At 36.0% G+C, this 72,089-nt stretch overlaps 7 protein-coding genes across 7 annotated transcripts; 5 read left to right on the top strand and 2 right to left on the bottom strand.

Moving 5' to 3' along the window:
• The first annotated feature begins 5,219 nt into the window (after positions 1 to 5,219).
• LOC123528437 (uncharacterized) lies at positions 5,220 to 20,024 on the top strand. The gene is made up of 2 exons (XM_045308138.2): positions 5,220 to 5,465; positions 18,413 to 20,024. The coding sequence occupies exons 1-2, from the start codon at positions 5,229 to 5,231 to the stop codon at positions 18,704 to 18,706; spliced, it is 531 nt and encodes a 176-aa protein (XP_045164073.2). The 5' UTR covers positions 5,220 to 5,228; the 3' UTR covers positions 18,707 to 20,024.
• Positions 20,025 to 49,777: 29,753 nt separating this feature from the next.
• LOC123529091 (uncharacterized) lies at positions 49,778 to 51,365 on the bottom strand. Its single transcript, XM_045309295.2, has one exon. The coding sequence runs from the start codon at positions 51,182 to 51,184 to the stop codon at positions 49,778 to 49,780; it is 1,407 nt and encodes a 468-aa protein (XP_045165230.2). The 5' UTR covers positions 51,185 to 51,365.
• Positions 51,366 to 57,831: 6,466 nt separating this feature from the next.
• Positions 57,832 to 59,001, top strand: LOC123529093 (uncharacterized). The gene has a single exon (XM_045309297.2). The coding sequence runs from the start codon at positions 57,832 to 57,834 to the stop codon at positions 58,999 to 59,001; it is 1,170 nt and encodes a 389-aa protein (XP_045165232.2).
• A 348-nt stretch (positions 59,002 to 59,349) lies between these two features.
• On the top strand, positions 59,350 to 59,976 carry LOC123529096 (uncharacterized). Its single transcript, XM_045309303.1, has one exon. It carries the CDS (start codon positions 59,350 to 59,352, stop codon positions 59,974 to 59,976), a length of 627 nt encoding a protein of 208 aa, XP_045165238.1.
• Positions 59,977 to 60,168: 192 nt separating this feature from the next.
• LOC123529097 (uncharacterized) lies at positions 60,169 to 61,992 on the top strand. Its single transcript, XM_053521011.1, has 2 exons — positions 60,169 to 60,238; positions 60,641 to 61,992. Exons 1-2 carry the CDS (start codon positions 60,169 to 60,171, stop codon positions 61,990 to 61,992), a joined length of 1,422 nt encoding a protein of 473 aa, XP_053376986.1.
• Positions 61,993 to 62,853: 861 nt separating this feature from the next.
• Positions 62,854 to 63,228, top strand: LOC123529098 (uncharacterized). The gene has a single exon (XM_045309305.2). The coding sequence runs from the start codon at positions 62,854 to 62,856 to the stop codon at positions 63,226 to 63,228; it is 375 nt and encodes a 124-aa protein (XP_045165240.2).
• Positions 63,229 to 63,716: 488 nt separating this feature from the next.
• LOC128548073 (uncharacterized) lies at positions 63,717 to 66,816 on the bottom strand. Its single transcript, XM_053522466.1, has 4 exons — positions 66,498 to 66,816; positions 65,955 to 66,202; positions 65,400 to 65,577; positions 63,717 to 65,008 (listed from the first exon to the last, which is right to left on the bottom strand). The coding sequence occupies exons 1-4, from the start codon at positions 66,781 to 66,783 to the stop codon at positions 64,770 to 64,772; spliced, it is 951 nt and encodes a 316-aa protein (XP_053378441.1). The 5' UTR covers positions 66,784 to 66,816; the 3' UTR covers positions 63,717 to 64,769.
• Between the last annotated feature and the right edge of the window lie 5,273 nt (positions 66,817 to 72,089).

The following is a 72,089-nucleotide window of genomic DNA, read 5'->3' as shown; positions in this document are numbered from 1 at the left end:
ATTCTTTAAATAACCAGAAACATTGTGACGAAGTGGTGCCTTTAATCTTTTATCTTGTAATGACTGTCACTGATTTCAAACTAAAAGACAAGAGGAATGTGTGAACTGCTTTCTCAGATGTTAAGTGACTCCGCAATTAATGAATTGGCTCTAGAGGAGAACACTTTACATATCAGCATCATCCATGGCATTCAAAGACAATGTAATTTTTCTAGTTATAAAAGTTTATAACTTTTAATCCAATATGTTTATGCATTATTTCGCCAGCAAGAAAAAGTAGACATTTTCAGTCTTTCTTCTTATAACATTTGACATTTTGTTTACCGAGATACGTGAAGGGACTATGGTACAATCCGCGGTCCATCTTATTTTAGCATTTAACCAGTTTATTCAGTCTACGCAGTTAGAATGCCAACACTATGTGTTTGAAATGTCAATAGATGTTTTGAATATTCAACTTTTGTAAGTAAAATTGTGTTGACAATGAACTGTCGAAAAGCATATTTGTAAAGGAAGAAAAACATGGGCGATATCAACAGGAAATGTAATGTTTTACAAGCTACGCCATTAAAATTGTCTCAATATTCCTTGCTGTCCTTAGGCCTTCGTTTTTTTTTTATCTCAAATTACATATTTCTTAAAAAATGACCTTATGTCACTTACACGAACAACAGGAAACAATCAGCATGACTGGACCAGGGTAGAAAATAGCATTATGATATTCGCTTGCCGAATTAATGATAGGCGTTGCCTCTTGAGTCTGAAACATTCCATTCCTTCATATGACAACTTGAACTATTTATAACAAGTACATCATCAGGAAAAGAATTCTCGTGATTTTGTTTAACATCTTGGCTTAACAGTATATACAAGATCACAAGGACAATATGGTGGACAGTTTTCATACGAATGTGGTAACTATAGATTGCCATATTAAGCCTATATTTTTTCACAGCATTTGCATGAAGTTCCATAACAGATTAAACGTCACATTGTTATAAAATAGTACCTGATAGTTTTGCTAACAATCTAGCCATTAATTGAAGCTTGTCGAGTTTCAAGTTAAGGCTTCCGACTCAAGAATTTCGAGTCAATAATTTCTAGTTTACTGTCTCAAAACTCGCAATTCTTCTCTCAAACTTTAGAAAACTTTGATGGCAGAGGAAAACTGATGCTACATATGAAATACGTGTGGAGTGAAAAACTTCCTTCCCCGAAGAACTTTTGCAAAACAACCACGCCAAGTTAATTCTTTATGACTGTCTTCTGATAATAAAGTTTGAGGAAAATTATGATCCAGTGGGCGGCAAATGTTATACTAGCCCATCAGCAATATAAGTTTTAATTCGGGTTGTTTGTGATCAAAACGTTGCAGCTGATTTTAGGTTACTAGCAACCAAACATACTTATCACTAGAGTTTCTAAAACCATTGTCTGTGCGACTGGAGATCACTATCCTATAATTACTTTGACAGAATTCTGAAAAATGCCGAATTAAAAATCATGTCAATAACTTTTGAGTGATTCTGAATACTATATATCATTGATGCTGTTGATTTAATATTTTCTGTTCTTTTCAAATTACGCCTATGATTCTAGTGTATTAAATGTTATATAAACAGAGGAAATAATTTTCAACAGCTCAGGAATTACAGACGATACAAACAGAAACTGAATGTCATGTAATACCACGGCCTAGAGACAGTCTGCAATTTGTTTTGTTACAGACTGAAAAGGTGATGACAAACCAAACCCTTTTAAAATTGTTATTTAACATGCTCCCCCCGAGTGATGATTTTGTTTTATAAAAATGAATGTTGCTGTGGTAATAAGTACAATGCTGGAGCCATTGAGTGTAGCGGAAATAGGCCTACTTAGGAGCGCAGTAAAAACCTTGAAAGAACGAGTGCATATTTCCTGATGCAAGTCTAATAATCTTTTTATTACGTACGCATCTACACTTGAAAATATCATATAGATGATGCAGTTGGTTGAAACTTCATCGTTAAAGAAGGCAACGAGATGCATGAAACTGTCATCACAAATGATGTCAAATACCGGTATGAAATTAAACGTCGATATGGAAAAATATTGACGTTTCAGGTTGCATTGGATTTAAGGTATTGGACCGTAATAGGGTACCTCCTTTTTGAAGAGTATTCAATTCCTACCATAAACCTACTTGACTGCAATTTTTAGGGGGCGTAGGTTCAAGCCCCATTGGGACCTTTTTCTCTCCATATTTTCCTTTTTTCTAGTAAATTTTTACTTTTTTCAAGACTTATTATGGATGTATTGTAAAAAAAGTGGAAATTTTTCATTTTATAAGCGATTTTTTGCTGTTCAAAGTGAATTAACCTATAAATCAGAAGAGATAGAGTTACATATCTTTAAAAAAACTGAGTTACATGCGGTAAAAGTTCTCTATTTTCCTTCATTCTTTAGATTACATGTTGTGGAAGAAATGCAGGTAGGTTTTACTTCTGTCCCAAGGTTATTTTTGAATGAAATGTGCAAAATTCAAAACAGACACACAGGAGTCGACCCAAATTTTTCAATGTTTAGTTAGAATTCTGTCTCATTAAATCTGTTTACTTGAGGCACCCTAGAAAAAATGATATTAACAGTTTTAATTTGTGTTTCATAATAGTTTAACAATAGTTTGATATTTCTTTTATCAAAATTAATACTGTAATGAATTCTCTGCAAACGTTTTAGATAGTGGCCATCACATTGAAATTTGTCTCTACCTGAGCTTGAGGAAATACCATAAATTATACAAAATTTGCAAACAAGAAGGCCATGAAGGCCCTGTATCGCTCACCTAACCTATTAGCCTAAAGAACATCAAGATTAACATTCAGACCAAGTTTCATTAAGATATGGTCATAAATGTGGTCTCTAAAGTGTTAACAAGCTTTTCCTTTGATCTGAACTGGTGACCTAGTTTTTGACCCCACCTGACCCAGTTTCAAACCTGACCTTAAGATCATCAATATAAACATTCTGAGTAAGTTTCATGAAGATACAGTCATAAATGTGTGCCTCTATAGAGTGTTAACAAGCTTTACCTTTGATTTAATCTAGTTACCTAGTGTCTGACTCTACCTAACCCAGATTTGAAGCTGACCTATAAATCATCAAGATTAACATTCTGACAAAGTTTCATTCAGATATGGTCATAAATGTGGCATCTACAGTGTTAACTAGCTTTTCCTTTGATTTGACCTGGTGACCTGGTTTTTAACGCTACATAACCCAGATTCAAACTGGACCTTGAAACTATCAAGATTAACATTCTGACAAAGATTCATGAAGATAGTCGTAAATGTGGCCTCTACAGTTTTAACAAGCTTTTCCTTTGATTTGACCTGGTGACCTAGTTTTGACCCCAGATAATCAAATATCAAACTCGTCCAAGATTTTATTGAGAGTAACATTCTGACTAAGTTTCATTAAGATTGAGTCAAAATTGTGACCTCTAGAGTGTTAACAAGCTTTTCCTTTGATTTGTCCTGGTGACCTAGTTTTTGACCCCAGATGACCAAATATCAAACTCGTCCAAGATTTTATTGAGAGTAACATTCTGACCAAGTTTCATTAAGACTGTGCCAAAATTGTGACCTCAAGAGTGTTAGCAGTCAAATTGTTGACGACGGACGACTGACGACGGACGAGTGACTGACGGACGACGACGGACGACGGACATAGGGTGATCACAAAAGCTCACCTTTGAGTACTAAAAACGGCACGGTAAAAATTGTTTAAAATTGCAACACAGTGCGAAAACACAGTGCGAAACATGGTCAACTTTAAGAAAATGCCATTTTTAAACGTTACTATAAGGGGTACAATACCTTAAATGATTTGTTTGTTTGTTTTGGGTTTAACGCCAGTTTTAACAGTATTTCAGTCATGTAACGGCGGGCAGTTAACCTAACCAGTATTCCCGGATTCTGTACCAGTACAAACCTGTTCTCCGCAAGTAACTGCCAACTTCCCCACATGAATCAGAGGTGGAGGACTAATGATTTCAGACACAATGTCGTTTATCAAATAGTCATGGAGAACATACGCCCCGCCCGAGGATCGAACTCGCGACTCCGAGATCCGTAGACCAACGCTCTTACCTACTGAGCTAAGCGGGCGGGCTCTACCTTAAATGAGTATGTAATAGTGACATTGTCGAGTAGCTTTCATTTTATCAAGAAAGATGTCTTACTGACAGAAATGTCCTTTATTTGTGCCAAAACCAATCCTAACTTTGCTTTTTGCATTGATATAATAATAATAATAATAATAATAATTAATTCAACAATCAGTTTTTACCGTACCCCTCCCCTTAAGGTCACTCTACCCCCTATTGCAAATACCAGTGCTTAAAGCATCACATTGTAGGCCCACATGGGCTGCATATAGAGGTCCAAAGCCCCTTATTAATGGTGCCATCATATACTATTTTCAAAAGAACTACTATACATTATCCTACGCATCGAGTCTGTACCAACAATGCGTTCGTTATTAACTAAATATCTGCTACTAGTGTAATGCCTAAAGAAAAATATACCAAACCACTAGCCAGGCACGTATGAAGCATTTTCAGATTGGGGTTGTGGTGGGGGGAGAGGGGACACATTTTGAAAATCAACCGACTTATAAAAGATCAATGAAACTATTTTTGTAGTTTAAGATGAGTTAAGCACTATTGTGCTAAGCTGCATACTTACAACAGTGCATATTTAGCCCATCTAAAACCATTACAAAATTACAGGTCACAGCTAAAATTGACTCGCTGTGATAACCATAATCAGTCAAATTATTTGAGAGAAGGTGCTCCTACGGCCCAGCTAGTTATTGTATGTACTGGGCGCAAATAGAAATTGACAAATGAACAACAATTATCTCTGAGTATTACAAAATAGTTCCACTCAAAATGCAGAAAATGATGAGTCTGGAAATTCATAAAGTTACCATCTATTTTTTTCTATTTTTTTTGTAATTTCAAAAAATGACACATCACAGTCTTTCGTAAAATGCTACAATTGCAGGTTTATCTGTCACCTCATAATAAACATAATAAACAAGTTGTCAACGTACACTGTAATGATTACTCAACGTTTTCAAATGTCACCAGATCCAGACTGATCAAGAAAGTATAAAAGCCTAGATCGTGGCACTACATGGCATTGTCTCCTAAGTTTTATGCTAGAAAACAAAATTAGGATATAATGGTAAAGAAAAAAAAGTTAGTGTTAGTTAAGTGGACAGACAATAATAGTGAAACTTATGACGGTGTGCAACAGAGAATCAATAAGAAATACATCATTAACGATAATCCTACTTTTCTACAGAAAATAAGTGTCAGGTGGAACCGGAAGATATGGAATGCAATATACATGGAGCAGACAGTATGTCAACCACCACAGAAGCACAGGGCGGGGAGAAAAACGGGGAGAAAAACAGAAGTAAGTCTAAATCTTTTACATGTTTTAGAATGATCAACTGGTTGATACTAATAGCAATATCTTCGCAATACATGTGATTAACCGAAAAACTTTGCAAAAATACAAAGTGGTTAAATAATTAATCAAAATGTGGTGAAATATCATTTACCATTCTTATTAGGCGTAAAAAAAACGTTTGTTTCCGGTTTCCAGACATACCCTGAATTTTTGGCCTTTTTTATGGCTTGGGAGAACTCTTTTTCAACTTTTTGACAAAAAATTGCAAAACTGCACTTTTTGTGCTTTAAACATGGCCGGTGATATTAGAAATCAACTTATTGATGCTCTAAAGCCATACCCCCTTATTTGTATTCATATTATGACACAAAAATAATTTCCGACAAGTCTCCCTTAATAAAACAAAATTCCCTGAAAAAAAAATTCCGACCTACCTTCCCTGAATTTTTCGGCGACGCCGTCTAAATTAGTTTTCGTTTCCTATGCCACGTGACTTCAGTTTGCAAATCAAACTACTTGATAACGCATTATAGATAATTTATCAAAATGGAAGATTAATGCAACACTCTGCCTGATTGGACGAGCGTGTCAATTTCTTTCACTCTGTTGATTGTGCTACGCTGAGTGAAATGTAGACAAAGCGTGTATCCTAAACGACGCTGTTCACAGTTTTAAAGCTAACTTTGGCTCAGTATATTTAGCAAGAATATTGATATATCTCAAAATGATAAGTAAGATTAATAAATATGATAAAAACCTGTTCAAATACCAACATATATCAAATTAAAGAAAGAACTGAATACGGTCTGCGTATCACATGAATAAGGGTGTGATAAGAGTCTTTTATGTAGAGAAGTGCTTTTTAAAAGATTTTCCTTGTTATAATTGACGTCTGTATATGAAAAGGTTTCTTGCTTTTGTGATTTATTCAGAATGCGTATTAAAATAAGTACCTGTTTGATTTGATATATTTGTTATAAATTATTTAAATGATTTATTATATATGAATATTTTCTTTAGTATGGTATGCAAATATTGAACTCAGTTGAAATCTGTTTTATTATATATATGCTATATAATGACTGAATCTCATTACACTGAAAATGAAGGTACGCTGCATACAGTTTATCTAATAGTATGTGATATGACTACGGTCAAACTTTGCTTATGAAACAGAAATATTGAAATAATTACAATTGTATGTTTTGCTTGACCTTCACTTTTTTATAGGTGTGACGTCATTGTCCAAAGATTCATGAATAGCGAATATGCTATTTGTTAAGGCGGGATCACTTGGCCTATTTTAGAAATAAATAAAAGTAATAAATAAAAAAAATCCTTTAATTGATTTTTTCTCATGTATTCTAATCAAACTTGATTTGTAGCATCTTTATTAGGCCCGCAGCCAACTTTGTTCAGCTGGGACATTTGATCCCTTTTAGGGACTGCTAGAGCTAAAACTAGAAATGCCTTTATACAGCGTCTCATGAACAGCTTGGTGGATCTTTGTCATACTTGGTCTGGAGCATCATTATAAGGTCCTCTTCCAAATTTATTTATCTAGAAACTTGGGCCCTATTAGGGACCACTATAGCTAAAAGTAGATATGCCTTTCTTCGCATTAACCACTAAAATGTAACGGATTTTTATCAAACTCGATGTGTAACAATATCGTAAGGTCTCCTGCTATTTTGTTACAAATGGGGATAGGGACCAATTTAACTAAAAATATAAACACGTTTAATGACCTCTTCTCATGAACCGCTTCATGAATCTTCATCAAACTACTGCTGTAATTATTCGTCTAAGGATAAACGAAACAAAATTGCAACCCTACGAAACCTTTGCGAAAAATTAAAAGAGAACCATTTAAATTGTTAAAGTGCGGTGTTTAGTTTTGCAATTTGAAAAATGTTAGATGAAAGATGAATGTTAGATGAAAAATTCATAAACTTCCTTATTACAATTCGCCGACCATCATTTTTAAAGATATTTCTTGTTTTAGCATGTTAACGGAAACAAACAATTTTTAGGCCTTAGGTATGGTGTAACAAATTATAAGATTTACAATAAGCACAAAAATAAATCGTCCTTATATAACGGCATCCACATGGCTGCCATCCACATAAACGAATGATATGTATGAATTCAATTTGAAGATGCTTTTTACAAAAAGGTAAACGTTACAAGATTTTTTAATATCTATTCTCTTTGAACTGACCACTGTACTGGGATCAAATTATTAAAGTGTCTATCGAAGAACACGCAAGAAAAACAAATTCAGTGATTTATATTCCCCGCCAAGTGAAGCAAAAAGCTGGAAAGTGTATTGGTCTGTCTGTTTCAGGGAAAAATACTTTTAAAAGCTGACCTCCTCAATGGATCTTCTCCGAGGTGATGCTGTTTTATTTACAGTCATAAAGAATTTTATAGTTGTAAGTTAATATCAGTACGCCTACTTTTAGGAAATAAGAATTCTTAAGTGTTTACTCTTAAAAAATGCATGAGTTAATTCTAAAGGTGTAATTTTCAGGGCAATCAGATTAATTAATAATACATTGTTTTGTTCAAAGTTAGCAACAAATATACTTTAAGTTAAAGATCTTATAAAATATTTGATGCAACGTCGATTCTTCAAAATAGCAAATTTTGCTGATAATTAAAATTTGTAACAACGCAAAAACATTGTTCTTTATTTAAAAAATCTTTCAAATTATTTAAACTACTATTTTGAATACAAATCAACTAAAACACTAACCGGTTTCCTTTTTTTGCGATAAACAGAAAAGGAATATTTAATGTTTTCCCCTGGACTGGGAATCAGATGGGATTCTTTCAGAATTAAGATAGGTATATTAGCGAACAAAAAGAAAAACTGCTGGTACTTTCTTGAAAAGTTACCTGAAATTTTTTAATCGCACATGCATTTCTCATTTAAGCCCTCAACAGACGGTAGGGTTTTGCTGTACAACACCAATAAATTTAAGATGTACAGCCAAATATTACCATGTGTACGATGCTATTCCTTGATTTCGTAAATCTTAAGTCTTGACTTTACAGTTTAGGACATGTTCTATTTCGTAAGTTTTGCCTTACGTACCACCCACGTTGACAAGCAACAAATTGGTAAATAGTTAATAAGAGGCAAGTGAATGAAATTTCAGAAATAACTGCCCAAAAAATAGACAAAAATCTGAATATAAAATGGCTTCCAGTGCATAATGGAAAAAGGATGACACTGAAAAGTTAAAATGATTTGAGCCGCGCCATGAGAAAACCAACATAGTGCGTTTCCGACCAGCATCCGCTCAGTCTGGTCCATGCTGTTCGCTAACGGTTTCTCTAATTGCAGTAGGCTTTGAAATATCATTGATCCTGACCAGACTGCGCGGATGCACAGGCTGGTCTGGATCCATGCTGGTTGCAAAGCCACTAAGTTGGTTTTCTCATGGTGTGGCTTATTTGTGTCATGTGTAATCAAATTCATGGGACATAAAGATGAATATCACTTTTTATTATTGATGGTTACATTCTTTTCAGTACCTGATGCACTATGTTTACTAAGTAAATCTCTGTCAGATTTATATGGGAGTAGAATATTGTCTGAATATGAAAGATGTACAATTTTAAAATTGTACATCTTTGAGAAAATTAGTGTTGTACAACTAGAACCTACCGTCTGTTGAGGCCTTTACGGAATAATAGGGTTCTGTGTACGAGTCAGGATGGGTCTTGAGCTATTGAGGCTGCTGTCGCTCTAGCTGCAAACATTGTGAACATTCTGCCAATACCATCCCATGCCATGCAGGGGACCTAAACCTAAAACATTTTCATTATGATTGAAACCACGATAAAATATATCTTTTTTTTTAATGTCTGACTAATTTTGTATCGAATACACTCAAAGACAGAGGACATCAACTGAACGTTCTTGTTTTTATCAATATAATACATTTTGTATACCTGGAACGTTTCGAATTTGTAAAACGCGGGATGCAACGAATAAATTTCATAATCTACAACCTGTAGAAAAAATTGTTTTTAATTTTGTATCTATTTACATTTATGTCTTTTACATTAATTTAATTATCCTGAAGTTTCCCTCTAATTATATTTTCACGTTGTAGCGAAACGGCTACTGATAGGGTTAGAACGTTGTTAAGGGTATATAGAATAAAATAAATATGTAAGTAAAGCAATACAATCCCGTAAGGACCTCATTTTTTTTAAATCCAGTTTTTAAATCTTTTGTTTGTGGAGAAGATTAAGTTGATTGTATTTGCCAATCAAATTCGAGTTCTGACAAGCCCTTACAGAGAAAAAATACTTCAGAAATTTAAGAAAAGCGCTACAAACCACTAAGGAGCCTCACTCGGAAAAAAAAGCAGGAAGTGTAGGAGGTGGGTAATAGAAAGAATGATCATTTATTTATTTCAGCTTGTTACTATTAAATTTAACTGGGTTTAATGAGATATACCTTTTTCATACTGAATATAGAGAAAATAACAATTTTAGAGCAATCCAGCTCTGGAAATACTAATCTTGAGGACAGTTGTCTGAACGCCGCGGCATTATGCTATTGTACACTTATTTCAAGTTCCATGAAATTTTATCTATATTGTCTCGAGTTATGACTCCGGACGGACGGGCGGACAGACAATGCCATTCTACTGTATCACCCCGGCTTTGGCAGGGATATAATCTAGATCATTGTACTAGAATACTGAGAAATACTGTTCATTCTAAGCTCTTTACAATTAATCATGCTGAATATTTCTTTATGAAAATTCTTCAGCGGACACAGCCGTTTCTTTCCGTTTAAGTTTGTCCTAATTCTTTCAAACAAGTATTAGGGAAGGTATATCAGAATGTATAGCATTAATTTGTTTGGTTAGGAAAAAGATTTTACTCCAGATGATATACCGATAAGTATGTCAATATGAAGTTTTTCTTGCATACCAGACGGGGATTTCCGATAATTTTAACGGTGCTGGAAGGATCCATCTTACACGATGACTCTCGTGCTTCAAATGACGTATTACGAACTGCATATATGTAGAAGATTTATGCAGTTATTTAAAGTTTATTTCGAAAAACGGAATAAGAATCCAATACGTTGACAGTTCCTCTCTGTTCCTTATAGTATATTTCTCGATTCAAAACACGTTATTTTTATCCAAAATTCATAAAGTTACGCTGGAACTGATAAAAACAAAGCTGGAACTAAACATTGTAATTTGTCTTTGAAACGTTATGACGTCCTTCCTGTTTCCTGACGTTGATTTCCCGCGCTTTGTTTAAGTACGCTGCTATAAGAAATACATGTACTTCTAAAAACAAAGCCGTTCGACTGATTTTATTTTTATTATTATATCTTGATATTGGTATGCAAGAAAAAGATTCTGTCACTAGTTATAGGTGCAGATGGGAATATCCGGCTCTCGGTAGGAACCTGGTTACCGCCTAAACAGTTACCCTCGAGGCCGGAAATTCCCATCTGCACCTATAACCAGTGAAAGAATCTTACACCGAGTCTCAACGTAAGCGTTGACCGATGGCATAATTACGTGCGGGTAGGGCGAATTTTGCGGTAGTTTTGACCAGTCAAGGTAATGTTTTCCTTCGCAGTTTATTCATTATTAAAGCTTTGTTATTGTGAATTGGCCGAGGATGACTAAAGGCCCATCTAGACTCTGCTCCTTGCTGTATAAACCTGAGGTGTACATTTTTTTAAGGAGCAAGTCATGGTTTATGCAACTTATTACCCCTTATTTAATTCCCTGCAACATTCCTTCTGCACAATGTAAATGCTTGAAGAAGACCTTTTCTTGTGTTTGTTTGGTAATAATTAGTGTTACTGTTAAGAAAATAAGAAGGGATAATTTGATAGGAAGACAAAATGGGCGAGGTCATGGATAGCCAGGAGGGATAAATTTGGTGCATATAATGCACTGTTACATGAACTTGATGCTGAAGATCCGATTCATCTAAAAACTTTATACGCATGGACAGACCTTCATTTCTTGAACTGTTGGAATTAGTCGCACCCCTTATCAGAAGTGTTCTTTGTCTGCAGTCTTTCTTGGAATAATTAGGATTTCTTATATTCCATAATTCTTTTTCCCAATGATAATATTCAGTTATTTTCTTCTGTGTCTGCGATGCTCCAACTAGCCGACATTTTTGTATATAATCACAAATAAATTCATAAATTGTACACTTTCATACTCTCAGTATTTCTGGAATGTCATATAACAACTCTTTAATTCGCTTTAATTCGATGTAAATGGTAAAATAAACAAAAACGGCAGAGCCAAGGTTTACAGAAATAGAACATGCTCTATCCTAAAAACTTGCTGTATACTCCCAGACATAGTAGACCCCATCTACACGGTAAACTTTGATGTATAGATCAAAGTTTATACAGCAAGGAGGTTTATACAGCAAGGAGTACCGTCTAGATGGGCCTTTACAATGAACACGCTTTTATGGGGATGTATCGAAATTTTCATATCATTGTAGTTTTTTTTCTTACAATAAAAAACTATTCACTGAAAAACACATATTTGACTACCTCCCCTTAATTTTCTCGACGTAAATGGACAAATTAGTGTTAAAATGTCTTGTATTTTCGTCATACATGTAAGATATAATCACTTTAACAGATCGGTCACCGTTGTATGCAGTTTCAATACAAAGTGCCTTACGTCACTTGGCGTTTTCTCGCACCGAACTATATCAAGTTTGGCACTATGTTCTAAGTGACAAATATTTCTTTTCCAATAATTGTTCCATTTAGTTGTGTTTTTCAGTATGATATCATTATTAGTATCTGGTATTAAGGATTATTATTTTTGTTGACAAACAGTTGATTTTTATTCTTTCTTTTTTTCCACTTGTTACTTTTTCACAGTAATCATGTTGCTGTAAACCAAGTATTGTTTACTGTAAAAAAGTGCTAAGTGACAGAATGCATTTAAAGTTCTTCAGATGAAATTGTCTAATGTTTTTTTTTCTTTGAAACAATTGTCTCATTCACTAAAGCAATTTTGATCGAAATGAGGACAGGGAAAAGTATACATTAGTGAAATATAAGTATTTAAACTTGAAAAGAATTTCTATATTTATTGTACAACTGCGCTAGTTCTGACTAACTTGTTGTAACTCTTGCCTCTTGGATCAGGGGTACAATTGAAACATACCCTGATCCAAGCAGTACTCAGTTGCAACAGCCTGCCAAATACAATGACCTTATTATCATTCCATCAACATGTCATGTGTTTCATGTGCTGCTACCAAACGAAACAAAAAGTACATTGTAATATGAATACCAAAAACAAATGTGTAACTTAGCACACTAACTAGTATGAGGATCCTAACAAATCCTCTGTTATGACTGTTTGTACAGTTGTACAGTTCTTGTTTAATTTGTATCACAGTTGTACTGTAGCATTTTCATAGCACAAGAATAGAAGAATAAGTTCCTCTTGGCCTGAAATTTAGATTCATCACACATCTTTTTGTCATTTCACAGTTTACTAAAACCTTGTCAGGTATCTTTTGAAATATCTTAACCACATTTTCTGTATATCTCCAATAACAGTGGATGAATGCAAATATCTGAGCTTCTGGTGATTACTGCTCTGGATTAGAAAAACATAGGTTTTCAGGAAAAGCTGTGTACTTTTCAAGTATTCATAAATTTACTCATATTTCACATTACAAACAGTACAGTATAATACAACTTTTATATCAGTAGTGTTCAATGACATTTAACAGTCATTAGAGTAACTGCTATAATGCTGAAACTGAAATGACTGACCATGGCTTTCAGCCAATTATTAGGAACACATGTAACATGTATCTTATTTTATTGTTGTGGCGTATAATTTTAGTGTATTTAGAACATGTAATGAAAGCTTTGGAACCAAAGTTTAATGATACTGAAAAGTTTCAGTGTCGCCATAAAGGGACTGTTGGTTAATGCCAGCATGTCACAGAGAATATGATTGACAGTTCCACACTGAAAATAAAACTACACCTTTGGAAACTGTTTCGTATGGCTGTAACCAAATAAAACTAAAAATCATTAATATATCTTGAAGAAGCATCCAAACCTAATATCAAAGTGGAATCTATGGGATACATTGACAGTCTGATTTGTAGTGTATGCTATTAGTACGCATGACCTGCACTGCACAGAAATAGAAATGTGGAGTAGTGCATGATGATTTAAGCTTTCTTTATTTTAACAGTTTTTACAGATAAAAAACATTTAGCTATTGAAAGAGAACTGTTTTACTGAATCACAGCGTTATACTGAAAAATACCAGCTGTCAAACATTTGTAAATATTTCTAGAAAAAATTAATTCTAGTGGTACAGTAATTAAGAAATAATTTAAACCAAAACACTATTTATGCATGATGGGTGGTTATACATCAGGCGTAATAAATTCATGAAGGAGCAGCCACTGTGAAATTATTTTGAACAAGTTGTAATCGCCAGATTGTATATATAATTTTGCTATAGAAAATTTCCCTTCTAAAATGTCTTTATCGTAAAATTTAGATCAATAAAAATTATGATGAAACGGTTTCCTCGTGTAATCATGGTGCCGATGGTAGGTCGTCACGCTACTTTGTTTATACACACTAGGACTGGAAATAGTTATACGTCTTGCAGAATCTTAATTTTGGCAAAAATGATGGCAAATTATTTTGTAAAGCGAATAACCAGATTAGTATGTGTGTAAAATAATCTAGACAGTTGTGCAATGTTACGTCTCGTTTCAAACATGATATAAGTAAAATATTGGATCAAATTTGAAAACACTATTTCTAGATGCATACATGGCGCTAAATATTATGTTGACGTGACGTTAACATAATAATGTGTGATGATTAATGCATTGCTAGTCATATTCGAATGAAATTTTGACTTTTAGGAAAATGTCAAGTCTGAAATACAGTTTTTTATAATTGTCTTTAAACTGATACACTAACTTAGCCAAAGAATATAACTTATAAAGATACATTGTGATTGGCTAGCCATTTTTGTTCAGCGTAATTGTGAGTCTGAGAAATTACTGAGTTTGAAAACCTTAAAAGAAATAAAATGGAAAACAATTATGTGTTGTTTCCGTAATTAGTGTTATATATATTTTCATGTATTATTGAAAAGGTAATCAGCAGATAAAGCAGTTTTATTCGTTATGCTATGCTCTGTACAGTGAACACTACTTTTGATTACTGTGAGAAAAATTAAAGGGCCCATTTTTTGTTTCCAGCCATCAAACACCACGTGTTATTTTACTAGATACTGTACATGAAAAATATTCCTTCTAAAGAAAAATAAGCTCGAAAACAAAAACCTTGGATGACCTATACATACTCTTTTCAATCTCACAAATTGTTCTTATAGTAAACAAAAATGACTGCGAAAAAGTTTTAATTGACAAGGTTTTAGTAAGGCTAATTTTATTCAGTGATTGCAAACACTACAAAAAACTGGGTACAAAAGGATGAATTTTATGTCCCTTCCATAATAAAATATAAAATCACTTACAATTTTGTCGCACTCATCATTTTTTTGCAAATTTGTATCTATCTGGAGTGCGAAAAAGTTCTAAGTGACATTTTGAAAAGAAATATAGTTGTTTTCAATCAGATTTAAAAATATTACAACAGCTGCCAAAACTATAAAGCAATTAGTATGTTTTTTCCTTCTCCTGTAAAATTTCATGAAATGCACTTCCCACTTTGTCGTATTCACCCCTCAATGTATAAATCTAAAGCATTCCTTTACTGAAATAATACCACGAAATAACATACACTTTTAATTATTATTACACTGTATCCAGCAAAAGAAACAAAAACCAAATTTGAATTAATAATGTAAATCAAGTATTGTCATTTTGCACTTTGTTGAAAAGACAACGTTAGTGGTGGTCATGCTTGAAAATATACAGCAGCGAAATCTAGACAAAAATATTACACCGTCGGAATTATCACCAATTTTAATCTGTGAAAATATTAAACAGTCAGTCCGTTGAAACTGTTACGACATCTACAGGAAGTTATCAGTGACTGATTCAAACGTAGCGATTTCGGTGGTTCACTAAAAAATATGTTCAAAATGTATCACAAAATGGTATTTTTCGTGTTATACCATATTGCATATATAAAGTTTTCAAAACGTGGTTTGCCGAGACATTCACCATACTACATCCTTGTTATGGAACTGCTTGAAATCTAAGAACGAAATCAGGGTTTTTGTGAGAGGAATGTTCAGTCTGTGCGGCGTCATGATAAACATGTTTTTTTTTAAAGTTAACATGTCTTGACTGAAAATGATTCTTTCAAAATCTTATTTTGTTGAAACAGTGTCATGTACATTATCTACAATATAACAAAATGTTAAGAACGCTCGTAAAATAAGAGCTAGTTTATATGTATTTTGGCAAGTAGGGATTTCTTTGAACAATTTGTTGCACATTTCAGAATACGTGTACTCGTATAATTGTATTCGATCAAGTTTTTTTCTTTAACAAATCAAGATTTTGATTAATTCCATTTCCCTATAATAAAATAATCAGAGGCATAAATGAATATATATCTATAAATTGCTTCCGAACTTTCAGTTTCAATTGATGTCTATGAATTAATATTTACTATACTACATAGCGGTTTTGTAGAAAAAGAATGTTCTTTTTGGCAAATGTGTTCTTCTGTACTTGCAAAAAATGCCAGATATTTTCTTGTGCGCTTTTTTGCAAATAAACCTTTGCAATATCATTTCCTTTTCAATATACTTTGGAGAATACATTTACCTCACATGCAAATTTGAGCATTTTACATTAGATTTATAAAAATGTTAATATAATATAGTCCTTAAGTATTCTTGTTGTATGAAACTAATAGTACTTGTTTAATTTCTTGATAACAATAGCTTGGTAAAAACAAGTGTCTCTTTGGAAATCAGACCCAAGTGGGGTGGTGGAACATTAGAAATGCTCTGAAACAGAATGTTAAGTTTGATGGAATTCTGTTTTGTGTTAGGCTTCCTGTAAATTTAGCGTAAAGAGACAGAAATCCTTTTTAAGGTTTTTTTTTTCAATAACATATTATATAATTATGTGATATTTTTCCTTTAAAAAAAAACAAAAAAACACACACACACACACACACAAACACAGTAACTCACTTACTAAAAGTTTCTCTTCGAAAAATTATTTAACATATTATTATGATTTTATGGCTGCAGACGTTTGATTCTTTCACAAACACTTTGTTTTTGTTGATGTGTATTTCTTTACAGATTGGTTGAGCATTTATCAAACATACGTTTGAAAAAAGATTAAACATGATATACAGTCACTTCTGGAGCTAGATGAATTTAAGTTGTATATTATTTCTAAAAAAATCTCTAGCCTCATTGCTCTAAATGAGTTTACCAAACGTGCAGGCTTTCATAGCCAATAACATTGATACAAAATACCGGACTTGCTTATTCTCGTTTCTGACGCTAATAGTAAAAATACATGTATTTTCCTTTTATGATAATAGACATTATTCTTTTAAGTATATCATTATATTGCAGTAACATGTATTTTCCTTTTATGTTAATAGGCATTATTCTTTTAAGTATATCACTATATTGCAGTGATATTTGTGCGTCTTTGCTGATGAAAAATATTTCAGTAAACATTGAAATTTTTTCGATAATGAAAGGCGCACTATAAGCACTTTGACAGCATTTTAAGAGCATATTATATAAATATTGCATTCCTGAGAGGGTGATATGAAAAATGTTTACCGCGAGATATATGAATATTGACCGATGCGCCAGCCGAGGTCTATATTCATATTTCAAGGGGTGAATATTTTTCATATCACCCTCTCAGGAATGCAATATTTATTTTATTATACCGAAAGCTTATAATGGTCAAAGCATTTACTGGAAAATCAACATGATAATTTATTTAACATTAAAAGGTAATTACTAGCCAAATAATGAAGACAGAATTAGAGTATTTACTTGTTAGCACTCATAATTTGTGGCGACTTTGCTGTGTAATAAGACTTTTTTGATAGATTTAGTAGAGACATTTACATATCGCTGACCCCTATATTCATTCTAGTATTTCAACATTGCGTCAATCAGTAGCATTCGAAAAAAACGGCGATAACTTTCTTTTTTCTAAATGAAACATATAAGTGTGAGCACTCATTTTCTTAGTTAGATCATTTCCAAACTTATTGTGGTAGTTTCGATTCAATATTTGATGAAAACTTGTTTTCCAAATATTTTGCACGTAGCATAAAAAAAGAAAATTCGGCCGTGTTCGCACATGCATGAGCACCAGAAAATGGTAATTTAATCCTAACGTATAATTATATAAGCGCCTTGTCTGAAATCAGTCAGTCTCTCAACGGGTGATATGAAAAAATAATATCACATGCGCAGAAAAACAAAATAACGCTGTTGCGCATGTGATATGAAATTATGGGTTATATCACCTGCGCAGAAATTGAAAATAACAATTTTGCGCATGTGATATAAAATCACTGGGGAATATGATGTATTATTCAAGTTAAACTGATGGGAAATTTGCATTGGACATTTATGTGAGGTATAATAAAAGTAAATATGATAAGTACTGAAAATGAAATGATCGTCTGGTTAAAAGATATTCTTGTAATTAGTAAAAGATTTCAGTTGATGTGATATATACGAACAGAAGATACCCAATTACAGCAATGAGGTTAAGTCAAATTTTCTGTGTCCCTAAAATGAGGATAAAGACGTTCGTTTCACTCTACAGCATGCTTTATATCACTTTATATCAGATTCTTCCAAGAAACGCACACTGTTGCTAAAACTTACATTCAAAAAGTTACTTTCAAAAAGTAGATGTATATTCTCTCATTTATGCTTTAATTATTTCAGATTCTGAAGATAGTCACACCAAGTACGCTATACGTTTTGCTTCATAGACTACCAGTAGGTGTTGCATCGCAAAATTCCGAAAGAAAAAGAACTGGTACACATCCAAATGATATATTCAAGACGAGAAAAAGAAAAAGAATGTCAACTACTGAAGATATTCCGACCGAAAAGTCTATCGACGCATTACAAAGGGAACAAGCTGAACATATGAAATCGCATACACCTAAATCATCGCCTTTGAATCCTGTAAATGCAGCATGTCCTGATACACAGAGCTGCACCTACAAAAAATAGGATCTTCTTCTTCTTCATGTACGTTTTCTAGCATAAAACTTATGGACAATCCCAGCCGTAGCCCTAGTCATCAAACACCAAAGTCTGCTGCTTTTGCATCTTTAGCATGCGAACCACACTCGAGCTTTGACGATATAGACCACTGGTATTACAAACAAAACCCGCCGTTCTCGGTTATGCAAAGTGCACTTTCATCTCAGTCAACGTTCTATAGTATGTTGACCGAGCACGACCAGTCTATCCTGACATCACCAAGTAATGATTTAAGAAGATCTCCGAGACATATCAAATCGCCGTGTTTACCTTCAGTCACAACCTCTCGAAAAAGACCACATTATGACCAGATCTATAACGACCACATCCAACATAAGGAAGATACTTCCGCCAAACTTTCAACTGATGCATTACAGAAGAAAAATGCTTTACATATGGAATCACCTTTACCAAAAGTTACATCGATCTCGGATCCGGTGTATGCAGCAAGTGCAGATACTCCGAGCTATAGCTCCAAAAAGGTAGGACCTTCAAGTACGTTTTCTAGCATAAAACTTACGGATAATCCCAGCTGTAGCCCAAGTCATCAAACATCAAAGCCTGTTGTTTCTGCACCTTAAGCATGCGAACCACACTCGAGCTTTGACGATATAGACCTCTGGTATTACAAACAAAACCCGCCGTTCTCAGTTATGCAAAGTGCACCTTCATCTCAGTCAACGTTCTATAGTATGTTGACCGAGCACGACCAGTCTATCCTGACATCACCAAGTAATGATTTAAGAAGATCTCCGAGACATATCAAATCGCCGTGTTTACCTTCTTATCAATCAACACAACAGACACATCTTGATGACACTACAGTCACACCCCCTCGAAAAAGACAAAAATATCACCAAACCTACGACATCCACATTCCACGTAAGGAAGATACTTCCGCCAAACTTTCAACTGATATAATACAGAAGGAAAATGCTGTACATATGAAATCGCCTAAGCCAAAAATTTTCTCGAATTCGGTGTATGTAGCAGGTCCCGATACACAGACATGTAGCTCCAAAAAAGTAGGATCTTCTTCAAGTACGTACTCTAGCAAAAAACTTACGGATAATCCCAGCCGTAGCCCAAGTCATCAAACACGAAAGCCTGCTGCTTCTGCATCTTTAGCATGCGAACCACACTCGAGCTTTGACGAGACAGACCTCTGGTATTACAAACAAAACCCGCCGTTCTCAGTTATGCAAAGTGTACCTTCATCTCAGTCAACGTTCTATAGTATGTTGACCGAGCACGACCAGTCTATCCTAACATCACCAAGTAATGATTTAAGAAGATCTCCGAGACATATCAAATCGCCGTGTTTACCTTCTTATCAATCAACACAACAGACACAGCTTTATGAAACTACAGTCACACCCCCTCGAAAAAGACAAAAAAGTCACCAAACTTACGACAACCACATTCAACGTAAGGAAGATACTTCCGCCAAACTTTCAACTGATATAATACAGAAGGAAAATGCTGAACATATGAAATCGCCTAAGCCAAATGTTATCTCGAATCCGGTGTATGCAGTAGGTTCCGATGCACAGACATGTAGCTCCAAAAAAGTAGGACCTTCTTCAAGTACATACTCTAGCAAAAAACTTACGGACAATCCTAGCTGTAACCCAAGTCATCAAACACCAAAATCTGCTGCTTCTGCATCTTTAGCATGCGAACCACACTCGAGCTTTGACGATATAGACCTCTGGTATTACAAACAAAATCCGCCATTCTCAGTTATGCAAAATACACCTTCATCTCAGTCAACGTTCTATAGTATGTTGACCGAGCACGACCAGTCTATCCCAACATTACCAAGTAGGGATTTAAGGAGATCTCCGAGACATATCAAATCGTCGTGTTACCGTCTTATCAATCAACAGAACAGACACATCTTGATGACACTACAGTCACAACCTCTCGAAAAAGACAACATTATGACCAGATCTACAATAACCGCATCCAACATAAGGAAGATACTTCCGCCAAATTTTCAACTGATGCATTTCAGAAGAAAAATGCTTTACATATGGAATCACCTATACCGAAAGTTACATCGATCTCGAATCCGGTGTATGCAGCAAGTCCCGATACACAGAGATGTAGCTCCACAAAAGTAGGATCTTCTTCAGGTATATGTTCTGGCATAAAACTTACGGATAATCCCAACTGCAGCCCAAGTTATCAAACACCAAAGCATTCTGCTTCCGTACCTTACGAATGCGAACAACGTTCAAGCTTTGACGATATAGACCTCTGGTTTTACAAACAAAACCCGCCGCTCTCTAATATGCAAAGCACGCCATCCCGTGCAACATTTCACAGTCCTTTGACCGAGAACGACAACCAGCAATACAACATGCATATCCTGACATCACAAAGTAAGAACGCCCGAAGATCTCCGCGACATACCAAAACGTCATGTTTGCCTTGAACAGACTCAATCAAACCGAGTCTGCAATTTTCACTATTTGCCTTGTTCTCGGTGCTTCCGAGGGATCTACTTTCCAGATTTTTTTTCTTACCAATCTGCTGAACAGACTCACCAAGACGCAAATCCAAACGAAAATCATTCAACTGCAACTAAATGCCGGACAAATTTGACACAAGAAAATAGTCACCATGACAAACGCAGCAGAGCCAGACTTCATTTTGAGGTAATCCTATCTGTGTTTAACTTCAAAGTACTGTACTTGAATTCTTAATTTCTACTTACTGCTGAAAATGTTTAGCCTTAAAAATGTATACTTAACATCAGCTTACTTAAGTATATAAAATTACTGTCAGTACTATGTGATATCACTTTGCAATTAGTATAATGTTATAACAGTATTTCAAGATGTTAGCTATGGTTAATTAATAATAATATGATGAATACGTATATAGACGTTTCGACTTTTTATAGTTTACTAAAATTCGTAAATTTTAGAAAAAAGGCTTCAGAAGGTTTCCACGGTAAATAACCTTGAGTTTGAAGTCTAAATTACTATTGCAATCGAATAAGTCGACTTTTACATTTAGATTTATTAACCACTAAGCATTCTATTGGCCAAATTTCATAAACTGCGACCGTTACACATTGTCATTTCTTTTAATAAGGAATCAAGTACAGACCAAATATCAACTGAGGAACAGAATGAAAAATATCCTATACTTGGTAAGTTGTCATCTATTAATTACCGAGTTCTGTTCATAACGCCTATTTTGAAAACAAGTAAAATCATTTCCGGTCTGGGCTTTTACACGTTTATCTTATCTTACTTAAAACACAATTTTGAAATTCTTTTATTCTTGGTCACTTTTACCATTACATCACTGTGCGTTAATCACTAATGTCTATATATTCAAATTAGTTAATAATTACAACCACATCTATTGAATGTATAGTTACAACAGTTGGATTTATTTTCATATTTTTGAAGACTTCGTGCATATCTCATAATCATAAATTTGTATACAAACATATTCTAAAACAAAACAATGTAAAGAATAACGATTGAAATATTACTCATTGCAATATACATGTAAATCCAAACTGTTGAAAGGTATTAACTTGCTTGTGTGTATCATATACGTATAACGTACAAGTCAATTTCCAAGACGAGGACAGGTCATATTGGATTTCAACTCGTTCGCAGATTAAATCAAGTGTCCATGGGGAGCATGTTCAAGGCATTATGTTGTATTTGTAGGATTAAAGTATTATAGTAATGATAAATGAAAGCGTATTCCTCTTTGTGACCTGCACTCATGAATGCTTGTCAAACACCAGTCCTATGTTTGTTTGTTTAAACGCAACGTGCATTATATAATTTCAGACGAAGACAGCGAACTAAAGATACATGTCATTCTTGAGTCGCTTATGTGGAATGATAAAACTCCCGAAAATGGTGGACCAATTTTGTCCAGAAAAATCCTAGCAGCGCTTGTGCCAGAAAACACACTCGTCCATAGTTCAGTAGCAGGAAAGACGTGCAGACCGATAAACAAAACCATTTCATTACGAATAAAAGGTATGTTTGTATAATGATCCGTCTGAATCATAGTGTAGAAATTAGCTCTGTTTATTGATACGAGTGTTACATTTTCGTAAAAGGCGTTGAAATGCAACACGCCGAATATAGCCTTCAGATTTCTGTTTCATTAAATCTTATATTTTCTTGCGACTTCCGTGTTTGTTACTGCTTCTGGTACTAAATGTCTGGTCTATTGGATACCGTTTTCTCGTTTTTATAACCAGTTATTTTTTTGCATTTTGCAATTACCCTTTCAGTACGAATTGAGCATGTTAAATTTTTGAAATTTATTATTAAGTAGCTTAATCGAGAAATTGACAATGGAGAAAAAATGAGATATTAATAACTGCGTTGTGTGTGTTGCTACGTTTATCGTTATCTTTGTACGATCTGGAATGTATCAAATACGTAGATTTTTAGGAGTTTTATTTGACAAAATATGCATTTACTCTTCTACCTCTTTTTGTTTCGCTTTTAGGAGCAGTAAGACAAGTTTACGGCAAAAGAAGAAGAGGGCGCATAGAGTTCGAATCATTGTGGTCAAAATGTTTGACATCCATTGGACACATGTGTAAAACTCTGAGATCCAAACAGATAAAATCGGAAATCGACGGCACAAAGGTCAGCATCACAACAGGAAGCAATACTACGTTAAGTTTATAGTCTTTTAGATTAAATGTTTAGATTAAGGACAAGAAGCTTTTTTCTTGGTTATATTCAGGAAAGAGAAATTAATGTGGAACTTGTTACAATTTTGTTTTTAACTGAAATTACCGATTACTTTTCAATTTGTTTAAAGTCTAGCCGTAAAACAATTGTTTTCATTCTCAGCTGTATGGAGCATTGGTCATGTTTCGAGCATAAATTGATAGTTCATCAATTCAAGACTTAAATCAAAGGAAACTAAACTACCTAAGGGTTATTTTAAATTAAAAAAAAACAACAACAACAAAATTTTAACAGACGACTTCACTGTCCTGCTTATTTCATTCTATCGATACTTATATCTAAACCAATAAAAAATGGCAGTGGGTAAATTAATAAGTACAGATATTTTGTAACTATTTTTTGCCATTACTTGAGTAAGGATTGTTTCATTTATTCATGATCCATTTAGTCTTTAACTTGATTATCAGTGTGAAAGTTTGACTGGCACTCACTAGATTTATGTCTGGCCCCATGTGGTTCTGGGACGATCTGTGTATGAAAAGAATTGGAACCACTGCCTTACCCTTGAATGATCGTAAGAGGCGTCTTAACACTTGGTTTTGCTATAACTCTGTGATTCCAGCAGGTATGCAAATTTCGATTCCATACCTCATGTTTTCATTTCGATGTAAATGAGATATGTAACCAAAATTTGTAGTCCTGTTTGGCGCCATATAACCTGTACTGTAATGGTGCGCCGTAAAACCCAAATATATAAATAAATAGATCTATAACTGTGTCTTTAATTTCCGGACAGTTGAAGGAAATGATGGTTATAATCATTTTGTTTTATAGGTTTTACTTATGCTAGAATAATTCAACACAAAGCAATGTTGCAGAACTCTAATGTCTCACGTAAGAATGTAATAATTTTAATGCGCTTTAATACATATATACATATATACGACATATATACTACATGTACAATTCATTTTGCAGTATTTCTTGAGTATTAACTTCATCAGTAGTTTAATACTAAGTCTGTCTCAATAGACTGGTTTACATCGCTTGAACTCAACTTGTAAAATATACACCAGTTGGTTCGAACAAAAATACCTAGATGAAGCCTTTTTATTTCATAACTATTATGATTATCAATAATGAAATACTTTTTTTATTTCAATATTATTATTATTATTATTATTGATAAAACACACGTCTTGGACAAACAAGATGTTTTGCATTTCCTCATAGGGCGGTGACGCGTTTCTATTTTGATGTCATTATAGGCACTGAACGTAACTGAATCATAAAACAGAAATTTCCTGCTTTTGCTTGAGAGATGCAATTCATTGAAAAAAATTTAAAAAATCACTTGTAGATATTTTTGTTCCGAAAATTAATTTTAAATCAATTTTCAATAGATCATTATAGTTTTAGCGATGTAAACAGGTTGAGCGAGACAGACGTTATTTTAACTAAATGGTCGTTTTACATTACTGTTTCTAATGTATTGTAGAATAACTATTCAAGCAAATGTGCTTTTAGTAATAATATCAGTGACTTGAACTTTTTTCCAAACTGTTGCAGATTTTATTTATTTATTTGGGTTTTACGGCGCACCAACATAGTATAGGTTATATAGCGCCAAACAGGACTGCACATTTTGGTTCCACATCTCATTTACATCGAAATAAAAACATGAAGTATGGAATACAAAAGTTGCAGATTTTTAGCGGCAAAACTTGTTGACAGTATAAATTGGGTGTTATATAAACTGATAGCTGACAACGTGTTAAAAAAAGATATAACAAATGTCTTTAAATGTCATATGTAAGTCAGAAAGGCAAGGTTGTTATTGTATTATACAAACCTCACTGTAGTTATTTGTTTTTGAACGATATGTGCTAGATTGAAATCTCAGCAAAACTTAGCGTTAATTGTTCACTGTAAACTAGGACTTAATGCAATTCTATAATGTGTTGGCTATATTAAAACAAAGCCTTGAGATGTCAGGTGGTTGCGGGTTTTGCTATAGTTATTTTCATTTTAAATGCCAATCTATAAATATACAAGTATAAGAAACAAATACTAATGTGCCTCAAATCTAAGATAAACTCTGCCTGCCCTGAAATGAACAGCTGGAAGTCAGTGATGTAACCATGGACTGGAAAACCTAATCATTGACAGATCTTATATAATATAAATGGCCAGTGTGAATGGATAGAGGATGAATAAGAACTGCTTGATCATTGAGAATTCATCCGCATTGTTCATGAATGGGACTACATGAACAAATTCCTTTGGATGTGATTTGGAATCAATAAAGATGCTACATGATTGTCAGAAATACACTTATCTTTGGTAGCGGGATAAACCCGCAACCAAAAAGAGATAATACAATCTATGACTACAGCTTTCTGTGACAAAACTGTTCGATACTTCTGAAAACTAAATACACGAACACATGATAACGATAATGTAGACAGGCGAAAGCATGAAATAACTTCTCTTTATTGTTTTAAATATGGATTAGCAACATTGAGAGAATGTCTATGAAAATATTTATAAACTTTCACACAAACAATGCCATATGAACTGAAAAATGACAAGAGGATAGCACTGCAGTAAAAGCATAGGCAGTAGTCATTATAAAAGCCTATTTCTTGCAAATACATGTATAAAAATCGTAAAAAGAAGTTTTGAACAAATTTTAAGCCGCTATACTTCTCACAAATTACAGACAAAACTTCGACATTAAAGTTAAATTATGTATAAAAAGACCAAACAGTAGAAAATATTAATCTTCAACAGACTACAAACTTTGATTCAATGGCAATGGAGCTTACCGCCGCTGAAAAAATGATTTTAGGAATGCAACGAGAAGACAAAAACACTTTAAACTGGAAATTTCTTGTGAAAGATGTCAAGGGTCGCGGAAGATCAGTATTTGCAAGAAAAAGTTTTAAGAAAGGCGATTTCGTTATTGAGTATAAAGGTCTTTGCACAAAGTTCGATTCGAGTGATTACATGAAAAACGCTGAAATGTATACAAAAAATAACGAGCTGTCATATTGTTTAGAATTCTGGTATTGTGGAGAAAAATACTGTATTGATGCTACCCGTGATTATGAAAATAATATATCTCGCTTGATAAATCATGTTCGAAATCCCAATCTTAACTTGTTCCTTCCTTTAAAAATCAACCATGATGAAAGTCCGAGGATTGCAATGTTTGCAAACAAAGATGTAAAAGAAGGCGAGGAACTGTTTTGGAATTACTTTTCTACTTTTAACCCTGCAAAGTGTATGTTAGATCACACAAAAAACGCACCCGGGGTACGATGGATATTTTCATATCTTACAAAATCTGGAAAGATGACCTTTAAAACACCGAAAGGTAATGGGGCAACCAGGAGCGGTATCTGTAGCTTATCTTTAAAATATCAGAAGAGGATTTCCAACCACCTTATATCCGTACACAAAATTAAAGATACAACCGAACGTAAAATGTTGATAATTAACGCAAGAGTTCTTATGAAAACCTGTCCAAATCCTGACAATATTGATAAAAATACCGATTATGTTTGTCCTCTGTGCAAAAAGGAATTAAAATATTTACTAACACACTTAAACAGAAAGCATGGACTGTCAAAAGAAGACAGAGCAAAGGTCATGCGCGAAGAGCGAAAAAGGCGCCGCCAAGAAAGAATTAATTTAGGAAAGAAGTGAAATATTTAATGATAGTACTTTTATTATACATGTTATACTTGTATTAGAGTCGTTTCATATTTTACAATTAGAATTACGAGGGGCGTTCAGTAAATAATTTTACTCCGTGTGTAGTTCCGTAACTGCTGTTTATTTTTTAACAAAGTGGGAACAAAATGCCAAACGAATAAAAAAAATCGGTACATTCAAAGTAAAGATATAATCATTTGAGTGCAATGTACTCTGGTTTACCATAGTAAAAATAACTATATCGGGCATCCAGGGTCTCAGAAAAATAGAGTAACTTGTAACATCACAAAGTTATATAGTTTTTCTACGAGATACAGCAAACTGTGATGAGTCTGGGTTTGTTTTTAACTAATCATTGCGTTTTTCATTTTGCAAAACAGCTGAAATATCATAACTCGAGGTTGATTCAATCTGGAACGAGTCTCGAGAGTGATTAATCAAAGTTAAACAAAGATTGTTTCGCACTCGCGAATTCAGAAATTGGTATGACTTTAAAATAAAAGATTTTTATTTCAATGATGAACCTCACGCCTAACAAAATTGAAGAGGCTTACTGTACTCAACTTTGTCATTTTTCGAGTAAAAATATACACACACCATTTAATAGTGGTCAATACGTTTATTTTGGTTTTCAAATGATTGTGTAAATCTTGTGATTTTTTTCAACTGTTTAAACTGAAAACTGAACTGCAGTTATAGTTGTAGAATAGTAATATCAAGAAAATGCATATTACAGTCTCGATATTTTTTGACATAAAATAATCTAGTATACCAGAGTACACCTCACTCAAATGTTTATATTTTTTACTTTGAATCCACCGATTTGTATCATTCTTGTGGTATTTTGTATAAATAAGTTACTCAATGATGTGCCGAAATTCGCATTTAAAAAAAGGTAAAGGGAATTCTTTGTTATATATGTGGCTTTCTAAAACCATGAATTTTAGGCCACAAAAACATGTTTCGCAATAATATAGTATAAAAAGTTACAAACCGAAGAGAATGGTATGGCTTAGATAGCAAATAGATATTCAAGAACTCAAAAAAAATAAGTTTATTTTTAATGTTTTATATTGTTCTGAACTTTTTCAGAATGCAAAGATTTACGCAAGCGGGAACTTGGATACATTACCAATACATATCCTTCAGCAAATAAGTCTGAACGTGATTGACCATTCGATAACAGAAATTGCCACGCTTAGACAAATATCAAAAAAATGTAATCGATACAATTGAAAACAAATTGCCTTGTGTATATCTTAATCCCTCAGTACTTGAAATTGTGCTCAAGTCTGGAAGATGTAAACAGCATTCAAATGTGTTGGAAATACCAGTTAAATATTTAAGCAACGTTTGTGGAAAGTATAGTGGCTTGATGCTTGCCATAAAACATCTGTTAAACATAAATCAAAAAGGCTATAGTAAGTACATTCTACATGTAAAGAAGTACAACGAAATAGGATGGTACAGCGTAGTTAACGTAAAAACCTTGAAAACCGTAAGCTGAAACGCTCTTGACAATAAATATGGTAGATTACTTCATACTAAGACAATTGTGAAATTGTGATTAACCACTCCATAAAAGAAATAGCCATGCTTAGAAAAATATCAGAAAAGTTAAATTATGTAATCGATACAATTGAAAACAGACTTACTAGGGTATTTCTTTATTACTCAGTCCGAGAAATTGTGCTCAAGTGCAGAAGATGTATAATACATTCAACGAAAAGACCTAGAAAAATTTTAAGCTCCAACACTTTTGACAATAATGTAGTTTATTTCCTAGTTAACCATTCCATTATAGAAATAGCCATGCTCAGAAAAATATCAGACATACATGTACCAGTTACTGAAAATAACACATTATGTGCGAATTTTAAAGAAAAGGCTCTGAGGTAGAAATGATCCACTCAAGTCCCTCAACGGGAAATATATTCTTTTTGATGAAAACTGTCTAAAATATATTTTGTTTCTCAACCTGCGTTAGGGCTTAGGAAATATTTTATATCAACAGTTATCACTAAGGTATTTTCACATTGGTCTGTTTTGTCATGTGCTAAGCTTTAATTTTTAAAAAAGTATAAAAGTATAATTAAGGTACAGTATCATATTTATAACTTAATTGTATATGTAAACATGCTATTCTGTAAACTTACTAAACTTTAAAATGTCAATGTTAAATAAATTCATTAATATTTTATTATGTTTAAGAAGTATGTAAACATGTTCATTTTTGGAAAAGTTACAAATGCATAGTACATATTTAGGTATCTACATGTGATCAGTTTACTTTTACATCATACATGTAAATGTTTCCGCAAATTTCTATTCCCTGCTAAAGGAAGCCGTGTTTAGGTTTTGATACGTGTTTTTCTTTTTCACACATATACATGTAGTGTATTTGTAACAGCGGTTAACTATAGCAGGGAATGGTATAGAAAACGAAATTTAACAAATTTATGTATAGTGAGTAACATTTAGCTGGAGGCCTGTTTAACTGACAATAGTAACATACTGTCTGATTTTTGCACACAAATGTCACGTTAACATACATGTATATGCAGAAGCCATAGCTTACAATAACTTTACTTTTAAACGTCAAAGGGTGAAAGGCACGGCTGGTGTCGTAATTTGTGTGTACAGTTTACGAAACCATATACTACATGTAAGGTACTACATGTAAGTTACATGTGTGAATTAAACAACTTCTTTTTACACATATTTTCTTTTTCAACTGTATATTATTCTTTTTGCATTTACGTATGTTTTTGTTCTTTGTACTTCATTTGTACTTACTTCTTCTGCTGTATATTAATTCTTTTTGCATTTACGTATATGTTGCTTTTTTGTACTTCATTTTTGTACATTTTATTTTGCCAGTTTCATGTTTTAAAGAGGTATAAGTTCTATTACGGGCAATTCATAACTATTCCAAAAATAACAATAATATTAACACACTTACACCTACGCCTTTTACAGAATTCATTTATTATTCTTTTTGCATTTACATATAAATTATGTTGTTTTTTGTACTTAATTTTTGTACTTTGTATTTTGCCAGTTTTATGTTTTAAAGTGGTATAAGTTCTATTACGGGCAATTCATAACTATTCCAAAAATAACAATAATATTAACACACTTACACATTTGCCTTTTATCGAATTCAGGTGTATACACGTGTTATTCCTTTGTGTAACAAGATCGAAAGGGTCCTTTTGCAGCCGGTCTATTTTTGTCTAAATATTTTAACAATACTTTTAAAATTCTGGTAAAGTGTCAAACGTAATTATCTAATGTGTTCACTAGCTACTGTGTTATCAGGGTCACAGGTCAGGGACACACGAGAAAGTTGTTTTTTAGCTCACCTGTCACGAAGTGACAAGGTGAGCTATTGTGACCGCTTGATATCCGTCGTGCGTCGTACGTCGTCCGTCAACAATTTGTAAAAAATCTTCTTATTGAAAATCACTGGGCAGAATTACACCAAACTTCACAGAAATGATCCTTGGTTGACCCCCTTTCAAAATTGTTCAAAAAATTGAATTCCATACAGAACTCTGGTTGCCGTGGCAATCGAAAGGAAAAAGTTTAAAAATCTTCTTGTCCAAAACCACAGGGCCTATGGCTTTAATATCTGGTGTGTAGCATCATCTAGTGGTCCTCTACCAAAATTGTTCAAATTATTCCCCTAGGGTCAAATATGGCCCCGCCCCGGGGGTTCACATGGTTTATATAGACTTATATAGGGAAAACTTAGAAAATCTTCTTATACAAAACCACACTATTGTGACCGCTTGATGTCCGTCGTGCGTCGTACGTCGTCCGTCAACAATTTGTAAAAAATCTTCTTATTGAAAACCACTGGGCAGAATTACACCAAACTTCACAGAAATGATCCTTGGGTGACCCCCTTTCAAAATTGTTCAAAGAATAGGGAAAACTTAGAAAATCTTCTTATACAAAACCACATGGCCTAGGGCTTTGGTGTGTAGCATCATCTAGTGGTCCTCTACCAAGATTGTTCAAATTGTACCCCTAGGGTCAAATATGGCCCCGCTCCAGGGGTCCCAAGTTTTACATAGACTTATATAGGAAAAAAAGTTTTAAAATCTTCTTATCTAAAACCACAACACTTAGACCTTTGATATTTGGTTTGTAGCATTGTCTTATGGTCTTCAACCAAACTTGTTCAAATTGTACCCCTTGGGTGAAAAGAGGCCCTGCCCTGGGGGTCCCAAATTTTATATAGACTTATATAGGAAAAAGCTTTAAAAATCTTCTTGTCTGAAACCATACGACTTTTGATATTTGGTATGATGCATTGTCTAGTAGTCCTCCTCCAAAATTGTTAAAATTATGCCCTTGATAGTGACTGCTCTATGATGATCCTCAGAGTGGCAATCTTGATCAGTGCAAGACCTCTCTTTCCAAAAACCTGCCTGCTCATCTATAAGAAGGCTATCAACAGTTTTCATTCTATCAAGTAGAATTCTGTAAAATACCTTCCCTGGGACTGATAGTAGCATTATCCCTCTGTAGTTCTTGCACTCACTCAGGTCTCCCTTCTTTGGTAACTTAAAAATGTACCCCTTTTCCTTCTAGTCATGTGGTATTTCTTCATCTTTCCACATCTATGACGATAAATTTCACAAAATCATATCTGAAAAAAAATGTGTGAATGATCAATGTATTAAATACGATTAGAAGCTTTCCATTTATCCATCCGACAGACACTCACATAATTATAAGAATATTAAAGAGAATAAACAAACAACAACAAAACAAAATAATAATAATAATAAAATAACGGACGTCATTATATGTAAAAAAAAACTGTAAAATTATAAATATTCTAATAATAATAAAATAACGGACATCATTATATAAAAAACTGTAATAATATAATTATTTTAAGCACTGTACTGTAACATGAACAAATGTCGTTTTGTATTATTTTTGAATGTTTGTAATGTACTTGATTCCTTAATTTCAGCAGGTATCTTATTCCAAATATTAACGCTGAAGTACGAGAACGAATCTGTAAGATCTTCTGGACTTGGTTCAAATACAGATGTGGTCAGTTTGGTGTTCTCTGTATTACCATCTGGAGACACCTAGGTTATTTTGTGAACATCCTTGTGTGTGAAAACTGATTCGCCGATGACTAAATTGTTCTCTGCACAAAAATCTGCTAGCATCTGGCCATTCTGGTTCATGTACCTAATCCGTGTCTTCCCATGACTACTGTATAACCTTGGTTGTCTTGCCTTATCTTTGCGTTGACCCCCCCCCCCCCACCACACACACACACACACACATAAGAATGACCAGCTCTCTCTCTCTCTCTCATGTCTTTCTTTTATCACTGTCTGAAGTCTATCATAAACATCCTCCTTTACCTTCTCCTCTGCGTCGTTTGTTGGGGCATAACACACGATAGTGGCGAGTGTGATTCTCTTGTTGGATGTCCTGAATTTTGCCATTAAGATCCTCGAGTTGATTGGTTCCCATCCAATGAGTGCTTGTGCTGCTTCTTTTGACATCACGATTCCGACACCTTCTGTGTGTGGTGCGTTTGCCTCCTCGTGGCCTGAATAGATCAAGGTTTCCCCTGTTCCCAATCTAGTTTCCCCGGAGTTAATGCACCTGGTCTCACACAGCCCAAGCACCTGCAAATTATAACTTCTTATCTCCTCTCCTTTGCTACATTTGCACTTCTACCTCCTTCGTACATAGTTCGCACGTTCCACGTGCCAAATCTCATCGTCCTCCTTGTCAAAAGGAGATTCTGTCTTCTAGCGTACCGAAGGCTTTGCCTAGTTGACCTCATAGTTCATCTTTGAGAGGCTCCTTGACGCTAGTTACCATTTAAGTTTTCCTCGATTGTTAGCGTTCCTGTAATCGGTTGAATCCACAAACGGACGATTGGCCCCCCAGCTTCACCAGTGCCCTGTTACCAGCATTACCTGTTTCCGCCTCCCACGGCGCGGACGTACGGCTGGACTTTGGGAAGACGCTTTTTTCACTACACTGTTTTATAAACGTCTCTGGGAGTATACAGCAAGTTTTTAGGATACAGCATGTTCTATTTCTGTAAACCTTGGCTGTGCCGATTTTGTTTATTTTTCAAATTACATCGAATTAAAGCGTATTAAAGTGTTGTTGTATGACATTCCAGAAGTATTGAGAGTATAAAAGTGTACAATTTATGAATTTATTTGTGATTATATACAAAAATGTTGGCTAGTTGGAGCATCGCAGACAAAAATTAATTGAATATTATCATGGGGAAGAAGAATTATGGAATATAAGAAATCCTAATTTAAATTATTCTAAGAAAGACTGCAGACAAAGAACACTTTTGATAAGGGGTGTGACTAATTCCAACAGTTCAAGAAATGAAGGTCTGTTCATGCGTATAAAGTTTTTAAATGCTGTCGGATCTTCAGCATCAAGTTCATGTAACAGTGCATTATATGCACCAAATTCATCCCTCCTGGCTATCCATGACCTCACCCATTGTCTTCCTAGCAAATTATCCCTTCTAATTTTTTTAACAGTAACAAATTATTACTAAACAAACACACAACAAATGGTCTTCTTCAAGCGTTTCCATTGTGCAGAAGGAATGTTGGAGAGAAATTAAATAAAGGATAACGAGTTGCATAAACCATGATTTTCCGTGCAGATGTACAAGGTGTATTCCTTAAAAAAATGTACACCTCAGGTTTATACAGCAAGGAGTACCGTCTAGATGGGCCTTAAGATTAAGTAGAGTTGTATTCACATGCTTTTAGGGTTGTTTTCCCATAAATTGTAACAGATGGAAGCAAAAAAAGAACCAAAACGTAGTTCTTTCCTTAGTGCACTGCCATTTTGACACAAAACCTGTCATGGCAACTCGTGGATCTGATTCTACAAAGGTGCCAGCTGTCCAGATAAACTATGCTGGTGAAGCTGAACTTCAGCAGATACCTGGTGTTGGTAAGAGGTTGGCCAAGGCCATTTTAGCTGTTAGGCGGAGTAGTGGTAATGTTAGTCCCGAAACTCTTGCTGTTCTGTCCCGACGGGAGTTTTCTGATGATGAACTCCATCAAATCGACTTTACCCCCAACGTGAAGCTGGAGAGTTCAAGCTCGGAGAGTTCCGGTGATGAAGCTACGGAAGATGGGCCAAAACCGCCCACTTCTGCATGGAAAGAGGCAGTATCGGCTGCTGCTGCTGGAACAAGCAAAGGTAAGGCAAAAGTTATCTTTTAAGGAACCTATGGTGATGCCGCTAAAACCAGTGGCAGATATCAAAAGCGAGCCAGACTACACTAGTACTCCTGCTGTGGGGGAGGCCCAAAACCTGGTCTCCACCCCAGTGCAGCCAGCAGTTACAGGTAGTAGAGTGTTCCAGTTTCAGGTATGCAGTCGTTAAATCTTACTGACATTACCCAGATGCCAACACTAGTTCCAAGGCCGACTTGTGGTGCTCATACCAGGGTTAAGGAGTTTGTAGCTTCCCTACCCAGAAACTTGACATTTGATGGGAAGGGAAACTGGAACGCATTTAAGTTGCAGCTACAGCGGTATGTTAGGACTTTCGAGTGGTCAAAACAAGAAGCACTTGATTGTCTGGTGTGGAGTCTGAGAGGTAAGGCCATAGACTATTATGAAATTGTGTCTGATGAGGACCAGACACTTTCATATGAGCTGTTGTCGAAGAAATTTGATGCGCCAGATTTGGAGAACAAGAAATTCCAGCTATTGCTCAAACTAGATTTCAACAAGCCACACAGCAGGTAGGTGAAAGTTTGGATGACTGGGCAGATAGGGTGCTTACTTTAGCAGCCCGGGCCTTCAAGAAGTTACCGTCTGAGTATTGCACTGAGCAATCAGTTAATCGCTTTCTGCAGGGAATGCTGGATCGTGAGGCAGGTCATCATGTGTGCATGCAAAACCCATGCACAATGCAAAACGCAATCCAGTTGGTACGTAAATTTCAGCAATGGCGATGTATGGCATATGCAAGCCTGAACGACGCAGGAGGGTGGATGATATGGATGAGCACTACTGTGCTGTACATCAGGTAACTGAATCTGACCCACCTACGGCAGATTTTCAGGAGGCTCTTGAGCAAATGGAGTCTCGACTAGAAAGGAAGCTTGGTCAACCACAGGCGGTTAATCAAGTGTCGGCTGAAGCACCCAGCCGGGAAGGGGATGATTTCTGGGAGGCTGTTAGAAAATTAGAGAGTCGGCTTGAGGAAAGGGTTGACCAGAAATTATGCGGTAACTGGTAAAAAAGCCTTCCAGTGGACTAATGAGCAGTCATCAGTGTTTAAAGCACTAAAGGATGCTTTAAAACATAACCTCCAGGGTTGTCATTGCCTAATGTTAATGACAATTATGTATCAAATACAGAATTATCTGATTGGGCGATTGTTTGGAACTCTTTTAGGTGCTTCAGGGGGTTGAAAAGGTAATAGTCTATGGTTCAAGTATTACCTATAGGCAAACCTTTCAAAGTCCGTACGGACAATTTGAGCTTGAGATGGTTGATGATGTTTAATGGCTGCACGGGGCAGTTGGGGAGATGATTGGAGGAACTGTCTCAATATGGTGCTGGAGCACCGGTCAGGTCGTTACCACACTTATGCAGATGCACTGTCCAGAGAGCCGGTGTGGTGGGCAGTGTAGGGCGCTGGTGGTTGGGGTGCGACTGGTGAACTTGTCCTGTGGCGGCAGTTGGTATTGCAAGAAGACCAGTGAGAGCTGGGTCTTGTTCCTCACCGATATAGACGATGAGCTGTTGTTGGGGGCCAAGCCAGTGGGTGAAGGCATGGAGTGGTTTGGCCAACCTAGTGTCTTTCAGGGTTTGGGGTCCCACGCACAAAGGCGCTTCGTCCATGGGAGTGAAATTGAATCTTCAGCGGGCTGTCTCAGTGAGAAGTCGGTGCGGGCGGTAAAAGATTACTTCACATTAGAATGTGAGGAACAGACAATCCTTGGGAGTCAGGTGTGTTTAGGGTGTGAGATATGTGAACAACCTAATCTGGACTAGAGTGTGCAATCGACATAACTGATGTTAGGAGCTGGAAAGCAGTTGTTGACCTTATCCCATGGAATACTGAAAGTGATTTTCAGCAGATGCAGCCAGTGTGAATATGGTCACAAGGTGAGGGCCAGGGAAAAGAGTCCAGTTCCAGTTGAGTCATCAAAAGGTGGATCTCCTGACTCCAGGGATCAGCACGGCCAGACGTGCCATGTAGCTCCAAAACCAGAGTTGCGTGGCCGTTAGTTAAACCAAGAGAAGCCTGTCCCAAAACAGAGTAAACAGGCGGACCAGGCAGCTGCAAAACCTCAGCTACCTTGTCATCCGGTAAATCAAGATAAACCTGTCCAGAACCTGAACAGGGCTCCGTTTCACCAAAACAGACAATACCTTAAGTAGATAGTAACTGTGGGACCTCGAGGAATAAACCTAGTAGCTTAGGGTTCTCCATTCCTGACCTGATTTAAAACATAGTTGTTATTTATTCTTCAATATTTTTTCTTCAATTGTCTACGAGCTATTCAAAATTTCAATAGGCCAAAATTGGTTGTACATCTAAGCTAGGTACAAGTGTCTGCAATATTGTTTTCATTTTCTAGCTTGGCACTTCCTGTTACTTTGTCTGACTGCATATATATAGTGTTAACATGACAATCCTCGTAACTTGTTGGCGATACCAGTTTTACTGGCGTGGACATATTGTCTATATTTACACATTTTAAAGACGATTCATCACCGTCGGACACCAAAGTATGGCTATCAAAACATTTGTCACTTGTTTGCTCTTGGAGCATTGGTTGTGAACTAACACATCGGGTCATTGGTAGCCAAAGATTCATAATCTCCGGATGCAGTTCCTGTTTTGTTGAGATTTTCATAGGAATGTGAGGACTTGTGAGAGATTTTATCCTCCGACTCAGCTAATACACAATCCTTTGAATCATTAATTGTTTTACTTGGGTAAGAAGGCAGTCCAATACTGTTAACCATCTCAGTATCTTGTGCTTGTTCATTAATTTCATCTGATTCAGGCTTCACATTTTCAAGTTCTTTACTACATTCTCCATCTGCATTTTCTATTATATTTTCTCCAGTATTGAAAATGTCTTTATCTTTCCCTACTTGATCAGTAATTCCAGATGTTTGTAGTTTATCTACGAATACACTATAATCGTTTGGCACACATTTACGAGTAGTCTGTTGTAATTCTTCCTCATATGGGGCACTTGGTGTTACCGGCCTCCTGTGAACACCATTAGGTGTTACTGGCATCTAGATGTTCCCTCTCGGAAGCATTTGCAGAAGTATATGCAGGACCAGAGGAACATATTCTACATCTGTTACTGCCACGCCTGACAACACTGATTACAATGATCACTATGAGTATAAGTAAAGGAACCAAAGGCTGTGGCCAGATACTTCTCCTCAGCAAGGTTGAAATGTCCTGTCTCTGTTTGTGTTGCCACTTCTTCTTCACAGTCCTCCTGATCCGCTTTCTGTACAGCACTGGGCAACTCCACATAGTCCAGTATGTACTTGGTTCTACAGTCCTTGTTAGAGATCCAGGACCATGCCTCGTCCCACCCAGAACATCTTGCTGGTATCCTGCGTATCATCTATACTCGCTGTGTTGGTGCACCCTCTGAACTGATCTTTTTTTACATTTATTTGCAGTAGTCTGTGGAACAGAAGCTAAAATTCCCCAGAGTGACTGCTGAAGACTGCAAGAAAGTAAGAGCATCCCACTGCCAAGTTTTAACTCCATTTTCTCTTTTGCTTTGTTCAAGCAATATGTCACACTGTCAAAGCGATTCGTCAAATTTACGTTTCCTGTGTCAGTTACTGATTGAATTTCCTCTTGAAGTTTTAGTCAATACTGTCACATGTATGTGAAGTCAACATCCCAACAGTGGCGTGTTTCTCATTTTCTGCCTTCAGCTGTTGTCTGTCAGGCCCTCGTCTGCACAATATTTGTTTACAAAACGCACGCACTGTTCTTTGACGTTATTTAAAGATAACAGTTAGCCTAGAAGGCGTTGTAAGTATTTATGTAGCGAGTTTGATGGTGACGATAAGATATTATTGAACTGGGGTAAAAAAGCCGTTAGAAATAGGCAGGAAAATCGTTTAATTTCATGTAGTTCATGTAGAGTAGAAGCCCGGAACATCATTAGATGTTAAGCATTGTCGCTTCTTAGGGCCATTTGTATTTGTTTTTCCAAATTGGTACTAAATTATCTTAATTTTGGTTATCATGAATTATCTTTATATTTGTTCTATTCCTTTTAATTGTCATAATATTGGTATATACATTCTGACATATAATATACTACTACTATTTACAGTTAAAAATCCTTATAATGGTGTGTTCTTAAAAAGATAAAAAATCACAGTTTTTTAGCACAGTCTATACAATATATACTTGTGTATGTACTATCAGTTGTGTGTTTGCGCACAGTATCCATTGCTTGAATTAGACTGGCGTTACATTTATATAGTACAACAAGTTATTTTGGTGTTTGTTTGTTTTTATGTTTTTTAAAAATAACATAATTTATCTTCACAGTCATATAGTCTAGATTTTACAAGTTAAGACCATAGCACCTATGTTTGGATTCAGACTGGCCTGACATTTAAAAGTATCAATCAATAAAATTTCTAAAAAGGAACATTGTTCCCTAGCACAGTCTTATCACCCTTATGTCAATATACAGAACTTTTACTGAGAGGGGCTGTAGCACTTGGCTATGAATTTTGACCGCTCTGACCAGTGCTTATTTAGCCTTGATTTGAAACTGTTGAGAGTTGGAGCTTCAATTGTACTGGAGGGGAGTGCATTCCATGTGTCAATTACTCTGTGACTAAAGTATTTTTTCTTGTGTTAGAATTGGCTCTAGGCTTGAATAATTGCTGTGTGTTCCACTTTGTATTAGTTTTAGTTCTAACAGTTAGCAAGTTTGTGGAAGTTTTATCTAGTTCATTTCTAAGTTTGTACACCTCAATGACATCTGCTCTAGTTCTCCTATACTCTAGAGTTGGCATTCCTAGTTGGATTAACCTATCGCTGTACTCTAATCCTTGTAGTTCATGAAGCATCCTTGTGGCTCTCCTCTGCACATTTTCTATGGCGACTGCATCTTTCTTGTATTTTGGGGTCCATATGACAGATGCATACTCCAAATGTGGACGTACTAGTGACTTGTATAACTTTAAAAACATTTCTTTGCTCAGGCCAGCCTTAAAAAATTGTTTGTTTGCCACTTTCGACTCATACCATCTGGGGGTGGGTAGGTAGGTAGGTAAATTATTTTTTAAAGGTGAATTTAACATACGCTCATATACATTGAACAATCTTGAAGATACAATGAGTGGAAGACTAAAACATTTAGTGGTGCTTGTTTTTTATTAATTAAGGGACATAGACACCAACTTTTCATGAAATAAAGTGTAAAACACTGTTTCTTACAAATCAAAAATCCATAAAACATTCTGTTAAAAGTTCCCGCTTCAAAACTATTAATTAGCAAATCTAGTGCTCTTAAGTTACAAGTTGCGCTGTGTATGTATTAATGTCAATAAAAGGTACACTATCTTAAAACTGATTGCATTGGGAGTGTTGTGTTTATCAATGTCTTGTAATGTTATGTTTTAATAGGATTTCTTTTCAGTGTTTCCTTTCCAGTTGTCTTGCAAGGCTGGCAGAGGGGTAAAACTACCCTGTATTTCAGCACTAATGCTGGATCCTTTTGAGCATTTTCTGCAGCACAAAAGCTACAGACGTCTTTCCTCACATTCATGGTTGTAGCATAGTATGCAAATTCTATGGGTGAACTGCAGCTAAGCTGAAGACGTACAAATACTTTTCCATGTAATACATCACCTGAAAGTTAGAAATTTAACACAAATCAGCATCACAGTTTGATATATGATTTCCAAAGTCAAGGTATAAAATATATGCAGTTGTGGCACATTTATATCAGATTATTCAAAGTATTTCAGGATGAAAAAAAGAGACTCAGTGCAAGAATATTTTAAATTATAACTTCATTTTTGATGCATACATACATGTATGAGCATTTATTTGTAGCTAGAGAAGTATTGTAAATGACTATTTAATGTCATTGAATAAAAACATTAAGATGTATATTTTGACTCAGTACCTTGTATGTATATATATGTATGCAAAGAACATTAGTATTAAAGTGAATAATTCAGTAAATGATAATTTTGCTTTATTTGACTGTGTTCATACCTTCAGGTGCAATAAGAGCACCACAAGTGTAAACATATTTTTGCAGTTGCCTGGTTAATGTCCGAGATTCCCTGAGATTTAGAGCCTTCTGGGCATAGACACAACTGGGCTTAGTGCATTCAATACAAGTGACAGTCTTTCTAACATTCTGCCCTGTGAGGACACTGTTCTTCACTCCCTGATAAAAAAGGATACATGTGTCGAAAAAAAAATGACTGTAATTTAAATTCACATGAAAACATTGAATGATATTTAAAATCAAGGGGATCTGACTAACCTTCACTGTTCCAGTACTGTCCTAAGGTCATTGTAAAGATGCAAACATTTAGCCTTCATAAGCCTTGAGTCAGATAGCTTAGTTAATATTTAATAAACAGGAAATAATATTTAATAAATTTAATATCACATTTGGCAAAAAAATAGATGACCATTTTCATTTTATTCATAATGTCAAAACCTAAAGAATAGAAACACCTTGGCATTTAATCTTAAATCTATTCATTAAGTAAATATTAAGCTTTTTATTAAAAACTTTATTTTTTTAAAGTAAATACCTGTAATTGTTCTGCTACAGCTGTAACAGTTGTATTCTTATCTGATGGCCTATCACTGTCCGTTGTGTCTTGTCCAAGAACCTCGTCAAACTGTTTGAAGTGTTTGTTATCATTTGACAATACTGGATCTGGCAGCCTTGGAACATCAGGGCCTCGTTTAGGTCTGCAGCACTCGGGTTTGTCACACTTTCGGATTTGGAAAACATAGTGTCTTTCAATGCAGTGTTCCTTAAGAAACCTCTGATACTCTGAAAAATAGAACCAAGAGAACTTGAGAGGTATGGGACAATTTTCTCATTTCTGCAAAATGACTGTACTTGGTGTCACTTCAGATATATTGTACTAAAAGTTTCATTCTGACAATATCAGTTTAAATTGTACAGACACTGAATGCTATGTTTTAATTTATATGTCTTTAAAACACAATTGCCTTTGTCAGAAAAACTTTCTTTTAATGAAAGTTTTACAACACTTAGTATTAATATTAAACTTTAAGAATAGCCAAGATTTGACATGCTGATTAAATGCCAATAGTAGTAATACCTGCTTTTGAACTGAGGTCTTCTTGAAGGTAATGCCCACAGCTTTTGTTTGGGTCTATGTCCGCCTGTACCTGTCTTTCTAATGCTTGAACCACTTCCTCAGGAGCTGCGTCATGTGTTTGAAAAGGAACATCCTTGAGAGTCATCCTTTCTGTGCGATGTCGAAGCAGTTGTATAATTGGCTCAACTGAGGTGATCCAAGCTTGTTTAAGCTCAGGAACCTTCTCTGCCTTTGTTCTTATTTCTGACATAGAGTTTGCACTCCTAAGTACTTGCTCAATGTCTGAACTGCACTCAGGCCAGAGCAGCATTCTGCATGGCTATGTTAAGTACTGACATGACGGCTTAACAGCATCATTTTCGCCCATCTCCCGGAGAAGACCTTGGAGTTCTGCTGTATGCCTCCACGGACTACTTGGCTGAAAGACTGAATCTTTATAAATTACATGTACTTCACCTTGATAAAATGATTTATCCTTTTTTACTGGGAATATTGATGTTTAAACAAACTGATGGTGTCAGAGAACCTTTACATCCAACATCATGATCAAGTGCTGCCAAACTGGAACCAGATGGTACTAAGCTCTTCTTACCCCTTACACCTGATGCAGCATACTGCCCTGGTTCACCAAAGTCCACTTTTGACTTGTCGTCAATGCTTAAAAGGGTGACATTAAATCGAAACTTTTGTGCAAATTGGCGCATGTATTTATATTGGGCGGCACAGAAATGATCGTCTTGTTGGGAGGCCCTCAACTGTCGTGTTTGCACTTTAAATTGTAAGGGTACTCTAGATTTGTCAATCTGTATGTTTTTCAAAATATTGCGCAATGTGAAAAGGATATTGACATTTTACAGTATTAACACCAAAAATACTCAACACACTTCTAAAACTTGCAAAAGGTATACCTGGTTGCTTTACAAAATACTGGGTATTTAATAAATGCTAGATAAAGCAGGATCAACGCAATGCATTACCCCACCCACTTCTAAAAATATTGGGCATAGGTTCCCCTTACATTTACACATTTTCGAAATATTTTTCAGATCAACAGATTCATTAAAGGCAGAAAATGAAAGAGGTTGGGGCCTTGGTATCACATTTATCCTAATGGAATACCATCCTCTCTCAATGAAATAGATAAAGCTTTAACAAATGTAGTGGTCGTTGACCTTTTAGGAGAATATACGATACCGTACCGTGTAACGGATTTTAGCGTCGAACATTGGGGGAGAGACCGCCATCTTGGAGAATTGTACATTTCATGCTTTGCAGCTGCGCAGCAGTATTTAAGGGTTTTTAGGGGATTATTAGGGTTATAGTCACGCGTGTGTGGTTAATAACAAACGGGGCGCTTTATTGGCGTTGTCGGCAGGATTGATTTCGGTGCTGGGTGTTGAATTTGTTTGGAAACAGTTGTTGAAAATAGCGGCAGTGCGGGTCAGGGAAAAGGGGACCCTCGATTGCGCGCGAAGTTGTATTTCCGAATTTTAGGCATCCGGAGTCAATCGAACGGGGAAAACATTTAAAGCATCGTTTGTTTAAGGGGTCGGCTGACGATTCGTGACTTTGGCAGTTGTTTTTGATAGTTTTTTGGTGAGTTTTGCGGTCTGTGAGACTTCGTAAGTTTCCGGTCATTTCCGTAAAATTTCGCGGGATTATTTGCGCATGCGCTTGAGACTGCTGCTCAGCTGCTTCCTTCTTGAAAGTGAAAATGAAAGATATGTAATTTCTTGAGTGTTTTTATAGCAATTTAGTGAACAAGTGAACTTTGTATCTAGCATTTGTGAATAAATCTGTGAAAAATTCCGTGATCATTTATCATAGCAGGTAGGTATTCCCTGGCCGTACAAGCTTGAAGATACTCCTTGTATCCTTGAGTGTATCCTTTGGTGGTAGAAATAATAAATTAATTTATTAATTTAAATGTTGTAACTGAATAGCGTGCTAGTTTTATTTAACCGTGTGCTTTTTTATTTTAACTAGAAATCAGCTTATTAGTTTTCTTCTGTTTTGTAATACTTTGCACTTTGTCTGACCATCTGTGCTTTTATGTATAACTGCTGACTGGTGTTCTTTCCCGCACGCATTTATTTTTGGTATTTCTGGGTTTAATAAAAACTTCTATAATCTTACTAATTTCTGGGTGCTCTTGGGTGTGGTCACTGCTTGCTATGGTGTGAACTAGCTTGTCATTATCTAGTGTGTGCTTGTAGATATTGTGAGAGCTACATATATTCAGTGTATTAATTTTTTAATGTGAAAAATAAAATATTTGTATGTAACTTGTTTGTTGTAAATTGCTTTTGTGGAAAAATATTGTGACTTACAATAGGTAACCGATAGTTATTTGTAATAACTTGCAGCAACAGCATTTGTCGATTCGTGACGCGTGGGGAACCTGTTCGTGTTACTTGGTTCGTAAAAGTAATCGGTTGTTTTGGAGTTTTCGCAAGAAGCGCTGTAAGTATTGTATATTTACGGTGTATCGTAAATCGTTTTAGGTGTAAATTTTGTAAATTTGCATCTTGGGATAGAGTGGCGTTATCTAAGTGTAAGTTTGGTAAATTTACACTTAGCCAGTCAAGTGTGTGTAGCTATTGTTTATTTATACAACTGTGTCCCGTTTGTGAGAATCGTATACTTACACTTAAATAGTGATTGGTACGGTCAAGAAGAGTAATTGAGTCCTAGCTAAAATATAGACCGTAATTACTAGTATGAGTTCAGATGAGGACACGACTTTCGTAGAGTCGAGAAGTACAGCGCCTTCAAGTGCGATAAATGTTAAGACCCCAAAGCTGTCACAAATCTTAACAGCAATGGCAGCATCTTCAGCTGAAAGGGATCCTAAAATCCAGACAAGAATAAATTTCGTAGATAAAGATGGTTTAATGGGGATACCCGGTATAGGTGTAAAGTTGGCGGGTAAGATAATGGCATTGCGGGAGGATGGCAATATTTCTAAAAAGAAATTACAGGCGCACCTCGGGGGAAAGGCCACTCAGTCTATGTTGAAGGCCATAGACTTTGAGGAAAATGAGAAGTTGTGGTTTGTGCGAAGGACGTCTGCTCAGCGAGATTTAGACCCTGTAAAGCTGGCGGAAAAGTTTATGGAGGCACCAGTGGAGGTGAAAAAGGAAACAACAGCCCCAGATATGACAGATGCAGATACATCTGTCCATAAAGGTAGATCAAGGGCAACCAGGCTGACAAGAAAGCTGCTGAAGCGTGTATCGTATACACCTCAGAGTGATTTGGAAACAGATGAGGAGGGTGCATTAGAAGAGAAGTCAAAGGAGCTTAAGAAAAAACTGAAGAAGAAAAAGCAAGTGACAGTGACTTCATCAGATGAGAGTACGGATGATGAAATGCCGGTGCCCAAGAAAACAAACGAAAGTACCCACGGGGCGTGCCATAGAATCTGTTGTATGATGGCAAGGGCAATTGGACGGCATTTAAAAAGAAGTTTGAGAGGTATGCCGATGCCTATGACTGGAGTGAGGAGGAGTGCAAAAATTGCTTGTGTTGGTGTTTGTCAGGCAAGGCTGCGGAATTTTATGCCATCGTTACTGAAGGTAATGACGATCTGTCGTACAGACGTCTAATGAAGAAACTTGAGCAACGGTTTGGCGCAAAGGAGTTGGCAGAAACTGCAAATGTTCGTTTCCAGCAAGCGTGCCAGGGGGTTGACGAGAGTTTAGAAGATTGGGCGGATAGGCTTTTGACTTTGTCAACCCGTGCCTTCAGGGAACTGCCTGAGAAGTATGCAAACCAGCAAGTGGTTACAAGGTTTTGTGCTGGATTACACGATAAAGCGGCAGCGCAGGATGCTTGCGTGAAGCGGCATCGCACCATAGAGGATGCCATGGAACATGTTAAGTGGTATCAACATGTTCACCAGGCGGTGTATGGAAAGTCACGTGTGTCTCGTCGTACGAGAGACATGGATGAGGAAGCTGCCCATGTATTTGAAACAAGCACAAGTGAGTCAAGCTTGACAAAAGAGTATGTGCAGAAGATGGTGGATGACCTGGGGAGCCAGATACTTAAAAAGTTAACGGTGGAGCGACCAGCGGACAAGGGTAGAGGTCGTGGTAGAGGGTCTTCTGGTCAAGCCAAATGTTATCAGTGTGGGCGGCCGGGGCACATAAAACCAAATTGCCCGGATTTCAAGTGTTTCAAGTGTGGCAAGAATGGGCATCAGATGTGGGACTGTAAAGAGAAGCAAGATAAACCGACCAGTAATCAGGATTTAAACGGGAAGGGGTCGGGTGGAACGGCCCCATCCAGACCCACAAAGTAAAGGGCCGTAAGAGAGGTAATGGGAGAGTGGAGGGTCGTCATACGTCCCCTCTTGGACATTTTCCATCTGAACCCACAAATTAAGAGTCAAGTACAGATAATTCAAGTGAACTTAACACCCCTGTGAGCTTTCGTAAAGCTCAGTTAGAAAATAGTTGCTCGCACCAGGGTACACAGACTGATGATAGTCAATCAGATAGCTCTCCAGAGATGGGCGGAGATGGTGCTTCTGCTTCTGCAATGGATAAGGAACCAGTTGAAGCATCGGTACAAGTAAGTGAAGGTAAAAGTGATGAATCTGTAACCGCAACTGTATACCAATTGTCGTCTGTATCTAAATATAAACTCAAGGTGAAAGTGGGTGAAACAAAGGTTGAAGCTATCGTCGACACAGCAGCAGAAGTTACCATTATCTCTGAAGAGGTGTATAAGAAATTGAAAGTGAAGCCCGTCAGAAATACGTCAGAAATTCAAAATGTTAGCGTATTTTTTTCAAAAAGAATTTCTGTGTCTTTGCCGATTGCATTATCATATTAATGCGTAAAAAGTAGGTCACCGGATGTATTTACGAAGCTGTAGTGAGCGGATGTTTTGGAACAGTTCCGGATCACGGGTTCCGGCATAAAACACTGGCCCAAGAGGATTGTGGGATCGCCACCTTCGTTCGTATGGCAGCCATATTTGTTGTCATTCCGAAGCGACAGAAAAAGCCGTTGTATTATATAGCTAAAAGCAGTCATCCATCCCTTTGGTGAGTCCTTCAAATTTCCTAGGTAGTTTTAGCATAATTTGGTGGGTTCAACAATGGCAGCAGCGCCTTATTCGAACCAATAAGACCGCTGATAATAAATCGCTACCCGACCGTGGGAAAAAGGTCTATCTTTTAATTCACCAAGATAGGACTACGTTTGCCACCCTAATTCATTTTGGGGGAGAGGAAAAAGGGAATCTACGTTGATTTTTGGGTTGCTACTTGTTTAGGCAGTGAAAAAAACGCGTTTAACTCATAACGCATCACTGCGCATGTCTGTCGGCCATTTTTGAAAGAAACCATTTCCGTGAAGCCGATGTTGGGGTAAAATTCTCAACTGGTTTTGCTAAAATATTTTGACCGATATTTTAGAGTTTCTTAAGGAGAGAGTGTGACCAAATTATAGTTGTACTAGACTGGAATCGAGTGTACCTGTAAGTAAAGAATCAAAACCTAGTTCTTTCCTTAGTGCACTGCCATTTTGACACAAAACCTGTCATGGCAACTCGTGGATCTGATTCTACAAAGGTGCCAGCTTTCCAGATAAACTATGCTGGTGAAGCTGAACTTCATCAGATACCTGGTGTTGGTAAGAGGTTGGCCAAGGCCATTTTAGCTGTTAGGCGGAGTAGTGGTAATGTTAGTCCCGAAACTCTTGCTGTTCTGTCCCGACGGGAGTTTTCTGATAATGAATTCCATCAAATCGACTTTACCCCCAACGTGAAGCTGGAGAGTTCAAGCTCGGAGAGTTCCGGTGATGAAGCTACGGAAGTTAGGCCAAAACCGCCCACTTCTGCATGGAAAGAGGCAGTATCGGCTGCAGAGAGAAAAACAAGCATGCTGGAACAAGCAAAGGTAAGGCAAAAGTTATCTTTTCAGGAACCTGTGGTGATGCCGCTAAAACCAGTGGCAGATATCAAAAGCGAGCCAGACTACACTAGTACTCCTGCTGTGGGGGAGACCCAAAACCTGGTCTCCACCCAGTGCAGCCAGCAGTTACAGGTAGTATTTTGCAGAGTGTTCCAGTTTCAGGTATGCAGTCGTTAAATCTTACTGACATTACTCAGATGCCAACACTAGTTCCAAGGCCGACTTGTGGTGCTCATACCAGGCTTAAGGAGTTTGTAGCTTCCCTACCCAGAAACTTGACATTTGATGGGAAGGGAAACTGGAACGCATTTAAGTTGCAGCTACAGCGGTATGTTAGGACTTTCGAGTGGTCAAAACAAGAAGCACTTGATTGTCTGGTGTGGAGTCTGAGAGGTAAGGCCATAGACTATTATGAAATTGTGTCTGATGAGGACCAGACACTTTCATATGAGTTGTTGTTGAAGAAATTTGATGCCAAATTTGGAGAACAAAAAAATTCCAGCTATTGCTCAAACTAGATTTCAACAAGCCACACAGCAGGTAGGTGAAAGTTTGGATGACTGGGCAGATAGGGTGCTTACTTTAGCAGCCCGGGCCTTCAAGAAGTTACCGTCTGAGTATTGCACTGAGCAATCAGTTAATTGCTTTCTGCAGGGAATGCTGGATCGTGAGGCAGGTCATCATGTGTGCATGCAAAACCCATGCACAATGCAAAACGCAATCCAGTTGGTACGTAAATTTCAGCAGGTCCACCTGGCGATGTATGGCATATGCAAGCCTGAACGACGCAGGAGGGTGGATGATATGGATGAGCACTCCTGTGCTGTACATCAAGTGACTGAATCTGACCCACCTGCGGCAGATTTTCAGGAGGCTCTTGAGCAAATGGAGTCTCGACTAGAAAGGAAGCTTGGTCAACCACAGGCGGTTAATCAAGTGTCGGCTGAAGCACCCAGCTGGGAAGGGGATGATTTCTGGGAGGCTCTTAGAGAATTAGAGAGTCGGCTTGAGCAAAGGCTTGACCAGAAATTATGCGGTAACTGGTAAAAAAGCCTTCCAGTGGACTGATGAGCAGTCATCAGTGTTTAAAGCACTAAAGGATGTCTTAAAACATAACCTCAAGGGTTATCATTGCCTAATGACAATTATGTATCAAATACAGATGTATCTGATTGGGCGATTGTTTGGAACTCTTTTAGGTGCTTCAGGGGTTTGAAAAGGTAATAGTCTATGGTTCAAGTATTACCTATAGGCAAACCTTTCAAAGTCCGTACCGACAATTCGAGCTTGAGATGGTTGATGATGTTTAATGGCCGCACGGGGCAGTTGGGGAGATGATTGGAGGAACTGTCTCAATATGGTGCTGGAGCACCGGTCAGGTCGTCACCACACTTATGCAGATGCACTGTCCAGAGAGCCGGTGTGGTGGGCAGTGTAGGGCACTGGTGGTTGGGGTGCGACTGGTGAACTTGTCCTGTGACGGTAGTTGGTATTGCAAGAAGACCAGTGAGACCTGGGTCTTGTTCCACACCGATATTGACGATGAGGTGTTGTTGGGGGCCAAGCCAGTGGGTGAAGGCATGGAGTGGTTTGGCCAACCTAGTGTCTTTCAGGGTTTGGGGTCCCACGCACAAAGGCGCTTCGTCCATGGGAGTGAAACTGAATCTTCAGCGGGCTGTCTCAGTGAGAAGTCGGTGCGGGCGGTAAAAGGTTACTTCACATTAGAATGTGAGGAACAGAAAATCCTTGGGAGTCAGGTGTGTTTAGGGTGTGATATATGTGAACAACCTAATCTGGACTAGAGTGTGCAGTGGACATAACTGATGTTAGGAGCTGGAAAGCAGTTGTTGACCTTATCCCATGGAATGCTGAAAGTGATTTTCAGCAGATGCAGCCAGTGTGAATATGGTCACAAGGTGAGGGCCAGAGAAAAGAGTCCAGTTCCAGTTGAGTCATCAAAAGGTGGATCTCCTGACTCCAGGGATCAGCACGGCCAGACGTGCCATGTAGCTCCAAAACTAGAGTTGCCTGGCCGTCAGGTAAACCAAAAGAAGCCTGTCCCAAAACAGAGTAAACAGGCGGACCAGGCAGCTGCAAAACTTCAGCTACATGGTCATCCGGTAAATCAAGATAAACCTGTCCAGAACCTGAACAGGGCTCCGTTCCACCAAAACAGACAATACCTTAAGTAGATGGTAACTGTGGGACCTCGGGGAATCAACCTAGTAGCTTGGGGTTCTCCATTCCTGAACTGATTAAAAACATAGTTGTTATTTATTCTTCAATATATTTTCTTCAATTGTCTACGAGCTATTCAAAATTTCAATAGGCCAAAAGTGTCTGCTATATTGTTTTCATTTTCTAGCTTGGCACTTCCTGTTACTTTGTCTGACTGCATATATATAGTGTTAACATGACAATCCTCGTAACTTGTTGGCGATACCAGTTTTACTGGCGTGGACATATTGTCTATATTTACACATTTTAAAGACGATTCATCACCGTCGGACACCAAAAGATGACTATCAAAACACTGGTCACTTGTTTGCTCTTGGAGCATTGGTTGTGAACTAACACAAGGGCCATTGGTAGCCAGAGATTCATAATCTCCGGATGCAGTTCCTGTTTTGATGAGATTTTCATAGGAATGTGAGGACCTGTGAGAGGATTTATCCTCCGACTCAGCTAATACACAATCCTTTGAATCATTAATTGTTTTACTTGGGTAAGAAGGCAGTCCAGTACTGTTAACCATCTCAATATCTTGTGCATGTTCATTAATTTCATCTGATTCAGGCTTCACATTTTCAAGTTCTTTACTACATTCTCCATCTGCATTTTCTATTATATTTTCTCCAGTATTGAAATTGTCATTATCTTTCCCTACTTGATCAGTAATTCCAGATGTTTGTAGTTTATCTACGAATACACTATAATCGTTTGGCACACATTTACGAGAAGTCTGTTGTAATTCTTCCTCATATGGGGCACTTGGTGTTACCGGCCTCCTATGAACACCATTAGGTGGTAAATTTTTAGCACCATTCTTCTCAGCTCCCTCCTCTTCTGGTAAATTTTGGTAACGGGCTGGTTTCATATCGTCATTAAATTCCAGCTTTTTCTTGGCAGTTGTACGATCATGGATCTCTTCGTACATAGGTTCGGCAAGTTTTAACTCATCACCAACATACTCATTGCCAGCTGTATTACTGGCATCTAGATGTTCCCTCTCGGAAGCATTTGCAGAAGTATATGCAGGACCAGAGGAACATATTCTACATCTGTTACTGCCACGCCTGACAACACTGATTACAATGATCACTATGAGTATAAGTAAAACAACAGTAGTGAAACCAAAGGCTATGGCCAGATACACCTCCTTAGCAAGGTTGAAATGTCCAGTCTCTGTTTGTGTTGCCACTTCTTCTTCACAGTCCTCCTGATCCGCTTTCTGTACAACACTGGGCAACTCCACATAGTCCAGTATGTACTTGGTTCTACAGTCCTTGTTAGAGATCCAGGACCATGCCTCGTCCCACCCAGAACATCTTGCTGGTATCCTGCGTATCATCTGTACTCGCTGTGTTGGTGCACCCTCTGAACTGATCTTATTTTTACATTTATTTGCAGTAGTCTGTGGAACAGAAGCTAAAATTCCCCAGAGTGACTGCTGAAGACTGCAAGAAAGTAAGAGCATCACACTGCCAAGTTTTAACTCCATTTTCTCTTTAGCTTTGTTCAAGCAATATGTCACACTGTCAAAGCGATTCGTCAAATTTACGTTTCCTGTGTCAGTCACTGATTGAATTTCCGCTTGAAGTTTTAGTCAATACTGTCACATGTATGTGAAGTCAACATCCCGACAGTGGCGTGTTTCTCGTTTTCTGCCTTCAGCTGTTGTCTGTCAGGCCCTCGTCTGCACAATATTTGTTTACAAAACGCACGCACTGTTCTTTGACGTTATTTAAAGATAACAGTTAGCCTAGAAGGCGTTGTAAGTATTTATGTAGCGAGTTTGATGGTGACGATAAGCTATTATTGAACTGGGATAAAAAAGCCGTTAGAAATACAGGCAGGAAAATCGTTTAATTTCATGTAGTTCATGTAGAGTAGAAGCCCGGAACATCATTAGATGTTAAGCGTTGTCGCTTCTTAGGCCCATTTGTATTTGTTTTCCCGAATTGGTACTAAATTATCTTAATTTTGATTATCATGAATTATCTTTATATTTATTCTATTCCTTTTAATTGTCATAATATTGGTATATACATTTTGACATATATTATATTACTACTATTTACAGTTAAAAATCCTTATAATGGTGTGTTCTTAAAAAGATAAAAAATCACAGTTTTTTAGCACAGTCTACACAATATATACTTGTGTATGTACTATCAATTGTGTGTTTGAGAACAGTATCCATCGCTTGAATTAGACTGGCGTTACATTTATATAGTACAACAAGTTATTTTGGTGTTTGTTTGTTTTTTTTTTTTGTTTTTTTTTTTTTGTTTTTTTAAAGTAACATAATTTATCTTCACAGTCATATAGTCTAGATTTTACAAGTTAAGACCATAGCACCTATGTTTATGTTCAGACTGGCCTGCCATTTAAAAATATCAATCAATAAAATTTCTAAAAATGAACATTGTTCCCTAGCACAGTCTTATCACCCTTATGTCAATATAAAGAACTTTTACTGAGAGGGGCTGTAGCACTTGGCTATGAATTTTGACCGCCCTGACCAGTGCTTATTTAGCCTTGATTTGAAACTGTTGAGAGTTGGAACTCCAATTGTACTGGAGGGGAGTGCATTTCATGTGTCAATTACTCTGTGACTGAAAGTATTTTTTCTTGTGTTAGAATTGGCTCTAGACTTGAATAATTTCTGTGTGTTCCCCCTTGTATTAGTATTAGTTCTAACAGTTAGCAAGTTTGTGGAAGTTTTATCTAGTTCATTTCTTAGTTTGTACACTTCAATGACATCTGCTCTAGTTCTCCTATACTCTAGAATTGGCATTCCTAGTTGGATTAACCTTTCGCTGTACTCTAATCCTTGTAATTCATGAAGCATCCTTGTGGCTCTCCTCTGCACATTTTCTATGGCGACTGCATCTTTCTTGTATTTTGGTGTCCATATGACAGATGCATACCCCAAATGTGGACGTACTAGTGACTTGTATAACTGTAAAAACATTTCTTTGTTCAGGCCACCCTTAAACAAGAGCACCGCCTTGCGGGTGCTGACGCTCATCTGATATTTTTTGTATAATAGAAATATTGTCCTACTCATGATTTTCTAAGTCTAAAAAGGGCCATCATTCTTGCAAAAAGCAGGATAGAGTTATGTTTCTTGATGTACAGTGTCCTCTTATGATGGTGAAAAACTGTTGCAAGTTTTAAAGCAATAGCTTTGATAGTTTATGAGAAAAGTTGACTTAAACATAATACTCAACCAAGAAAATGATTTTCTTAGTCCAAAAGGGGCAATAATTATTGCAAAAAGCAGGATGGAGTTATGTTGCTTGCTGTACAGGGTCAGCTTATGATGGTGAACAAGTGTTGCATGTTTCAAAGCAATAGCTTTGATAGTTTAAGAGAAAAAGTTGACCTAAACATAAAACTTAACCAAGAAATCTGATATTTTCTAAGTATAAAAGGGGCCATAAATCTTGCAAAAAGCAAGATGGAGTTATGTTTCTTGCTGTACAGGGTCAGCTTATGATGGTGAACAAGTGTTGCACGTTTTAAAGCAATAGCTTTGATAGTTTAGGATAAAAGCTGACCTAAACATAAAACTTAACCAAGAAAACTGATTTTCTAAGTCCAAAAGGGGCAATAATTCTTGCAAAAAGCAAGATAGAGTTATGTTTCTTGATGTACAGGGTCAGCTTATAATGGTGAACAAGTATTCCAAGTTTCAAAGCAATAGCTTTGATAGTTTAGGAGAAAAGTTGACCTAAACATAAAACTTAACCAAGAAATCTGATATTTTCTAAGTACAAAAGGGTCCATAAATCTTGCAAAAAGCAAGATGGAGTTATGTTTATTGCTATACAGGGTCAGCTTATGATAGTGACCAAGTATTCCAAGTTTCAAAGCAATAGCTAAACATAAAACTTAACCAGGCAACGCCGACGCAGACGCCGACGCCGACAACCGCTCAAGTGTTGACAATAACTCATCATTTATTTTTTTCAAAAAATCAGATGAGCTAAAAATTGTTTGTTTGCCACTTCCAACTCATACCATCTGTCGTGAAATACACGATATTTTTGTATTTTGTTTAAATGTTACTTTGACGTAATGAAGTTATTTTGAGAAAGTTTATGTATAAGAATACATTCATTTGTAAGCATTTACATGTCAGTATATTGAAGGATAATGAACAAATGTTAATATGTATGTCACAAATTGACATACGGGCCTGATTTTATCTGTAGTGTAAATGCAGGTATTGCATCATCTTTTTGTAAGTTTTTGAGTTATTGAGGTATATGTCAGATTTCACGCATAAAATACCTCTTATGTTTTTCTGTATTCCATAACTTAAATTTCCATGTAAATTTCATTAAATTCTGTTCAGTAATAAGAAAGTTGATATTTTATAAACTTCAGTAATTCGTGTTTTTATCCCCAAAACCACTATAATGGGCCTCAAATTGTCAATTTAAATTTGCGCCAAAGTAGTTAGATTCCCCGGCTATATCGTGAATCCCGTGAAAATAGAAATAGTAAGAGTTCACGCATAGGCCGTGAATCCCATGAAATTTAGTATTTGGCGGGACATTATCCTTTAAATAGACTGGACTAGATATGCCTTGCGCACAACACCTTCCGACATTATAGACGAATCTATGTCTGAATTATTTTCTTGCTAGAAATTTATGCTCGATCGAGGTAAGAAATTTATTTGTTAGATTTTTGGATGATTTTTGCATTACGATTTTTATTTGGTAAATTTTTGTTCATTCTACAGAATTCTGTAACATTTACTTTCCGGCATGTGATTTTAGCTAGTTTCGGTATGTTAGGATAATTTATTAAATTTTTCAGACTTTTGTATATTATTTAGAAAGAGGAGTCTAAACGTTTCGTTTATATAAGAGGTTAGATTTTTACTGAAATTTGTAACATGATAATTGTAAAGCACAGTTTCAAAAACTTATGTCAAACATTTTTGTTAATTATGGAACGCCATTACTGCATTGTATGGTTATGTATAAATCTATATGGCAAGACTAGTGCAATGTATGTAATATATTATTGTAATATGAAATTGTGTGCCAGTCTATTGCATATACACACAGTCCGTTTGTTGTATGACATAAGACATTATATTGATACAAATAATTGTATAACGTTTGATTTAAATTGAATTTTGTTAATTTGTAGTTGTAAATAATGGCTGCAGTTTATCATTTCCATTACTATAATGTTTCATCATAAACTTTTCATATCTTTTTCATACTTCAATGTCAGACTTTTAAGTGATTAATTTTGGTAATAATGGAAGTAATTAGTGACGTATTTTAATCACGTGACGTATGAACTTAGTAGCACATATATTTTGTATAAGTAGCACGTATTATTTATGGGAGCCTACGGAGGTATGGTGTACCCAAAGGAGCAGTTTTATGCTCTGACTTATTTGTTTTGCTATGGTGCTTACCATATGTTATATATTTTAGCTTCTTCCGCCAGACGATTTTCCTGGTGATGTCATAATCCGGAAGTACAATGCCCGAGGTTTACTTGTCTTCACTCGCCTGGATGTGATATTCCCAGCGCAGAGCTTTCGTCCCATGGTTGTGCCGTAAACCGCAAAGACGATGATTTTTGTTATCCTCTGAAGTCAGCTCAGGGATGCAATCACCTACCACCATAGGGAGCCAATACGGAATCAACGTATTCACGGTTTAAAGGGACTGGATTTTGAGCTACATTTTGTTTGTGCTACTTAAAGTTCACAATTAAATTAAAGAACTGTGTCACGTCAGATTAGAATGGAACTATAAGAACTTTTGTATCTAGAGATACTGAACTTTCTTTTTTTTTTTTCTTTTCATATCTATTCATTGTTAATAATCATCTTTTGTAAATAAATTTGTAAATATTGTAAAGGGTGTTGATTTGTTCTGATGGTTACTGTCGCCGGTACGGCCATTCCTGTCACAATGTAAGTATTCTGTATTGTTTGCTCCTCTCATTACATAATATTTGTTATATGTCTTTGCTCCTCATTATTATCAATTTAAAGGCGGGAAAAATTCACACTTTTCATGATTTTCATACTTTTCTTAAACAATTTTGTCTTTCGGCGGGAAAATGCCTTATAAATACACATGTTATTAGCCGCTTTTTTGAGATTCGTTTAGGAAATTACAAAAAGGAGAGTACAGTCTTTTACTTTGGACAAAGGTGCGTTAAAATTATATTATAAAGATTTTGTTTGTAAAATTACTTGCTAATTATTGAGAATTTAAAAATAAAAGAATCAGTACATAAAATTAATCTTTGCATTCAATGTTGGTAATGTGAATCTCCACCACATTGAAATGGTCCCGCGAACCGGATAAAAAGTGTTTCCAAAGGGAATTTTAAACGTGATTCAAAGAGAAAAATGCAAGTGATGTAAAATTCTGGAAGTGGAAAGACTGGTGACCTCTAGTTGTGAAAAGAAAACTGGGAGAACGGATACGACACTTGAAAATTGTTAAGTGAGAAATAACAAGGAAACGTGAGTACATTTTTGTTATGATATAGTTTATATCAATTCTATTTCATTAAGTGGAATACAGGTGTGAATAATTCATGATGGGAGATACTAATTTGTCATATGTAAAAGGTGTACGGACACGTTTTTATAATTTTCTGAATAAAGAGATTGAAAATGGAGAGTACCCAATGGTGTCTAGATCAGAATTGATGGTAAGCGAGGAACATACTGAATTAGAACACAAATTACAGGAATGCAAGTTAAAGATCAATGCTTACATGGAAAAGCTGGCTATTCAGTCTGAAAAAATTGCACTAGCCATCGGAGATAGTGATAGTGAATTCTTACAAACAGTGATAGACAATGATTCAGTCTTGCAGGATAAAGCAATGAGTGTTGTGTATAAAATTGAAAGCGTTCAAAAGGACATTACGAAACAAAATGAAGAACCGAAACCAGAGGTAAATAAAGAAGCTGATACTGTAGTACAAAAAATGTGTGAACTTCAAATGAAGATGCAACAAGATTTTTTTTGAAAAACAACAAAAGAGGAATGAGGAGCAAATGGAGATACAACAACAGTTTTTCGAAAAACAACACAATTTGAAGATTAAAAGTGCAAACACGGTGAAATTGCCAAAATTGGATATGGTCTCTTTTAATGGAAATCGACTTCAATGGACTGAATTCTGGGATTCTTTTGAAAGTGCCATACACAAAAATGATAGACTTTCACCTGTAGATAAGTTCAATTTAAAGGGAAAATTAGTGGGTGAAGCCGGAAGTGCTATTGCTGGTTTGACATTATCAAACGAGAATTATAGTGTAGCAATTCAGATTATTCGCGAAAGATTTGGCGACCAACAGGATATAATTGATTTACACTACAAAGGTATCATGAATGTCATACCACCGAAGAATACTACAGAATGATTGAGATTCTTTTTTGACAAGACTGAACGTCATTTAAGAAGTTTAGAAGTGATGCATGAAAATTTAGAACAACACGTGTTCGTGTTTATGATTAGGAGCAAGCTTCCCAGTGAAGTTCTTCTTCAACTTGAACTACAGAAAGGTGCTGACAATAAGTGATCTATTCAAAACTTGCGTGATTTGATCCGTCAGTACATAGTTTCAAGGGAAAAATCTGACAAACCAAAACCTCTAGGTGACTCAGTTCAATATGTAAATAAATCAAGACCTCCAATAAGTAAACCTTTGAGTAATTTCAGTGGTTATAAAGGTCAGTCCACGGCAAACTATTCAGGAGGAGCATTAGTTGTGAATGAAAAACACGGTTCTTCGTTTCAGTCTGCTAGGACATGTAGATATTGCAACCAGAATCACTGGAGTGATGAATGTGTTAAATACCAAACCATTGATGAGAGAAAAACAAAACTAAAGGGGTGTTGTTTTAGATGTTTAAGAGAAGGGCACACATCTTCTGACTGCAAAAGTAATAGAATATGTGTTTACTGTGACAAATCAAATGTACATCACCGAAGTCTTTGTCCAAAAAAGTTCAAAGGTCAGCGAAGAGAGAAACAGTCAGTGTATCAGGAGAAACGACACAAGCCAAAAATGAAGATGAAAAACCTACTGAGGTAGCTAACTTATCTGAAGAAAATGTAATGGTATCTTCAGGAGAGATGGTGTTGATGCAAACCGCTAAAGCAGAGGTCGGGAGTCCTGATCACAACAAATGTGCTGAAGTGAGAATTCTCTTAGATTGCGGATCACAAAGGACATATATTACGGAGAAGTTAGCAGAGAAACTAAACCTAAAGAAAGAAAAGGAGGAAGAAATAAAGTTGGTGACATTTGGAAGCAAAGATATAAAAACAGTTCGCACACAATCAACAACAATACGTCTGAAATTGAAAAGTGGGGAGTATATGAACATAAGTGCAAACATTGTTCCTGTCATAAGTGGGACTATTCAAAGGAGACAAATAAATGTGTTGAAAAAGGATGACGTAAAAAACATAATCAATAGTGTAGATCTAGCAGACACTATTCCAAAGGACTGTGAGTATTCTAGTGTTGAATTACTAATAGGCTATGATTTCTATCTTGCTATTATATTGTCTCAAAGAATTGAAATTCAACCTGGTTTGTACCTGCTTGGATCTAAATTAGGTTGGTTACTTACAGGAAGAACAGACGAAAATTGTGATGAAACAGGAAGCGAAAGAAATATGTTGATTTTAACATACGGAAACAGTGGAACTAAAACACAAGGTTTTCAGAGTATTGATAGTTCAATTCCTACGAAACCGGAATTCGAAGATCTTTGGAACACTGAGGCAATAGGTGTTGTGGATAACAAAGTTACATCTGAGGATAAAGAGATCATGAAAGAATTCAAGCAAACTTTACAATTTGAAAACGGAAGATATTACGTCACATGGCCTTGGAAGGAAGGGAAAGAAGTGTTGCCAGTGAATAAAGAACTGTCTTTTGGGCGATTAAAATCGTGTGTTAAAAGGTTAAGAAATAAACCAGAACTGTTGGAAAAGTATGATTCTGTTATTCAGGAGCAACTAAGGAAAGGAATTATAGAGGAAGTGAATGATACTAAAGGAGATAGGACACACTATATACCACATCATGCAGTGATAAATCCTCAAAAGTCAACAAAAGTACGCATAGGATATGATGCTTCTTCTAAATGTAAACCAGAATACAACAGTTTAAATGAATGCTTGTATCGAGGACCAGTACTTCTCCATGATTTATGTGGACTTTTGATGAGATTTTGCCTACATAATATAGCTATCATAGCGGACATCGAAAAGGCATTCCTTCAAATAGGCTAACAAGAAAGTGAACGGGATGTCACTAGATTCCTTTGGTTAAAATCATGCAAAAATCCGTCAACTGATAGAGAAAATATACAAGAATTTAGATTCTGTCGCATACCATTCGGCGTGATATCGAGTCCATTTTTACTTGGTGCGACGGTTGAAAGTCATTTAGAAAATTATGAAACAGAGATAGCTTATCAGATTAAAAATGACATCTATGTTGACAACGTTGTGACCGGGGCAAAATTAGAAACAGGTGCTATTGAACTATATTTGAAAGCTAAGGACATATTCAATGATGCTTCCATGAATTTAAGGGAATGGCTATCAAACAGTGACATAGTGAATAATTCAATAGCAATGCAAGATCGAGCTGAAATGAAAGATACAAGTGTTCTTGGTCATACTTGGAATTATGAAATTGATACACTATCAATTAAACGTCCTAACATCCAAAGTGAGAACAGTAACTTGACAAAGAGATTTATTCTCAAGGTGATAGCGTCAGTATTTGATCCGTTGGGAATGTATACTCCTACATTGCTGAAAGGAAAATTACTGTTACAAGATCTTTGGAAGAAAAGTCTTTCATGGGATGATGTGATAGAAGATGAAAAAATAAAAGAATCTTGGTCAGAAATAATTTCAGACGTAAGCAAGATTTCCAAGTTTTCATTCCAAAGATGCCTATCAATGAAACATGAGGAGCATATTACATACACTTTATTGTGCTTTTGCGATGCATCTCTGAAGTCATACGCAACAACTATATACCTTCATCAGAAAAGTAGTAATATGGTTAAAGTTGATCTTGTGTTTGCCAAATTACGGTTAGCACCTGTTAAAACAACGTCAGTTCCACGGCTAGAATTAATGGGTGTCTTAATTGGTGTGAGGTGTTTGCGATTTGTACAGGAGCAATTGAAACTTGAGATAAATGGCTCATATATTCGGACAGACTCACAATGTGTGATAGGATGGTTGTAAACAAATAGAACTCTACCTATGTTCGTGAATAATAGAATCAAGGAGATCAAGACATATGATGCAACAAGGATAAGTTATATACATTCTAAGGAAAATCCAGCGGACGTTGCAACGAGAGGAGCAACAATAAACGACTTATACAACAACAAACTTTGGTGGAATGGTCCAACGTGGCTAACAGAAAGCTTCGAAATGTCTAAAGAAGAGAAAACAGATGTTGAAGATATAGATACAGACATAGAAAATAGTGAAGAAAAGAAACGTATGTCAGAAAAAATAGAAACCGTTTTTCATGACGAAGAAAGATTGTTAGTTTCAAATATAGTACATAACGAACTCGCCCATGGCTGTATCTGCGCTCCGTTTGGAATAGCATGTAAAAAGTTCTCTTCTGTTGACAAATTGCTCCGAGTTACTGCTTTTGCCTTACGATTCATAAACAAAATCAGGAAACAACAGTGCGAAAGTGATTTATTGACATCTAAAGAACTGTAAACTTCAGAGAAAATGTGGATCATGTATTTACAGAAGAAACATTTCAGTGAAACTATCACTGGAATATATAATATGAAAAGGACAACACTGCAAAGACAGCTATGACTTTTCATCGATGAAGACGGAATTCTTAGGAGTAAAGGAAGATTAGAAAATTCTGGATTGACAGAAGGTGCAAGACAACCAATTTTACTCCCAAAAAGTGACTGGTTTACAGTCCTGCTTGTTGAAAAGATTCATAAACAAAATTTTCACATAGGTGTTTCTCAGACACTTTCTCAAATACGATTCAGATTTTGGATTCCACAAGGACGTTCCGTGGTGAAATCTGTGTTACGGAAATGTAGAACTTGTCGATATTTTGAAGGTGGACCTTACAAAATGCCACCATTCTCACCGTTGCCGTCTTCAAGAGTACAAAAATCAACTCCCTTTTCAAGAATTGGACTAGATTATTTCGGACCACTCCTAATTAAGACAACGGATGGACCACGAAAAACATGGGTATGTCTTTTCACGTGTTTGGTTACTCGAGCTATCCATATGGAGCTTTTACAAGACATGTCTGCAGAAGAATTCCTATTTGGATTCAAACGCTTTGTATCACAAAGAGGTACACCAACAAAAATCCTTAGTGATAATGCATCTCAATTTAAATCAGCAAGTGAAACTATAAACATCATTTGGAGAAATGTTTGTGCAAGTGATGAAGTGCAATCTTATGTTGCAAATTGTAGAATAAAATGGAAATTCATCGTTGAATTAGCTCCATGGATGGGAGTAGCATATGAAAGATTGGTTGGAATTGTAAAAAGATCTCTTCGTAAATCTTTAGGTCATAAAATCCTTACTTTGATCCAAATGCAAACATTATTGAAAGAAGTTGAGGCAACAGTGAATTCAAGACCGTTGGTGTATGTCAACGATGACATTAACTCAAATATTACACTGACACCAAATCAATTTCTGGGTTTGAACCCGAAAACTGGCATTCCAACAACAACTACAGAAGACATGGATTCTGACTATTCACCGTATGAAATTACAAGTGTAAAACTTTTGTCAATTTGGAGAAAAGGTCAACATGTTTTAAACGAATTCTGGAAGATATGGAGAGAAGAGTACTTAACAAACCTTCGTGAGCGAATGCAGTCAGAACTGAAATCCAAGAAAACACAATCACCTTACTGCGCTCAGGTTGGAGATGTGGTTCTAATTAAAGAAAACTTGCCACGTGGAGTTTGGAGAATGGGACGAATTTGTGAGTTACTTCAAAGTCGGGATGGGCAGATTAGATCTGCAAAAGTAAATACAGCGACTGGGAAAGTTCTTGGCAGACCTCTTAATTTGCTATACCCAGTTGAGTGTGTCAGCCAGAGATATTCCGAGATGAAGAAACTGGCAGATGATCAAAAAGGAGCCGCGCCTGTGTGCTCCTTTGTGGAACCAAGTAATCCTTTTGCTCGCAAGGCTTCAGATGATGCCAAAAGAAAGATCAAGGAATTGTTTAATAATGATTAAATGAATTCCGTTCAGATGAACTGATTCAGTAAAGTAAAGTGTTTTGTGATATTCAAAGACAGTGTCCTATGCTTATATATTTGGACTGTTTGGAAACTAAGGGATCCAGATATATTGTATATATGAAATTATGTTTTAAGTGTGCTATATATTCTATGATTGTGATATTTTAGGAATTTTATGTAGAGATCTAGATTTCAGTTAGATGTGAAGGTCTTTATCAAATAGAGCGAAGTGTTTGTTGTGTAAAATGTAAAGACAGTATTTCATGAACACATTCATGTATGGATTATACCGAGACTAAAGGATCCAAATATGTTGTGATGATTAATTAATTGGTTTTATATGTCTTGTACATGCGCAGTTATAGTGTAATTCTTTGTGAGCTGACATACAGTATGTCTTCTTTGAGAATACTATTATTGGCAATAAATCGTTTTTCTGTGTGAAATTTGATCTATGATTACATTCTGTATGGTTTATGGAGTATCAATGATCAATACATGTAATGATTATCCATTTATGTTTTTTTTTTTTGTGATACATATTCTGTAATAGTGATATTCCTTGTGAGATTTATAAAAGAGTTTGAAGTTTTATTCACTTCAATTATTGGTATTTGTAATATAATATATATTTTTTTTATACTTTTAGATGTTTACTTGTGATATCTGCAATAGGCATTTTGCTTATAAGAGGAATTTGACCCGCCACACAAATGAAGTTCATCTTAAAAGTACCTTCATTAAGTGTCAGCGTTGTTCAAGTGAATTCAACAGACGAAGCTACTTGACACGACATTTGAAGTTTGTTCACAAATTAAACAGTCATGACGCTAGCTCAGAAGCAATTTTTGGTTTAATGGAAGTCAACACTAACCAGGCGGAGGCCAGATGTTATGAAGATATAAATTCAGATGAGAGCATGGAAGACAGAAGAGTGGTTCGAAATGTTAGTGAAAAGATGACTGAGGATGTTAGTAGTGATAGTCGTGATTCAAATAGTGATGGCAGTGATTCAGGAAGTGATGATAAAGATTCAAGCAGTGATGATAATGATTCAAGCAGTGATGATAATGATTCAAGCAGTGAAGATAATGATTCAAGCAGTGATGGTGGTGTTTCCAGAAGTGAGGAATGTGTTTCAGTAGGTGATGAAAATGAGATTGATGAAGAGAAAAAAGAGAAAAATGATGGTGTGTGTGTAAAGGATAAAGAAGAAAAGAGAGAAAGGTAAGCTACGAAGATGAGACAGAGAGTGGAAATGAGGAAATGGAATTCGAAATACATGCGAACGATATTGATGAATTATATAGTAGGCTCTACCAGAGAGATATGAGTGATGGAGAAGGAAAAGAGGAAGACAAAGTTGAAAATAATGGCAAGAAGCTGAATGAAGATGATTGGTGTGAATATGAAACTGATGATATAATGATTGCAGATGAAACAGAGCAAGATATTGATGACAACATAGTGATAAACAGAGACATAAAAAGTGACTTGAATGATAAAGAAGATAAAATAGCTGAGAATGATTGTGAAGAAAGTGCTGAAATGACTAATGAAAATAGTGATGAAGATATTGTAGTAAATGATGATGACATATCCAGAGAAGAATATATAGAGTCAGATCCTGATGACATTCAAATTTTAAATGTAGACACGACTGAAAACATTAAAAGAGTCGTAGTAATGCAGTCAATCACAGCTCAAACTGTTTATACATATAGAAATGATGAGGTCATACATATTGAAAGATTTCTTATCACCGATGAATGGTTTTATTCAGAAAACTAACGATTGTTTACATTGCATTGTGTATGCCTAGTGTGTTAATAATCTTTGAACACTTTATTTCTTTCCTTGGCGGGAGTGTCGTGAAATACACGATATTTTTGTATTTTGTTTAAATGTTACTTTGACGTAATGAAGTTATTTTGAGAAAGTTTATGTATAAGAATACATTCATTTGTAAGCATTTACATGTCAGTATATTGAAGGATAATGAACAAATGTTAATATGTAACTATTCTGTATTGTTTGCTCCTCTCATTACATAATATTTGTTATATGTCTTTGCTCCTCATTATTATCAATTTAAAGGCGGGAAAAATTCACACTTTTCATGATTTTCATACTTTTCTTGAACAATTTTGTCTTTCGGCGGGAAAATGCCTTATAAATACACATGTTATTAGCCGCTTTTTTGAGATTCGTTTAGGAAATTACAAAAAGGAGAGTACAGTCTTTTACTCTGGACAAAGGTGCGTTAAAATTATATTATAAAGATTTTGTTTGTAAAATTACTTGCTAATTATTGAGAATTTAAAAATAAAAGAATCAGTACATAAAATTAATCTTTGTATTCAATGTTGGTAATGTGAATCTCCACCACACCATCTGGGGGTGGGTAGGTAGGTAGGTAAATTATTTTTTTTTTTTTTTTGAAAAAAGGTGATTTTAACATACGCTCATATACATTGAACAATCTTGAAGATACAATTAGTGGAAGACTAAAACATTTAGTGGTTCTTGTTTTTTATTAATTAAGGGACATAGACACCAACTTTTCATGAAATAAAGTCTAAAACACTGTTTCTTACAAATCAAACATCCATAAAACATTCTGTTAAAAGTTCCCGCTTCAAAACTATTAATTAGCAAATCTAGTGCTCTTAAGTTACTAGTTGCACTGTCTATATATTAATGTCAATAAAAGGTACACTATCTTAAAACTGATTGCATTGGGAGTGTTGTGTTTATCAATGTCTTGTAATGTTATGTTTTAATAGGATTTCTTTTCAGTGTTTCCTTTCCAGCTGTATTGCAAGCCTGGCAGAGGGGTAAAACTACCCTGTATTTCAGCACTAATGCTGGATCCTTTTGAGCATTTTCTGCAGCACAAAAGCTGCAGACGTCTTTCCTCACATTCATGGTTGTAGCATAGTATGCCAATTCTATGGGTGAACTGCAGCTAAGCTGAAGACGTACAAATACTTTTCCATGTAATACATCACCTGAAAGTTAGAAATTTAACACAAATCAGCATCACAGTTTGATATATGATTTCCAAAGTCAAGGTATAAAATATATGCAGTTGTAGCACATTTATATCAGATTATTCAAAGTATTTCAGGATGAAAAAAGAGACTCAGTGCAAGAATATTTTAAATTATAACTTCATTTTTGATGCATACATACATGTATGAGCATTTATTTGTAGCTAGAGAAGTATTGTAGATGACTAATCTAAATGTATTTGTAAATTATTTTTTTTAAAAAATTAATATAGTATTATATTTATAAGTATCAATTATGTATATATATATATATATATGCAAAGAACATTAGTATTAAAGTGAATAATTCAATAAATGATAATTTTGCTTTATTTGACTGTGTTCATACCTTCAGGTGCAATAAGAGCACCACAAGTGTAATCATATTTTTCCAGTTGCCTGGTTAATGTCCGAGATTCCCTGAAATTTAGAGCCTTCTGAGCAGAGACACAACGGGGCTTAGTGCATTCAATACAAGTGACAGTCTTTCTAACATTCTGCCCTGTGAGGACACTGTTCTTCACTCCCTGATAAAAAAGGATACATGTGTCGAAAAAAAATTGACTGTAATTTAAATTACACATGAAAACATTGAATGATATTTAAAATCAAGGGGATCTGACTAACCTTCACTGTTCCAGTACTGTCCTAAGGTCATTGTAAAGATGCAAACATTTAGCCTTCATAAGCCTTGAGTCCGATAGCTTAGTTAATATTTAATAAACAGGAAATAATATTATATAAATTTAATATCACATTTGGCAAAAAAATAGATGACCATTTTCATTTTATTCATAATGTCAAAACCTAAAGAATAGAAACACCTTGGCATTTAATCTTAAATCTATTCATTAAGTAAATATTAAGCTTTTTATTAAAAACTTTATTTTCTTAAAGTAAATACCTGTAATTGTTCTGCCACAGCTGTAACATTTGTATTCTTAGCTGATGGCCTATCACTGTCCGTTGTGTCTTGTCCAAGAACCTTGTCAAACTGTTTGAAGTGTTTGTTATCATTTGACAATACTGGATCTGGCCGCCTTGGAACATCAGGCCCTCGTTTAAGTCTGCAGCACTCGGGTTTGTCACACTTTCGGATTTGGAAAACATAGTGTCTTTCAATGCAGTGTTCCTTAAGAAACCTCTGATACTCTGAAAAATAGAACCAAGAGAACTTGAGAGGTATAGGACAATTTTCTCATTTCTGCAAAATGATTGTACTTGGTGTCACTTCAGATATATTGTTCTAAAAGTTTCATTCTGACAATATCAGTTTAAATTGTACAGACACTGAATGCTATGTTTTAATTTATATGTCTTTAAAACACAATTGCCTTTGTCAGAAAAACTTTCTTTTAATGAAAGTTTTACAACACTTAGTATTAATATTAAACTTTAAGAATAGCCAAGATTTGACATGCTGATTAAATGCCAATAGTAGTAATACCTGCTTTTGAACTGAGGTCTTTTTGAAGGTAATGCGCACAGCTTATGTTTGGGTCTATGTCCGCCTGTACCTGTCTTTCTAATGCTTGAACCACTTCCTCAGGAGCTGCGTCATGTGTTTGAAAAGGAACATCCTTGAGAGTCATCCTTTCTGTGCGATGTCGAAGCAGTTGTATAATTGGCTCAACTGAGGTGATCCAAGCTTGTTTAAGCTCAGGAACCTTCTCTGCCTTTGTTCTTATTTCTGACATAGAGTGTGCACTCCTAAGTCCTGGCCAGAGCAGCATTCTGCATGGCTATGTTGAGTACTGACATGATTCTTTCCACTGGGTTTAACCAGGAATGTCCTGGTGCTGTTCTACCAGCTATTGGAAAATCCGAGTCTAGATTTTTAAACAAGATTAGAGCAAGTTTAACAGAGTGGTATGTGACTCTGTGGTCAGGTCCTCCATCTGAAAATATTAGAAGTATCGGCTTAACAGCATCATTTTCTCCCATCTTCCGGAGAAGACCTTGGAGTTCTGCCGTATGTCTCCACGGACTACTTGGCTGAAAGACTGAATCTTTATAAATTACATGTACTTCACCTTGGTAAAACGATTTATCCTTTTCAATGGGAATATTGATGTTTAAACAAACTGATGTTGTCAGAGAACCTTTACATCCAACATCATGATCAAGTGCTGCCAAACTGGAACCAGATGGTACTAAGCTCTTCTTACCCCTTACACCTGATGCAGCATACTGCCCTGGTTCACCAAAGTCCACTTTTGACTTGTCGTCAATGCTTAAAAAGGTGACATTATCTCGAAACTTTTTTGCAAATTGGCGCATGTATTTATATTGGGCGGCACAGAAATGATCGTCTTGGTGGGAGACCCTCAACTGTCGTGTTTGCACTTTAAGTTGTAAGGGTACTTTAGATTTGTAAAGTCTTGATGTTTTTAAGTAGGCGTTTTTAAGAGCAAAGGAAAATAGAACTGTTGACTCACTGGGAATTTTAGCATCAACTCACAGAAGTACCTATACAACCGTGCTACTTAATGCGACATCTGGTCGGTGTTGTTGAAATTGGGATCAAATGTTCGAGTCACGTGCCCATATTGTCTATATTTACACATTTTAAAGACGATTCATCACCGTCGGACACCAAACTCAAAACACTAGTCACATGTTTGCTCTTGGAGCATTGCTTGTGAACTAACACAAGGGTCATTGGTAGCCAGAGATTCATAATCTCCGGATGCAGTTCCTGTTTTGTTGAGATTTTCATAGGAATGTGAGGAATTGTGAGAGAATTTATCCTCCGACTCAGCTAATACACAATCCTTTGAATCATTAATTGTTTTACTTGGGTAAGAAGGCAGTCCAGTACTGTTAACCATCTCAATATCTTGTGCTTGTTCATTACTTTCATCTGATTCAGGCTTCACATTTTCAAGTTCTTTACATTCTCAATCTGCATTTTCTATTATATTTTCTCCAGTATTGAAATTGTCATTATCTTTCCCTACTTGATCAGTAATTCCAGATGTTTGTAGTTTATCTACGAATACACTATAATCGTTTGGCACACATTTACGAGAAGTCTGTTGTAATTCTTCCTCATATGGGGCACTTGGTGTTACCGGCCTCCCTTGAACACCATTAGGTGGTAAATTTTTAGCACCATTCTTCTCAGCTCCCTCCTCTTCTGGTAAATTTTGGTAATGGGCTGGTTTCATATCGTCATTAAATTCCAGCTTTTTCTTGGCAGTTGTACGATCATGGATCTCTTCGTACATAGGTTCGGCAAGTTTGAACTCATCACCAACATACTCATTGCCAGCTGTATTACTGGCATCTAGATATTCCCTCTCGGAAGCATTTGCAGAAATATATGCAGGACCAGAGGAACATGTTCTACATCTGTTACTGCCACGCCTGACAACACTGATTACAATGATCACTATGAGTATAAGTAAAGCAACAGTTGCGGAACCAAAGGCTATGGCCAGATACTTCTCCTCAGCAAGGTTGAAATGTCCAGTCTCTGTTTGTGTTGCCACTTCTTCTTCACAGTCCTCCTGATCCACTTTCTATACAGCACTGTCAACGCCACATAGTCCAGTATGTACTTGGTTCTACAGTCCTTATTAGAGATCCAGGACCATGCCTCGTCCCACCCAGAACATCTTGCTGGTATCCTGCGTGTCATCTGTACTCGCTGTGTTGGTGCACCCTCTGTACTGATCTTATTTTTACATTTATTTACAGTAGTCTGTGGAACAGAAGCTAAAATTCCCCAGAGTGACTGCTGAAGGCTGCAAGAAAGTAAGAGCATCACACTGCCAAGTTTTAACTTCATTTTCTCTTTTGCTTTGTTCAAACAATATGTCACACTGTCAAAGCGATTCGTCAAATTTACGTTTCCTGTGTCAGTTATTGATTGAATTTCCTCTTGAAGTTTTAGTCAATACTGTCACATGTATGTGAAGTCAACATCCGACAGTGGTGTGTTTCTCGTTTTCTGCCTTCAGCTGTTGTCTGTCAGGCCCTCGTCTGCACAATATTTGTTTACAAAACGCACGCACTGTTCTTTGACGTTATTTAAAGATAACAGTTAGCCTAGAAGGCGTTGTAAGTATTTATGTAGCCAGTTTGATGGTGACGATAAGATATTATTGAACTGGGGTAAAAAAGCCGTTAGAAAAACAGGCAGGAAAATCGTTTAATTTCATGTAGTTCATGTAGAGTAGAAGCCCGGAACATCATTAGATGTTAAGCGTTGTCGCTTCTCAGGCCCATTTGTATTTGTTTTTTCCACATCGGTACTAAATTATCTTAATTTTGATTATCATGAATTATCTTTATATTTATTCTATTCCATTTAATTGTCATAATATTGGTATATACATTCTGACATATATTATATTACTACTATTTAGTTAAAAATCCTTGTAATGGTGTGTTCTTAAAAAGATAAAAAATCACAGTCTTTTAGCACAGTCTATACAATATATACTTGTGTATGTACTATCAATTGTGTGTTTGAGCACAGTATCCATTGCTTGAATTAGACTGGCGTTACATTTATATAGTACAACAAGTTATTTTGGTGTTTGTTTGTTTTTTTTGTTTTTTAAAAATAACATATTTTGTCTTCACTATTCATCAATCACAAGTAGATGTAATATCAAATTATAGTTTTAATTGTTTGTAATCTTTGTTTAACTGGACCACTCGTACACCCTTGTGCAAAATGCTAAATGATCACTCATTCTTCTGCCATCACAACTCCTCATGACTTCACCTCCGAATCATTGCAACACCTGTATTTGTGAAAAGAAAAATGTTATGATTAATATTAGTAAATCTTATGATATAGAATCATTCACAAAAGGTGTTATCTGTTTGCAAAGATTTAGATACAGAAGCAAGAATACAGTTATCAGCTCTTAGTGTCAAATCACAGTATTAATTGAACTGTAATATACTCCTCATAAATGTGTGTTGGGCATGTTGACAGGTACATTAATTAAAAGTATGCAAGACAAGCTGAAAAGTAGACTGAAATACAACAAGAGCTGTTTGAAAAACACATATCCCCACTGATAGCCTTAGATATTAAATGACCTTGAACTTTGACCCAGGTTCAAGTTTAATAGGTGTCTTCCATTAAAGGAGACTAACCATCCTATAAAAATGGAAGTATGCAAGTCAAGCAGACCTTCGGGTGTGGAATTAAAATAGATTTCACCCTAAGTGACCTTGACCTTTGACCCCACGACCCGGAAATTATTAAGGGTCATCTTCTCAAGGAGACTGGGTAAATTAGATTTGCTGATATTGATCTATAAAGGATACGATGCTAAGTGACCTTGATCTTTGACCCTGACCCAGTGGCCCAAAAGTCATACAGGTCATCTTCTAAAGGAGACCAATCAACCTATGAAATTTGAAGTATGTAGTTCAAACAGATTTTAAGATATTGCTTTAAAATGGATTTGACCCTAACTGACATGGACCTTTGACCCAGAAATTATTTGGAGACTAAACATCTAATAAACTATGAAGGCTCAAGTCCAAATGGTTCTCAAGATAACCAGTGAATGAAGTACAGCCGTGCAATACAAAGACTCCTGGAAAGCACCTAATTTTCTCTACTGCAGTGTAACATTATGCATATATGTGATATCTGTCAGTGATGTATAAACAATATTGTGTATATATATATACAATATGTTGTATCAAACGCTTGGATTTAAATTTGCATATACAAAAACCTACAGATGTTTATTGTTAAGTAACATCCATAAATATAAACAAAAGTGTCAGAATGTCACAACATACTCCCGTCATAGCAATTTCTTTACAGTAGCACCTGCATTTTCATATTGATTTTTATTGGCCAATTATAAAACAAGAGGGCCATGAAAGTCCTGTATAGCTCACCTGATCTATTGACCTAAAGATCATCAGGATCAACATTCTGACCAAGTTTCATTAAGATATGGTCATAAATGTGGCCTCTACAGTGTTAACTAGCTTTTCCTTTGATTTGACCTGGTGACCTAGTTTTTGATCCTACATGACCCAGATTCAGCCTGGACCTTGAGACCATCAAGATTAACATTCTGACCAAAATTCATGAAGATACAGTCATAAATGTGGCCTCTACAGTGTTAAAAAAGCTTTTCCTTTGATTTGACCAGGTGACCTAGTTTTTGACCCAAGATGATCCAATATTGAACTTGGCCAAAATTTCATTGAGAGTAATATTCTGACCAAGTTTCATCAAGATTGGGCGAAAATTGTGACCTCTAGAGTGTAAACAAGCTTTTCCTTTGATTTGACCTGGTGACCTAGTTTTTGATCCCAGATGACCCAATATCGCACTCTTCCAAGATTTTATTGAGAGTAATATTCTGACCAAGTTTCATTACGATTGGGCCAAAATTGTGACCTCTAGAGTGTTAACAAGATTTTCCTATGATTTGACCTGGTGACCTAGTTCTTGACCCCAGATGACCCAATATCGAACTCGTCTAAGATTTCATTGAGAGTAACATTCTGACCAAGTTTCATTAAGATTGGGCGAAAATTGTGACCTCTAGAGTGTTAACAAGTTTTTCCTTTGAATTGACCTTGTGACCTAGTTTTTGACCCCAGATGACCCAATATCGAACTCGTCTAAGATTTTATTGTTTTTTTTTTTGGAACTACTGAAGCAGTCCGTTTATTTTCTTTAAAAACATCAATAATGTACAATAATAATAGTTACAAATAAAAAAGTATGCTAATATATATCATTAACAATCGTTATTGTTTCATAATACATTTGAATTTCTAAGATATTCTCATACTTGTCAAACTATTTAAAGAAAAAAATAAACATAACATTATCAAAACCGGTATGTAGTTTGTATCTTTAAATTGCGCACAATATCTGGACAGCCTCAAAATAATTTTGAAGTTGTCTTTATGCGACGATTATTCATAAAATTAAAAATAACTTTATATAAAAGACATCATATAACATACCTATTGTTGAAAGCGAAAAAAAATAGGTCTGTTTGATGTATTTATATTTTGTGGATACTCAAACAATTCT

This window comes from Mercenaria mercenaria, chromosome 13 (assembly GCF_021730395.1).
Source record: "Mercenaria mercenaria strain notata chromosome 13, MADL_Memer_1, whole genome shotgun sequence".
Lineage (NCBI taxonomy): Eukaryota > Metazoa > Mollusca > Bivalvia > Venerida > Veneridae > Mercenaria > Mercenaria mercenaria.
Note: the sequence above shows the minus strand (reverse complement) of the source record. Positions and strands in the feature narration are given on the sequence as shown.

Excerpts from the sequence above, each read along its gene's own strand:
- LOC123528437 (XM_045308138.2), top strand. The coding sequence starts at position 5,229 with ATGGTAAAGAAAAAAAAGTTAGTGTTAGTTAAGTGGACAGACAATAAT. Across the intron at positions 5,466-18,412 it reads AAACGGGGAGAAAAACAGAA|ATTCTGAAGATAGTCACACC; the intron begins GTAAGTCTAAAT and ends TAATTATTTCAG.
- LOC123529091 (XM_045309295.2), bottom strand. The coding sequence starts at position 51,184 with ATGGAGTTAAAACTTGGCAGTGTGATGCTCTTACTTTCTTGCAGTCTT.
- LOC123529093 (XM_045309297.2), top strand. The coding sequence starts at position 57,832 with ATGGTGTTGATGCAAACCGCTAAAGCAGAGGTCGGGAGTCCTGATCAC.
- LOC123529096 (XM_045309303.1), top strand. The coding sequence starts at position 59,350 with ATGCAAGATCGAGCTGAAATGAAAGATACAAGTGTTCTTGGTCATACT.
- LOC123529097 (XM_053521011.1), top strand. The coding sequence starts at position 60,169 with ATGTCTAAAGAAGAGAAAACAGATGTTGAAGATATAGATACAGACATA. Across the intron at positions 60,239-60,640 it reads AAATAGTGAAGAAAAGAAAC|AAGGTGCAAGACAACCAATT; the intron begins GTATGTCAGAAA and ends CTGGATTGACAG.
- LOC123529098 (XM_045309305.2), top strand. The coding sequence starts at position 62,854 with ATGGAAGTCAACACTAACCAGGCGGAGGCCAGATGTTATGAAGATATA.
- LOC128548073 (XM_053522466.1), bottom strand. The coding sequence starts at position 66,783 with ATGCTGCTCTGGCCAGGACTTAGGAGTGCACACTCTATGTCAGAAATA. Across the intron at positions 65,578-65,954 it reads CTGTGGCAGAACAATTACAG|GGAGTGAAGAACAGTGTCCT; the intron begins GTATTTACTTTA and ends CTTTTTTATCAG. Across the intron at positions 65,009-65,399 it reads TGCTCTTATTGCACCTGAAG|GTGATGTATTACATGGAAAA; the intron begins GTATGAACACAG and ends TCTAACTTTCAG.